Below are 72089 nucleotides of genomic sequence, written 5' to 3'. Positions count from 1 at the left end.
AGAGGAGGAGTAACATGCGCACAGCAAGTGCACTCAAACGTGCCTGCATGTCATGTGTATGCCTGCACACAAACACCCAGAGAGAGACTCATGTATGCAGTAATGCTTGTAAACTTCATGGACCTAGTTCAAATGACACACACGTGAAAACGTGAATACACCAAGGAAAGACACACGGACAGCAGATCATCACAAAGCATGATGTTTGTATTCAACGCCATTCTCTAGTAACATGCACCCATTGTCCAAAAGTGTCCTGCTACACCCACCCACCCCAACGGGGGGAGCCGTGCTCATGCTTCGTCGCGGAGAGAATCACGCAAAGAATGACAACTCATCTCTGAAAGATCAACAGATAGAGGCGCTCATGTTGTTGACTAATAACAGCGAGCTGTCGTGTGATAACGGTACATGCGCTACGCGTCACAGGCTGGACGCGATGCTGCCATTTAAGTATTTTGCCAACAGCGGGTTCGTGTTATGTATTTTATCAACCGTAGATTTTAATTTGATTCCATTCAGAACCAACCATTTTCTAAAACGCTTTTCTTCATGAGTGAGTTGGGTGAGCTGGTGCCTATCCCAGCTGACTTTGGGCGAGAGAAGCTAGGTACTCCCTGGACTAGTCGCCAGCCAATCACAGAACACATAAAGACAAACCATTCACGATGGACCATTTAGAGTCTTCAATGAACCTAACTTATGTTTTTGCAAGCAATGGGATAAAATGCTAACCAGCAGAGAAGAAGACTGGAGCCAAGATTCAAACCCTGAATCTCAAGACTGTGAAGCAGATGTGTTGACCACTAGCTGTGATGCTGCAGATTCTAATTTTATTCCCAAAAATAGTTTACTGAGGCAATTTTCACTTGAGATTGAAACAAGCGCAGATCCGTTTGCTTGAATAGCGTGTTTCTTATGCTAGCGTAATGCTGTTACTGACAAACAAGTGGAGCAGAAAAACTCAAGTGGTTGGGATTAGTTGACAACCATCCATCCATTTTTTATAGCCCCTATGCTGTTCAGGGTCGTGGGGAGCTTGCGCCTACTGCATCCCAACTGACATCAGGCAACAGGCAGACTACATCCTGGTCGGCATCAATCACAGGACACAAATAGAGACGGACAAGCATTCACACTCACATTGACGGCATCAGTGGGAACCGAACCGGAAACCTGACGTGTGAACCGCTACCCTATCACACACATCAACTTCATCATCACACTTATGGACAATTTAAATTCTGCAATGAACCTAAGAATCACTGCCTAAGTACAGTTCACTTGTATTTAACTTTTAGGTTAAAACCATTCGTTTGTATTTACACTTTATGAACTGTTTGTTTTTGAAACATTTATTTTGGTACAATTGCTTTTTACTTTGATGTGCAATACATTTCAATGGAATCATTCAATATATATATTTTTAATTTTTCTGTATTGAAGCACAGTGTTAACGTTTGTAACAGGAGAAAAGCCACTCAAGCATGCAAAGTACACACAGGAAGGCCAGAGCAGAGATTCAAACCAAGAACCTTAGGGCTGCGAGGCAGAGGTGCTTATCACTGCACTGCTGTACGGCCCGCAAAATGTGCCATGCCTCTTTTTCCGTTTTGGTCCAGCCTAGAGAACCAAGTGTGAACACAGCCATAAAAGCACATTTCAAGAATATTCTCACCTTTCACATTCATCATACCCCATGTCCCTGCATAAAATGCATTAAGATGTATGTCATCGTACTGAAAAAAAGCAGTATGAAATATGACATGCACAGATATGTAGAACACTAATTCACAGTCATTAAAGTTAAGTGGAAAACAAACTGAACTGTAGGAGAAGGTGTTATTAAAGAAGAGAAAGTCAACCAAAAAATATTTTTTTCAAGAATATGTTCTATGCAGGCAGCACGGTGGTTGGCACGTCCGCCTCACAGTTCACAGGTCGTGGGTTCAATCCCGGCTCCGGCCTACCTGTGGGGAGTTTGCATGTTCTCCCCGTGCCTGTGTGGGTTTTCTCCGGGTACTCCGGTTTCCTCCCACATTCCAAAAACATGCATGGTAGGTTGATTGGACACTCTAAATTGCCCTAGGTGTGATTGTGAGTGGGGATTTTTGTTTGTCTCTGTGTGCCCTGCGATTGACTGGCAACCAATTCAGGGTGTCCCCCGCCTACTGCCCTTGTGAGGATAAGCGGTATAGATAATGGATGGATGGATCCATGTTCTATGCAGGCCCACTAGTTGAAACAAGGCAATATGATTAATATCAAATATGAGTTAAGCAGCAAAATCCACCCGTTTTTAGCCATCTCGGGGGCGGCCATTTTGTCATCGACTGAAAATGACATCACAACTACTCAGGGCTCAGATAACGACCAATCCTGGCTCACCTGTTTTCTGAAGCTGAGCTAAGATTGGTCATTATCTGAGCCCTGAGGGTGTGTGATGTCATTTTCAGTGGACTGAAGTGACAAAATGGCACCCCCAGAGATGGCTATTATGGGTGGAATTTGTTGCTTAGCTCATATTCCACAAACACAGTATTAATCAAAATTCTGTGTTTCAACTAGTGGGCCTGCATACAACATATTCTTTAAAAAAAATATGTTTGGGTTGACTTCCGCTTTAATGAAGCCGCAAGCCCCGACTTATACTTGTTCTTTCTCCCCATCTCATAAGTCATTGTTTACATTGTACTTGAAACGCACCAAGTGTGCGAGGACAAGAACACCTGTCGCTCCTGTGAAGAAATGCAGGTGGCTGCTGGGTTCGTCCGATAAATCCGCTTTAATAAAAATAACCTGGACAATGAAGATCAAGAACCTGCTGCAGGGCTTCTAATTTTGGAATCGTTTGCAGTGCAGAGAGCTGCTGCCGGATCTAAGATGATGGATGCCACGCGCAGTCGGCTCATTAGCCGGTCCTTGTAAATTTCATGCGGTCTGCCGCCTGACTGCACTTGACTCGCTTCGCATCTCGCCCGTCTCCATCTTTAATTGTGTAATTCACGTCTTTTTATCTGTACCCGACTGCTGGTGGTCTTTTTTGCTGCTGTATTTATAGAGTGCCATATAGAAACTTATCACGACAAAACTGTCAGTCTGAGGCCTGTTTGGGCATTTCAGTTTTGTTCACGACGCACCAAACTGTGACAAAGGCAAATGTTTTGGTGTGCTCGGTCACGCCTGTCCACATGGAGGGCTACTTTTATTTTTGTCGAGCCCTGCCATCAATTCAAAACAAAAAGATGAGAAAAGAAGCCTCCATTTCCTGTTAAATGTTGAAATATGACAAAGGACCCATGTGTTTTATGTGTGATTTGATAAGTTATAAATGTGTCGTGCAATAAACTGTCACATGTGTTTTTTAAACTATATATTATTGTATAAATATTGTACATAGAAAACACTCCTATTTTGCAAGCAAAAGATTCACTTTTTACTGTTGTTATAAATTAAACTGAACAGCTGAGGATACTCACTCTTGCCTGCTTTCTTTTGTGTTGATCAGCAGCCTTTCTCAAGGCCGGCCTGGAGCTCATTAAAAAGAGCAACATACATACTGTAAAAGAGAGGGGAAAGAATGTCTACTCAGCTTCTCTCCCTAATTCACAAACCAATTCTAGCACTGACACGCTTGCATGCCTTACTCTTCTAGTAACTCACCGGCATGCTGATTCACTTGGGGGAACTGTAAGTGAGTTTTCATTGGAAAGGTATAATCATGTCAGCCAGATTTGTTACATGTGCACAAAGCCTTACACTGCCACTCTACTGAATTTAGAACAGGACCTGTATAAAATATTGTCTTATTTGGACTATCATAGGCACTGGAAAATCAATCATAGGTCAATTCCTTTGTAGTGATGGAGAATGGATATTGACACAGATGTTTTGATGGTCGTTAATGTAAAATACCTGAAACTTGCTGCCTTATTTTGAAATTTTGATAATTAAATCAGTCATTGGGTAGTAATAATAATAATAATGTCTGGCTAGGATCGTGCAAAGAGGGGCGAGTCATCCAATGACTGATTCTGTGGCTCAGCCCAACTTGGTGTTGACCGCACACCTAAGGTGTCATCGCTGAACCTATTTTTGGGTAGGGGGCCGCACTCTGAACACACCCATACGACAGGATAATTTCTCTGTATAATGTTTTCGAGACAACAGAGAATCTGGTCTTTGATCGTAAGGGAAAATGATGACATTTGTCCCGACTGTTGTAATACGTATACCGCTCTAGCACTTTAGTCAAATTGAACATTTATAAATATCAGTAAATGTTGGCCCAAAACTATGATAATTTCTCCGTTTGACACAATGATGAAACTTTAAGCATCACACCCTGAGTTCACTAGATGAAAATTCTAGTTTTGGAAAGGCCCATCCAAAGACAAGACTTAAATCCAAGCTCAAGATTCAGATAAAGAAAGAAAGCAAGGACGGGTAGGTTTTTTAATCTATAATGTTCAGACCTGTGGAAGCGGAAGGCATTTAAATCATTTCCTTGAGTGACTGTTGGGAAAATATTTGAACACCAATTGTTTTTCAACTGTTAACAGGCACTGCTGCGAGTGACAAGGATTCATTTTGACGCCAAAACAACTAGCTCCGCTTAAGGTATGGCAGTGTCACAACATAAGAGCAAAGCTTGTAAAACAACAAAGAACTATCCTGAAGAAAATGATTAAATCCCTTTGAATTGAAAAAAAAAAAGCCTGCTGGTGATGAGCAGCTTCCTGGGGCAAAAGGAATAATTTGCTGTACTGTAAGTACTGTGACAATATTTGCCGTGGCATGTGAGCGGTGTAAGGACTCCTCCGCACTTGCTACTGTATAAGGAATTCATTATTTATTGTTTATCCCTCAGGGCAAGCAGAGCAATGGGGGGGTGATTGGGTGGTTGCGTGAGTACAGTATTGAGAACTCGCAACCTGTGTGGATGACGAATAGGAACTTTAACTTTGATCTGCATTCCATTAGATGGTTGGAAATATGTGAATGTTCAGTTCTCTTAAATTCTTCAAAATTTAAAAAATTTTACTTGGTAATTCTATGCAACATCATAGTTGGGTCTCTGGATCGCGGCCAAGGAGGGTTGATTTTACAAATATAATAAAGATGCTGATAATAATAATCCTTCTAATTAGTTTGTTTCTAGAATGATTCAGAGCGTTCCATGCACGCTGTTGATATATTTCTGAATGAAATACAATGAGATGCACAATAAGTGTCCGGAGCGCAGAATCTGTCTGCCTGCACCTCGATTAAATTCACCAAAATCACTTTACACCACCTGCTCTACAACTTAGACCTGAAAATTAAGTAGACTTTCACCCACCAAATTTTCAGGTGTGCTGGGTGGCGTCATGTAAAAGAAAATGCCCTTGGTCCGCCAAAACACCCAGCATGCTGCAGCACAGTCTGTCAAATTTCCAAATGTGCTGGAGGAGGCTTGCACCGCAACGGAAATCAAGATGTCTACGAAAATAGAATCCCAGTTAAGACACAGGTCTCAGTCTGCGCATGTTTTCAGCAATTATCTTCAAACGTCTAATGTTTCAAACAAATCTCTGAATGCCCTTTACAGGGTCTTTAAGTGTTCAGTAGTTGATTATTTGGACTTCAAATATCAGACCTATTATTAAGTTAACTTTTTTTTTCGGGGGGGGGGAATTTCGTATGACACTTGAACAAACCGCAGGGTGTCCTTTTGGTGGCCTTTGGATCTATCAATGGAGTGCCAGTGCATCCACAGGACGACAAAGGATATGACTCTGTGCCCCGTCGTTAGCACACAATTGTTGCCTATGAGTCCATTTGCCAATGACGCTTGACTTTGTGTGGCTGCCCTTGTTTGTCGCTGATGTGAATTGATTAAAACCAGCAGCGATCGGAATGAACCTGGATCAAGTCGTTTCAGCTAACTTTGGACTCGTCAAACATAGATCGGTGTATACCAAATATTTTGCTCATTTTTTATCTGTTTTGGCAATGTGACCCATGATTTTTTTTTTTTTTATATCTGGAACACCACATTTTCCGGCTGAAATGAGGTCACGTTTAGAGATTTGTGTAACAAATTACGGACAGTCCGCAACAGTTGGCAGCTGTGCGCATATTCGGTAATTGAGTTGACCCTTGCACATTTACCGTACACTGCAATGGAAATCCTGTGACCTAAGGTGTTTGTATCGGGAAACAATGTTTTGAAGCCCAGCTTTTTCATTGGAGCACAAACCACACGGCACGAATGTCAAGGAAGACCACATTGGTTACGCCTTGGACTCCACCAGCAGATGATGCTGTTGATTCAGTCTCAACAAGTTTGCTAGCTAAAGGAGCGTTAATTGCAAGTCAACAATAAGGCGTATCACGGAGCTTTTATTGGAAATGCTCCATGGAGATTGTGGTCAATCAGGATAACATGATTATTGTATATATATAGTCATTGATAAAACCTCAAATATGTAAACACACACAAAATAACACACACGGGCACCCACACAAGCCAGGTCTTTGTTTTGTCTCTTCTGTACAATCAAGCTTTACATTCCCTGAAGCGCTGCCCGAACCCATTCTGGAGGCTGCTCAGGTCTGCATGCATCAGCCTCCCGCCGCTCTAATTAAATATGCATGCTGCATTATCAGGCTGCACACGATCAAACAGGCTGTGCGCAGAGTGTTTGTTCTTGCCAAGGACAAGAGACAGATGTCCAAATCGGGAAACTGAAATTCCCAACGGATCCACCGAACAACTCCCTGAGTGATCACAACAATGACGATTTCCCTCCAGATTTATTTAATAAGCTAATCCGTGATGATCTATCTGCCCCATTTGCTGCGATACATTTCCTTCTTTTGTCTACTCCCATTAAGAAAGTAATTAGTGACGTCATTGCACATTGTCTAGCAACGGCATTGTAAAAGTGCATACAGATGCTAGAAATTCAATGCAGTACTGATTTTTTCATTCAAGTAGGGATGGAGGGAATAAAGTGGAGTGCATCTGGATGGGTGACTACTGCCATCCTGTGGGTAAAAATATAGCACCATAGAAAGGAGCTACATCATGAGCACAACTGTTTACATTCTCAAGGAGCTCATCTGAGAGATTGCGTCTCTTGTGTGTGTGCCTGCAGAGCCATGCAGAGGGTCCTGCAGATCCTAAATACTGACACCTAATGATTCACCTTGATGAAAGGAACACTCGCTCTCCAAATTTATGATTGCCTCACTTCCATTCTCTGGCCTGCAGACTAAAAGGGTCATCACCACTTGGACCAGACAGAGAGTCTGAGAATACCCCCTCCTTGCCTACCCACTTCTCAGACGCTCCCTCCTTCCCTCTGGAAATCACTTCAAGACAGAGCCAGTGAGTTCTGTGGGATTTACAACTCTCCCGTCCCGCTCACTTTTTTTTTTTTTTTTTGAAGCGCCATAAAACCATTTCACAACCGGCATGTGTGCATTGTGTTTGTTGGAACACATTAAACTAAATTAAAATGTTTATTTAAGAATGAAAAATGCCCTCATCCATAACAATCTCAGCGTTGACCGACAGTATGATTACGGCGCTACAGTGGCCTGTGGGTGGCCAGGACTTTCTCTTCCCACCAAAGAGCATCGCATTTGGAGAGAGAGAGAGAGAGAGAGAGAGAGAGAGAGAGAGAGAGAGAGAGAGAGAGAGAGAGAGAGGCTGTTTTATAACTTCCTGTGGAGAGCTTCTGCCAAAGACTCTCAAATATTCCACTAGCAGAATACAGAGCAAACACTTCGGTTACCAGATAAAATTGTAAAGATTCATATGCAGAGCAAAAGTACGAATGAAATACTTATAAAGAGTCGCAATGATGAGGAAAAAGTCAGTCGGGGACAGACGCCGTAGGTTTTTAGCTCTTAAGATCTGACGCCAGTCAGAACGAGCTGACATTTAAAGCTCTTTAATAGGGTGTGTGCATAGCTTAGCAACTATCCTTTTAAAGTTAACCAATAAAAGTAAAATTTTGCAGTGCTCTGGTATTTGCGGGCTTTGACATTTTATAGCCCATGGCCAGTTTTACATGATCTTATGAGTTTCTTATTCGATATTTAAAGGAAACATTATATGCTTTTTTCATTGGTTTCTGTTTTTTCAACAATTTAAAACAATTACATAGTGCTGGGTCATTGGTGAGTCTTGCTTTCATTACAATGGCACCCAAGGGTGGAGCCTGAGCCAAGTGGATTGGCTTGATTAGGTCCCGCTGGTGGAGCGATCTCACCCAGGATGTTGAAAGTGAGGTGAAAAGTCGCTAGAACTCGTCAATTTGTACTGTAATCCAATGTCAATTAAGTGCACACGTTTATAGTATCCAGCAGCAAAGATAAAAGTACAGTTAAAAATTAAAAGGTCACCATTAATCTCCGGCGTCCGAGCCCTCCAGCTGCGGCTCTCATTTAAGTGAATAGAACGCCGCAAGCGTTGCGGGCACTCGTGAAAATCTTTACCCGAAGTATCAATATTTATAGTAAATATTGTTTTTAGAGTGGAGGAGACGTTGGCTGGTTGTACGTGAACAACATGTATTATTTTTTCATTCGCCGTGTCGTGGAATTTGGTTGTCTGCACCTGGAGCCCTAGTTCAAATAAACTACTCTGGGAAACTAAAGATGTGTTAACAAATGGCTAACTGCTACTCCTAAAGTCGCGCGCAGCGGCACCATATCACCTCCAACGTCATGCAACAGAGGCCTGGAGGTCTCCTAAAGTGAACGCAACAAGACAAACGTTAGTGTAGTTCAAAGGGCTCTTTTTAATCGTTCAATTTTTGTTTATCAGACCAATGAATGTGACGCCATTTCCCCCCCCAATATCGGTCGGATGATTATCGTTCCAATAATTATCGTACATCCCTAAAAACAATCATTGCCTGAGTACAGTTCACTTGTGTTTAACATTCTAGTACAATATGTTTTATTTATGTACATTTTTAAATTATTATTATTATTTCTGGTTATTTTATTTTGGGGGGAAAAAAAAGATTTTGTTTTCAGCAACACTTAATCCTACTACACTACTGTATGTTAATGGTGGACACTACATTCGTACTTTGAGAACTACGTATTTTTTTTTAGGTGGTACTTGGTGGAAGAAGTTTAAGACCCACTGCGCTACACTGTGTGTATGTGGTACATGGACACATAACCAAACAAATATGCCACTGTGTCAACAATTTACACATCAATCAAGTATGTGTTGGTTATCAGAAGATAATGCTATTGGGAAAATCCATTATTAAGTCAATTATCCATAATATGACCCCTTTAAAACATCCATCCATCCATTTTCACTTCTTTTGTTCATGGCGCCGGGGGTGAACACCAGCTGACTCCCAGAATCGGTTGCCAATTATTCACAGCAGACGTAGAGATAAGAGGACAATTCAGAGTGTCACACAGTCAATGAGGGCAAAATAATCAATAGACAAACAATCCAAACAATCTGAAAACAATCTCAAAATAAATCTGTATTGGAGTCAGCTGAGTGAACCACAACGCTAACAAACAACTATTTAAAAAATGTTCTTTTATCTAACATGCATCATGTTGATGGAAATGTGTTTTTTACCAAAGTACATTTGAGCAAAACATCATAGCCAAATCTTCAAGTCATGGGACTCAGTATGACACTCTAAATAATATAGCTGAGCAGCACGGTGGAGTCATGGGTAGCATGATTCTACATTTCAATCTGGCTCCGGCCTTCCAAAGTGGAGTTTGCAGGTCCTCCTCTGTGCTTGTAGGTTTTTTTTCCCGGGTATTCCGCCATATTACCAAAACATGCATGTTATGTTCAATGAAGAGTTTTAATTGTCCAAAGGTGTGAAGGTGAGGGTAAACGGTTGTTTGTCTGTATGTGTCCTGCAAGTGGCCGGCGACTAGTCCAGGGTGTAGCTCACCTCTTGTCGAAAGTCAGCTTGGACACACTCCAGTTACCCTTGACCAGAATGAGACCAAGCGCGATATAAAACACATGTACCGGTATGTAAAATTACTGTAGTTAACTTGGAAAGTGTTGCCATAAATCAAATTAATTAAAATCAGAGTACAGTGGATGCTCGGAATTGAAATGGTTCAGCGGTCAAAGAACTCTCCCAAAGAATTCAAAGAAAAAGCCCAAACCAAACCTTCCATTTTCGTGGTTTGTAAATTGCTAATGACAACATAATTAAAAAACCCAACAATTTCGATTTCACCGCGTCCTACATCTTTTAAGGTTTACTATTGACATCTACAAGCTACTATTATATTATTACTCTCTTAGAGGGAAAACTGAGCAGAAACCTGAAGAAATCCAGCCTCCTGCAACTGTTTGTTTTTGAATCCCGCCGGTCCGCTGTAATCGCGTAGGCCTGCCTCCCAATCAGCTCTGCACTGTTTCATCAAAAGCTCTTTCTGTGGCATGAGACCACACGGCCCTGACTTCACTCCCCATGACCCTGGTAATGGTTCACTGGTTGGCATTTCATTTTACATTTTTAGCTTCCATCCTCTGAAGACTGGGAACACCCCCAATAAGACTCTGATCCATTACTCTCAAGGCCATTAATTATTCCTGCCTTCAAAACATCAACAATCTTTGGGTTTTATTTTTATTTTATTTCCATTAGTGGAACGCAATTACAATGCGGAACCACCCCAAACAGTAACAACAACAAGGTGAAAGACAGCTAGAAAGAAGTTTGAAAAAGGAAGTGCACTTAAGTGACGCATTAAATGACTAAGTCACATAGTGTACAGTACGCTGGAACCTCAAACATCAAATACGATCCATTCCAAGACGCTGGACGCCCGCTTATTTGTTCCTGGGACAAAATGTCACCATTGTAAAACCTGCGGGTTGTTTGTGTGGTCAAAACTGACAATGGCAATGGCAAAGCCTAAAGCTTGTGCGGTTCATAGATACAGTTATCTTATCTTCTTCTATTTATTCTGTTATTATTATCTTCTACTTCTACGCACTGCCACTAGCACTGGGACTACTACACACTCTTCTTTGTATTTTACAGCAGACTGGATGCACTGTTGCACACACTGCCCCTCACAGGTCAGTCTTGGTACTGTGACAGATACATTTGGGTTTGGGGGAGGAGACTCACAATTGTTGTTGGAGATGTGGTTGTGTGTGGTGTGCTGTCTTGGTCATTCCGAGTAAACCACACACTATAAGCGCAAGTGCAATTTTTTTTTCATCGTGTGGGGTCCCTCACATTTTAAAAATAGGCTTAGATGTTAACAAACAGTATGTGGGTACCTGGCTTATGTTGAATTAATGTCTGCTTGCAGTTCTTTAGCAAGCATCGTATTTGTCATTGCTCATGCCCTTCGGTTGTGCCAAAAACAAAACACGCACACACAAAAAGAAGACAATAGTAAAACATTTGACTTGAAGGGTTTCACTATGACTTCATTACATGAAGAAACACACCATGACACTGACGTTTATTGGCCCTCTTGTGAAGATCAATGTGAAGCCAAAATATGACGTCTCTCAGTATGATGCAGTGTGGTCCGATATAACAATATTCCATCTGATGAGTATGACTGATGCACCCGCGCGACACTGAGCAAGTAATTCCAGTCAGGTGGCCAGAGTAAAGTGTTACCTATTTCTCCTACCCAGAACAAAGAAGAAAACAATACAGACGTGAACACTCTGTTTGATTTATGATTTTTGCCTTTTAATGGGAACTTGAATATATTATATAGCCTCATCAGACTTACCAAATGACAGTGACTGCAGGATTGGCCATTATATATAGGTCTTGGCAAAGACAAGCAGTCGTACACTACAGAACAAAAGAAGAGATACGTGTGTGGCATAAAAACAAGCAAAGAAAGTCAAAGAGAGCAAGAGCAGGCGGTGAAATAAAAAAGTGATTACACCCTTACAAAAGGTCTGGATTTGGATTTTTGTGGGCTTGGCTGAAACTGAAGGGGATTCCTCGTGAGAAAGTGCAAGCACAAAAGCTGAGTGCAAACATTTCTCCAGAGAAACTTCGTCATTTCAAGAGTGCATTTAGCACACAGACTATGTATATGCGTTTTACGTAACTATGAGGAGTGACTATCAGATTTGGCTAAAGTCCACGTACAAACTTAACCGCACTGTCACAAATCATCTAGATGACCGCATGATATACGCGAGGATTGCAGCCCGTCTTGGAAAACGTACAGCAGCTAATTGGAAAAAAGGATCCATGTTTGAAACCAGATGTGCAGCAATGGGTACACTATTTACAAATAAGGCTTAAACCCTACAGGCTTGAAATCACTCTATGCATGTGGTAAACATTATCTGTCGTTTATGCTTAGGAACACGCTTTGTTGGTTTCTCACCATGTGACGAAGCAGACACAAAGGTATGTGGACGCAGCATTAGAGACAATCTAATTCAGGGGTGTCAAAGTCAAATAGACGGAGAGACAACATTTAAAATTTTGCTACAAGCCGAGGGCTGGACTGATCGAATGTGCATTGAAATTTTTTAAAATGTCCATGTTTGTTATATTTTATTTTATTTTTTATTTAGCAAACACAACAGCCAGTGGGTGGCAAACATAGATGCAAGGAAATATATAACAGAAATAGTGTAACAAATAGGGTTATCTGCGTTGTGGTCGAATTTGTGTTTTGCCGAGTTGTGTCATTTCCCAGGTTAATGAATGCGTCGCGCGGCTCGCTGGATGGGAGGAGGTGCGGGTGAGAGAGAAGGAGCGGAGCCGTGACACCTTGTGGACTTAACGGTTGTTGTACTGTATTGGCGTCGGCTGCGGCCCACAGTAGCCGGTTGGACTAATAAAAACGTGAAAATTAAACTACGTCTGACGGTGTGTTCTTGGAAGACGCTACAATATACAGTGATCCCTCACTACTTCGCGCTTCAACTTTTGCGCCCTCAGTGCATTGCGGATTTTTCAGAAGCATTCATAAATTAAAAATAAAACAACACAGCCATATCGGGAGCTATATTGCAGAAAGACGTATTATTTCAAAGATATGAGTTGACTCTGAGACTTTGTACATACCCGCAGGCACTGATAAAAGGCGGTAACTGGTTCCCAGCGCGAGATCGACCAAAGAGAGCACAAGTGGATTTAATTTTTCCACACACTGTATTGTACGTGAGCTGACTCGGTGCGCGTCATCGCAGCCTCTCGCTTAGTCTCGTCCACTATTCAAATGCCGTTGATTTAGTCAGTGTCAAGCCGGATACTTTCTCCTCCATATTTGTAATGACGTGTTTGCTCTAATAAAGTTTTGTAAAAATCAGATCGTACAGTACAACTGCTGTGTTTAAAATTCGTGAGCGCAGCGCGCTCCCGGCCGACCAGCGGCACGGACGACTTAAGACATCGCCAAATAAAGTGTGAAAGTGTTTGTTATTTTTACCTTAGGTTGTCTTAAAACCGCTTAACTACAATCCCACGTTGCATTTTATCCAAAGGACTTTATTGATGTTGTTGTGCAAAGATAAAGTTAATGTATGATCCCCGGCGGCCATGCTTCTTCTTCATTTTTGAAATGAAGTAGGAGGAGAAGAAGAATGAGGGAAGAAGAAGAAGAAGCGGCCGCTTTTACTTTCACTTTTCATGATGGCAACACGTGTTTTAAAGTGCAGGATAAATTACACTATGGCATTCTAGTTAAGGTAAGTCAATCTTATGATAAAAATTAAAACTTTGACGTAGTTTTTAGCGAACGTTCCGTCATGCTCGTCAGCTGCCGCGGTCGGTCGAAGCTAAATTCTGATCACAGCCTGCAAGCTTGGTATTTATATTCTTTATTTAGCATTTTTATAGTTAAATTGATTGTTTTAACAATTATTTAGAAGTGTGGGAACCATGTTGGGGTTCGCAACAGCGTAACAGAGGCGCAAATCCCCCAAAATAAAACTGTACAATAAATATCATATGAAATAATAATCATAATCTTAAGTCCAACTCTAATTTACGGGTTTCACTTATCGCGGCGGGTTCTGTCCCCCCATTACCTGTGATGAATGAGGGATAACTGTATTATAGAGTGTGACGTCGTCGGCAGGCGTGAAGGACCCGATCCAATCCGGACAACCGATCACATCTGCTACCTACGCCGGCTTGCTGCGGTCTGCAAGCCGGTTGTAATAATAAATCAATATCATCCCAGGGGCCGTAGAAAACCTTCTCGCGGACTAAGCACTGACTGAAATGGGTTTTCGTCCATCAGAGTAATCATCATGAACCGGATCAAGTACCGAAGGACCTGTTTTGGTGGCGGGGACTGATGGACCGACTGACGGACCAACTGATGGACGGGTACCCAGGCTGCTGAGGGATGATGAATAACAGACTGGCAAAATTTAAAAAAAATGCCCACCTCCGCACCTGAATTTTGCAAGCAAAAGCACATAGTTAGATAATTTTGACCATTATCTCCCCATGCTCCAATGTTCCTCCATCTGTAGGTTTAACTGGGAACTACAAGAAGGGCACTACTGGGGGAAAAAAAAGTACTTAACTTTCTATTGCACATGATTAAAAAGTGGTCAACTGCCGTAATTATCTACACTTTTCCATGAAAATATTCAAATAACACAGTTTAATCACATGCAATTGATGTACATGTCCAAAAAATTAAGTAAATCCAAGGGATCCAAAGGATTTTTTTCCCAGTGTGCGAAGGGCTGGAAAAAAAATGCTGATGACCACACTGACCAGAGAGAATAAAGTGAGAAAATCTCACCATGCGCAGAAGGTACTTTAATGGTCAGCGTCGCTGTCTGTCGTTGCGGTGTATTTTTCCAGCGTGACGTGCCGACAGCCCGACGCCGCAGGGGGTAAGCATCGGTCACTGTTGGCCAATGTCGGATAGGACTATCTCGGCCTTTAACTAGATAACAGACTATTGAATGTTTTACTGGGGTGATGTGACTGCTGCTGTCCAGCTGTGGCTGCTGTAATCAACATGCCGCTGCTTACCCTCATCAGGGTGTGTGTGTTTGTGTGTGTGTTGAGCAAAGCTCATATGAAGTCACAGTGAGAGGCCAATTGGCCGCTTCAACACCCCACTGTTTGAGCTTGGGGTTTGAGTAGTGGTCTGCCCGGGGAGGTGGAGGAAGGGCGACTGAGGAAACGGGGAGATGGGATGTTGGGGGTGATAGGCAATGGTGTCATATGACACAACTGTTTTAAGAATAGATCCCGGTGGTCGGCTTCTATACTAACTGTTGTCTATGAAGGGAGATCTTTTTTTCTTAGGTTATTTAGCATACCTTCACCAGTGCTTCCAGATGTGTTAGTTAGAGCATGAGAACTTAAAGAACAATTTTCAATTTGCAGGAAAGGGGCGGGGGCTGACGGGGTTGTTTCAGGGCTCCTCTGCAAAAGTGTGAAATATTGAAACAGATCCTGTGGCGTCTTCACTCGTGCAACCCGGCCGCAGCTGATTGACAGCCTAGTTGACGACTGCTAGCTTCGGGTTACAGAAATGGATTAATACAATTAGCATAAGAGAGTCGCACCTTTGATTCCAATGTGATATTGTGCTGGGCAGTCCATCTCCATAAGCCTGTTAAAGAGCGGAACGTCCCAGCCTTTTGTCAGCAGTCACCTTTCATTGTGTGTTGGATTACTGCCCCCATCCAGTAGGGTTCACAGGTCAGGCACTCATTTTCTACATCAGCAAACAAAAAAATCCCCAAATGTAGAGCAGTTTTAATGCCTGTGCATGCTAAACGTGAAAGGTATTTGAGGAATCCTGAACTTTTCTTAAACACACAGCATCTTAATAAGAGTCTATTCTCCTCCTGAACAACATCTGCCTTGCTTCACGGTGAGGGGCGTGGCCGCAGAGGAAGGGTTAATCTAACCAGCAGGAAGACGGGTGCAGGGCTGGGCCTCAACAAGGGAAGGAGGGAGGGAGGACTGGAGGGCAGTATAAAAGTGACAGAACACAAGTGGTGCTTTATCCATCCTGCGCCGGGTAAAAGGAAACCTTAAGCCGCTGCTGAACCAGCTTTACCTCCTCATTTCCCTCCATTTTTGAACACCGCCATCAGACGCGTGCACATGGCAGTATCATCTCCTCAGAGAGCAGGCCCACCCGCCACCGTGCTGGCCTTGGCGTTTCTCCTCGCCGGTTCAGTCATGATTGGTAAGTAATGCATTTGAATGTTACAAAGTGGAAGAAAGTTTGCTAAACTAGTTAAGCTGCAGCGAAAGCAGAGTGCCGAGGGGGTAGGGCAGGCGTGGAGGAAAGTTGGAGGAGTTTGAATGGTCTTCCAGTTTAAATCCAGGATTTAACCCAACAATCTTTCTTTTTCTTGGAATGCAAACAAACTGTCTCAATCCTTATGTCATATGGTGCACAGTTTGTTTCAATTTTAAAAAAGTGTTGTTTTTTTGGGGGGGGGGGGGGGGGGTTGACCCTCAAGATGCGGTGCTCCAAGGCAAACAAAGAGATCATCTGAGTGATCACTGTAGCATCTAAACTGATTATTTCAATTACATCCCTTTTTAATGCTTGTTTTTTTAAAGCTTTCTAATCATTTACTACCATTTTACTTTGGATTTTTGCTGTCTGGTCCCTATTATATTAAGCTGAATGAAACATGAAGCCATGTATGTGCGTGTCTCCATAGTACAGGAGGCTTTAGTGAGACATTCAAGTTGACTGATGGAGTTGAACTATCTGGAAAATTGGATACAGCTCGCATGCCTAAGTTCAACTGATGTACTTATATAAAAGTTGCTCCTAGTAGATGCAACGGTAGCTTAATTTATTTTCCCCTGCAACATTTTAGGGTGACCTCATGCTTATTTTCGTCACCAGTTTTTGCACAATGAGTTTTCTCCTCTCAACATTTTTTCCAAAGCTGCTTCTATTCCATCCAATTTCACAAAGTGAGGGATGTGATCCTGCAATAAAAAAAATTAAAAAAACTTTCACAAAGCCACCACCAAATAAGGAAATAAACACATTTTAAGTCTCTCTGTAATCAAACCCCTTACCAAGGGGAGTTGCTCCAACAGTAAGGAGCTCCAGCAAGGCAATTTGATTAAACTCCAGTTCTCTCATTAATCATAACATGAAGAGCTGGAGGGTCGCTCACAAATAAAATGTGACAAAGCCAAGTTTAAGTCTTGCATATCAAATTGGCGCCAAGAGCAAACTAAACCTCTATGTTGTGGCCTTAAGTTAATCACACACTGGATGACTTAATTCAAAACGGGTGTATTCCACAGCTTATGAGGTCATCCATGTAGGGTAGCCTTGAAAACCATTGCTGCATAGATTGCAAAAGAGAAACAAAATGTTTTCTTTTGATAAACATGAGCTGCGCACACAAAGCACTCCACTAACCCAAATGGGAATATCCAAAAAGATGAATGGACCAAGCATCAAATATCCTCCACATGGAAAAACCTCAAGTGTTGCTTTACATTTGAACCAAACATCTGCTTCCTGAGCTGTACTCAAATAACCAACTGAAATTGTCTTGTCAACTTGGGCAACTGGAGCTGTGCTGCATCTTACATAAGCAAGGAAGGACGGTCTTACTCACTGGGTGAGATTTATGGACGTTACAGAGTGTAATGGTGACCGGGACAAATGGAGAGGGAGCGTTCTGGTAGCGTAATGGACAGGCTCTCATGGGAAAACTCCTGCAGTGAAAACATTCAACAGGCTTCTTGTTGAAAAATGGGAACATAAGTAAAGGATATTTCTTGTGTTTGGATAGACCACCTAACATATTTCACCACAACACAGTATAAGGTCCGTGTGCACTATGAAGCGGTTTGAGGGCGGCTCTTCAGTCCGGCAGCGAACCCAGCCCAAGGTTCCTGTCGAGGTAGGACCATGTAATTATGATAATCGTTGTTTGTATAACCACTATAGAAGTAGCAAAGGCAGTCACATGTCAATGGCAACATAGCACCACTATAAGATCCCAGTGAAGTACACTTGTTTCCAAATGGCACTCTAAAAACGGTGAGGCTAAAAATTACACAATGTTGGGTCAAAAATGGACCGATCCATAACCTGGGTCAATTTGGCCCAACTTTCTTGGTTGTTTTTGCAGAAAACAACCCAAAAAATGGGTAGTTTTGTACAAAAGAAAATAGGCTGCTTTGTACAAAACAATGCAAGAAAGTGGGTCAAATTGACCCCATGTGTGTATTGGTCCATTTTTGACCCACAATTGTGTTATTTTTAACCCAACTGTTTTTAGAGTGTGGGATGGGGTTTCTAACATACTCCAGGTATGAGACCTGGACACATCTTATGTAAAAATGGTTTCGCTTTAAAGTTCAGTTTTCACCAAGCAATACCCTTCAGTTGTTGTTATCCTTTCGGCTTGTCCCCTCAGGGGTCGCCACAGCGTACTGTTCATATTTTGTAGATTTTCCAATGTTCCAAAAGTATCTGAACTGTACTGTGCTGGTCCCAGTAGAATGCTTAACCTACACGTACCATTGATTGGTCAATTAATTTTCAATTCCATGTTACACTGGAAATGAAACTTGTGGACTGGGAAGACAATAAGTGGCAAATTTAAAAATATGGTGTGTTTTTTTTTTTTTTTTTTACAGTGTAAGGAATTTATACTATGTTTACATTTAATGTCAGTATGCAGCACGATTCATGGTTGTGCTTTCATGTGCGCTTAAATCATTGGTGAGTTACGCGTTGAAGTGCTGACCTTATATGCTAGTTATGTTGTTGATGCAGCAATTGCTATCCCCTCTACACAACCCACAGTGGAACAGAGCAGTCTTTTAATTCCTAAATCCAATCCCATACAAGTTGCATTTGTTTCGTGACCATGCTTTTAAGTCAAACGTCAAAACACTTCGATCCCAAATCAATGGACATTTTGCTGCTTCTTCGGTGTATGTCTTGACCACCTGGAGGCTGTATTATACAGACATAAGGACACGTCAACAGTCCCAGATCCTCATTAAGTGAAAGTAACATTAGTCATTCTAACGGCATATTTGGGTTATTACGTGCGTTTTACATGGCTCTTAAAAATCCGAAAAACTGTCAATATTCGGGTTTTAAAAGGGTTCTTGACTGCATGTACTGTGAGGGCCGCCGGATCCCTCAAAGTCCTACCTGCACTCAATGATTACGTTTGCATGCAGTCAATATCCCTTTTAAAACCCAAGTATTGACAGTATTTGGGTTTTTAAAAGACATGTAAACGTGCGCAATAACCTGAATATGCCCTTATTCGTGTTTTCAAAATTCCGAATATCATGCCTAATATTACTCCTTTTCTAACCCGAATATGTGCGTATGTACACACCGATCAGAATATCCCGATTGCTCAACCCCAAGTAATATTGGTCTTTGTAGTACAGGAAGTACTGTGTTTGGCGTGCAACCCACGGGAGATACACAATTAGTGATAAACAAAAAAGAATGACACCACACTTTTGGAGCGAGGAGGAAACCGTCTGTTTCATTTGTGCGGTGAGTGACAAGAATATAATGTGTTTTATTGACGTCGCAAATAACAAGCAGAAATTACGTCTATTTGTGTCATGATGTCCGTACGTCGCCACTTAAATCGGGTTACTCAACTGCGGGAGTAACTCTGTCCACTCACGTGCATGTAAACAGGTTATTCCATCCAAATGTTTAAGAAATCGGAATTTTGACCTTAACCCCAATATTGACTGCATATAAACGTAGTCAGTGAAATCCAACAGGCCTATTCACAACAATGCAAAGGCAAATGTGAGCGTATGCATTGCAGAGGGGGAGGGGGGGGGGGTGCACCGAAAGCAAGCCAATTGAAAGCAGATGTCACGTTTCCTGATTGTGGCCCTCAAAGCAGGCACCGCACTTTTGATAAGCAGCCCTCGGGGTCGGGTCGGCTGCAGCTGGGCAGCACCGGGTGAAATACGTGCTGCTTCCACGGACCTGATTGAAACCATGAAAGCCCGTTGTTTTTCTGCCAAGGGGAGAGGACGGGACGGCCATCAATCGCTCTGACAGGAATGAAGGGGAGGAAGGGGGTGGAGGTTGTTGGTGGGGGTTAGTCGGCATAGTCAAGATACTGGGGGTCAGCAGCCTGTTGTTTCAAAGAGGGTAGAGTTGCAGAGCGCATTTAACCCAAAGGGACGAGGCTCTGGTGTCACATTCCTCGGCATGTTCTTAACTCTACAATTTAGGTTCATTTGGAGGAACGGGATATGAAATTACAAAGCAGGTTATGCCCATTTACTCCTTATTTAAATAGGTTTAACTCGGAAAAGATACTTTAGATGTTCTGATTAATCTGTTTAGTCCTAGTGTCAATTGAAGAGTCAGATAGAGAGAGAGAGAGAGAGAGACGCCACTTTAAAAGATGGATAGCAGCCCCACTCGGACAGCTTGCCATGCTGAATAAAATTGGAGACAGAATGGCGTCACCAAATGTTACGCTGATTAGAAAAGGCCACCACAGGGCAAATTCATGTTTTTGTGAAGACAGAAGCTTTGATGTATACAAGCACGATCTTATCCCTTTTGTTATAAATAATCTAATTTGAAAGGTCAAGGTTTTGACCAATGGTAACCCACAGTCAAGCACAGAGTGGCGATTTTAAGCAACTATTTTAGCCCATCCGTCACATCCTTTAGCACCAGCTAAATCGAGACCGAGCATGGCATTCGCATGTATAGCATGAAGAAAACATCTGCTCGGAACAGAGGGGTCTTTTATTCTAATGGTCACAGTGGGTCACAACAGCTTCAGTGTTGACAGTAAGCTTTAAAATCGGCATGCAATTACATTTTGGTCATGGGCGGCCAACCTAAATGGAACAATTCTTAGAAAAATAAGTGGCATTGTGCCATCTCTGTCACATGGGGCACATTGCAGATTAACAGAACCAGTCCAATGAAGAATGCAGATGCCAAATTATTTTGCACAAGGTAATGCAACGACGAATAGGCCACGTCTAAATTGCATGGAAAGGCAGGGCGAGTTCTCTGCGACCGTGGGAAAAATCTTGCTTGCTCTTTACTTTGTCCCGAGCAGTGAAATAAAGAACACATGTAGTGAGAGGAGATGGTTATGGTATGGCTCTTGACACATTGCTCTCCCGAATGTGGGAGGTGTGTACGGCTCACCTCCGCGGATGCCTTGGATTAGACGTGCGTGACTGGGAGAGGGCGAGCAGTCGGTGAGGGCTGTGGAGCCGGCAGGCTTCTAGCCCACCACATTCCTCCATCCCCAGTCCCAAGAGATGGGGAGAGGGGGGGACTTTGGGGTGGGATATATACAGACCGTGGCAGTCCCTTTTCTGATGGGAAAATTGAAAATAGAGTGATGAAGTCAGCGCAAGGGGTCAAGGCTGATTAAGACGGTTGTGTTACTGGAGTTCTTCTTACTTTGTGCAACAGGACACACAACTGCTGATCACAAAATGCTCATTGTAGGATATAGGTGGTATTATGTTAGAAGTGGAGTACCGTGGAAACTCCAACGTACAGTAGATCAAAATCCATTCTTGGTCACTCGTCAAACTGCTATTTGTCCGGATGTCTGAAAAATGATTCCCCATAGAGTCTCATGAAAATACTTTAAACACCAAAACTTAAAAATATACAGATGTTTGTCAAACTAAAAATAAGTTAGCTGCTGGTAATGGTAAAACCTTTAAAAAAAAAACGATCAGTCAATTTTTATCTCAGTTCAGTACAAGAAGAAATTACAGAATACTTAACTTTGACAAGTTACCTTTTTAGTTTGGCCTTTAAATAATTGTTCTTAGTCTCTTACTATTTTTATCCAATCTTATTGTTGTATAGTTCTTAGCTTCTTTTATTGCTTTGTCTTTTTTAGCTTCGTTGTCATTTTCCTTTAGCTTCATCTAGGTTTTACCTCCAGCGTTTCCTCAAGGGGGGCCTCCGCGCTGGGAGGTGTGGCTGCCCTACCTGCGCCATGCTTAGCGGCTGCCCCGGTTGTCGTGGCCCGGGGGTCTTTGAGGTGGTGGCGCTACCCATGGCCATGGGTTCTCATCCCTCTCAGCGTGGACGAGCTCCCCTTGGGTACTCGTTCCTCATATGGTTTCTCTGTGCCGTGCCATGTCTCTTTTTAAGGTTTTATGTGTGTGTGTGTGTTTGTGTATGTGTGTGTGAGTGAGTGAGTGAGTGAGTGCAAGTGTGCTTGTGGTTGTCTGTCCTTGTGTATACTGCGAGGGAGGGAGGGAAGGTGGGAGTGGGTTCTCTTTTTATGCTGTATTTTGATGTTTTTAATGTACAGCACTTTGAGTTGCATCTTGTGTGTGAAAAGTGCTATAGAAATAAAATTTGATTTGATTTGATTTGATTTGAAGTTTGATAACTATGGTGAAGTTAAGAGTTTTTGAATGTAAGATTCAGTACACCCTGGGGTTGACAGGTATGCGGTCATGATTAGCAAGACCGCCAAGACAAAGTATGATTCGGACTTGATGAATCATAGTTGTGGCTGTGCCAAAATGTGTACAAGACAGAAAGGTTCTGTTGGGGTCAAAGATCACCTGCAATCATTAGTCAAAATGTCACTCCTATATGTTGTAACACCACTGAAGGAATTTTGCCCCTGCATCTGCCACAGAGGCCTGCTACAGCTCCACTGCAGAGAAGGAGCTGTCACAGAGCTGAAACAACACATCTTAGCTTCTCAGCACTCTGCCACTTGAATGAGTCTCGTTTGTGTAACAAAACCTCCAATTTATGCACTAGCCATTTGGAGCCTCATCCTTTTTCTGGTAAATTAAACAAGCGGACCACCCAGAGACGAAAGAAGGATGGCAGCTGTAGACGACAGACTACAGACCTGGGTTACAAAAGAAAGGCACACAAGGTCAGGGACTGACTTTCCTGTCATGTTTGTAGAAGGCAACAAATATTATGCACAACAACTGACATTTGCAGTGGTTGGGCTAAGGTCAGCACAGTGAGATCAGAACAAAACATAACAAGTCATTATGTTTTGTGTTATTTGGGCTAATTTTGAGATTACAGCTTTTCCCCAATTCATATATCGCCCATGAATTGGACTGCTTATAGAATTGCTTATAGATCCCTCAAGATGGCAGCAAAGCATTCCTATTATATTAGACACCGTGAGGACCTGAGCACAAAAACAGCAAATAGGTGAGGTTTTCACAAAATAACTGAGGATAGGTTAAAAAAATAATTGTGAATGTATAGGAACACTACATTTATCATGTTACTGAATATTTGCAAACACTAGATGTTAGACCAGGTAAGGATGTTTTCTCCAAGTCAAGGTCCGGAACATGACAATGTGTAGAGTACTTTCCACATCCGTCCCAAATAATTTGTTGTCTTCAACTAAATGTCAAATAAAATAATAAATACAGTACAATAATAAAGACAAATGCTTAGCATTCCAACACAGTGGTCTATATGGACATTTTTTACAGAATAAAAATTGACTTGATTGAGTTCTCACCTATTACTGTACCTAGTCATTCCACTCGCAAGGCTGCTCTGAATAATGGATTTGATCGGGTGAGCCATGTCACCTGGAAGAAGTTCCAAAGCACCCGATAGGGCTGTAGATGGTCTGTGTGCACACACATACATACATATATATATATATATATATATATATATATATATATATATATATATATATATATATATATATATATATATATATATATATATATATATATATGAAGGAAATATATATATATATATATATATATTTATATATACATACATATATACACATATACACATATATTCATAAATACACACATATATAGACACATATATGTATGTGTATATTTATATATATATATGTGTATATATATGTATATATACACATTTATATATATATGTATGTGTATATTTATATATATATATATGTGTGTATATTTATATATATATATGTGTATATAATATATCTATATCTATATCTATATATATATATATATATATATATATATATATATATATATATATATATATATATATACATACACATAACATACATATAAATATACATATATACATATATGCACATATATATATATATATATATATATATATATATATATACACATACATATAAAAATACATATAAATGCGTGTATACACATATGTATGTACAAACATATATATGGATACAGTATATATACACATACATATACACACATATATAATATATACACATATAAACACGTATGTTATATGTATGTAATGTATAAATATATATATATATATATATATATACATATACATACATAATCACACACACACACACACGCACACACATGAATGTCCAGACTTGTTAGCTTGACAAATGGTGAAACCTTCAAATCAAAAAGGTCAGCATTGTGTATGTTGCAATGTATGGAAACCATATTTCCCTTGTACACATACATATGTACATATAATGAGCAGCTGTCATGGACAGTTGCTAACACAGAGCATGCCAGAGGGCCTCATTGCAGATTACTGGCTTCTGCACCTGCTCACACACAGCACGCAGTGTTGACTGTAGTGGCACCTGCTTGTCACATTGATTTACCAAAGGAAGCAAGCAGCAGACATGTGCCAATGGCACATCAAAATTATATTCTATAACAATCAACCTATTGTGACTATGGCTGGGCAATGAATCTAAATGCAATCGTGATTTCAATTTTGGCTTCTCACAATCTTAAAACATAATAGAAGAAAACCGATTAATGTGCAGAACGGCGTGGGGCGTTTACCAGCTTCCAGCGTGAAAGTACCTTGAGTGCACCGTCTTGCTTGGGCAACAAGCGTGTGACGTGTTTGTGATTCTGCCTTTCCTGAGTGTGCGTAATCTTTTTTAATAACACCCCAGTTGGAGTTTACTGTAAAATTAAATACACAACAAAAATAATTACACACATTGTATATTTAAATATAAGATATGTTTTATTTTAAAAACAGCGCAATTGCTAATTCTAAAGTCAATGTAAAATCCTATTGTCGTGCTAAAGGGAAATCAGCAACCTGCGAGAGTGATATTCTTTCAAATTACAAATACAGAGTCCCCTCCCTGGACTCTGTGGACTCGGTGGGGGACAGGAGGATGTTGGCCAAGCTGTCATCAATGCTGGACAACCCGGACCACCCCCTCCAGGTCACCCTAACAGCACTCCACAGCTCCTTCAGTGACAGACTGTTACACCCTCGCTGTGCAAAGGAGAGATTCCGCCCCTCCTTCTTGCCTGCTGCTGTCAGACTCTTTAACAAGAACATTGTGTAGTCTCTACAAACTGGCGGACATTAGTGCAATTGTGCAGTCCTGCACCTGAGCTCATATCGTGCAATACCCAACATTCCCCACTACTGTAATACCGTGCAATACTCAACATTCCCCACCACTGTTAGTCTAGTTTTATTTTTATCCAATGCTGTTCCTTACATTTCACTACAGCACTTCAGCACTGTCACTTACTTACAGAGTATTTTTCCTCTGTACTATGTACAGGCTAAAATGAGTGTTCCTCATACTTTTTATGTAGATGTATGTTGGTGTGTATATACATGTTTATATACACATGTTACTGTGTATATTTACATAGGTTTGATCCTGAATGTTTGCCGTTAATGTTATACATTAATGGCTACATTATGCCGCCGTCCCTGTGTGACCTATATCTTTGCTGCTGTAACACTGAAAATCACAGCGTGGTGATCGGTGAAATAAAAATACAGACCGGGCACGGCATTGCGTCTGTGGGACCTCAGGTATACAACGCTGTTTTATTTTTATTTTTTTTCCTTACTCGGCTGCGTGTCAGGAGTGCGGCACCTGTGTGTGATGTGGTACAGGTTAAGTCCATTCTCGACGTTGCTTGACTGACTCAGACCGACTGGGACCACATTGGTCGTTTAAATATGCAGACGGGAACTCTGTGGCAGTTAGACAATGCCCAGTTCTAATTGACACATAAAAGCGGTAGGAACACATAAACGCAGGTAAAATAACAATACTCAAAGACACATTCTCCCCAATAGGTGAAAAACCAGCTATAGTAATACATGGATGTCTTAAAATGACTCAAAACACCCAGAGTGGTCCCTTGCGGCTGAAGTCAGAGGGCAGTCATCTGATGTTGCCATTGTTTCAGACAATTTGTGTTCTGTTTTCAGTGAAAATACGGTCATCAGAGAGAAGTTTAAGAGATGATCACTGTATGGCGTATTGAAAGCGTAGCAAAAAGTGAACTTCACTAATGGCATCGACCATTCAGCGTATATTACCTCAGTATCGTGAATCGTAACTTACAGAGGTTAGGTTTACATTTCACAGTGATTTTTTTTTTCTTGATGGGCTTTGCTTTCATTTAATTCAGGGGTGTCCAAACTCGCTCCTCAAGGGCTGTTGTCCTGCCTGTTTTCCATCTATCCCGCACTTGTTTCAAGAGATCATGATCGTTACCAAGCTTCTTTGGAGCTTGCTGATGAGCTGATCATTTAAAAATCAGGTGTGTTGCCACAAGGAGTATTGAAAAACAGGTAGGAAAGCGGCCCTTGAGGACCGGAGCTGGACACCCCTGATTTAATTGTTCATGGTTCTGCCAACCTGATGCAGATGAATCTTTGAGTAGCATACACCATATGAGAGAAAAGTCATAATTGCATTCTTCCCGGTGAAATGTGCATGGACTGTAGAGATTCTCCAAGACTTATTGGAACAACCATACGTCATACACTGCTGCATTTTCATCATGGAGACAGAAAATAACATAAAAACGACACAGAGAAATCAGTGTATTCAAGTTATGAGCGCTTAGCAAGTGTCTACACGAGACGGCCACTGTTAGCTGCGGTTCTCGCTATGGTGAGTAGGCGGCACATAGTTTATTTTAAGACATTCGTGTATTGAGAGAGCTCAATCTTAACTTTCTTATACGAGCACACAACAGTATTAGCCAGTATCTATTAGATAGCTAGATAGCTAGGTAGCTAGATAGATAGCTAGAGTGAAGTGACATTATTAATCCCATGAGCAAAAGCAAGAATGGAATAATTTGATAAGTGACCGTTTTTTAACGAGGCAAGTTCAATGCTGTAATGGAAAAATGCTGGAATTTTGTACGGCACACTGGCTTTTAAGAATGTGCCAAGGGTTCAAAAAAGTTAGATGTGAATTCTCTGGGGGCCTGTTGTACAAAGACTTGTGTGGCTTTCTCACTAAAACATGTCATATAGCCAAATCCAGAAAATGTCACACTCACATAAAAAATCCAGATGCATGAATTTCTACGTACGCAGGAAACTAAGCACATCTCAATCGATGCGGAAACGTTGGAGTACCAGACTCCTCCCTGTCCACGCCTTTATATAAATATGCAAATACGCTGCATGCCTTCCGGTGGGAATAACCACTCTGCATGATCAGATAATCAGATTATCAAGACATGAGTAACCAACTGAAAATCCCCAACTTCACAAAGTGTGAGCTGGGGAGACGCTGGTAAACAAAGTTGAGGCCCGAAAAACTGGTATCTTTGCAAACTGTCCACTGAAGTCAGCATTTTCTAAAAGGGTGCAGAGCAGCAACGACAACCCAAATTATTAGCACTGCGCTCCCAAACCTGAGACACGGTGGCCAAGTGAGTTTGCTCTCCAAGTTGGGGGGACGCTGCAATAGTGAAAACGTCTCCTCCCCCCACTCGCCGACAAAAAATGTTTGGCATTGAAACCAGCCATTCGCCCTGGGCATCTTCTCACGCCACTGCACCTGCCACTACCCAGCATCATCTATACAACTCTCTAATGGCTCTAAAGCAAGAAAAACATGCGTATGCCAGCCAAGCAGTTGCCATGGAGTACCGAACATTCCCACGGTCGTTTCACTCTTGCTAGATAGGAAAAGTGTGTATGGCACATGTTTTATGCTAAAAGCTCCAATCCATGTGGTGTACAATATTTTCCATGTGCAAAATGGGAATGTTAATGTTTTAACAACAATACAATGAATGGGGAATAAGAGGGGTTCGTGGAATCTTTCTAATGACATCATCAACAAAACCTTGCAGACCACAGCAACCTTGGATTGCAAGTAAACAGACCAACTGGGTAAAATTGTTTTCTGATGTTATGTTTGTTTCTGAAACAATAATACCGATGCAATCCCGTGTTTGTATCTGCAGACGTACAATCTATCATTGGGACTTATAACAAAAATCACCATAAACCTAATTGCAATGCCTGAAGCCAAGTTTGTGACAGCTTAAAACAAAGCCAACATCTAAATGAAAGCCGCATGTGAACAGAGCAGCAAACAATATGACAATTTGCAGAGTGCAGGAAGCAGAAAAACTAACATAGCGAGAGAGTGAGAGAGCGTAATGAGATCTGCAGAGTTGATGCATTATGGGAATGTTTGGAAAGTGAGGTAATGATGGTGGTGTTTTGGCAGCACGGCGCAATTCTGGGCAGCAGGAATGCCGTGTTTTGGTTTGATTGTTAGACCCGCCTCGCTTGCAATTCGACCTGTCACGCCAACAAAAGGCCTCAAATGCACCACCAGCTCGGTGTCAGCACAGGGTGGGGTCCCAAAAAGATAGAACAAATACAAATAGAGCAGTGAAAGTCACATGCTAGAAATAACACATTACAACTCAATTTTAGAGTCTTAAATTATGAGGGAAGGACCAGGAAATTACATAATGACCATCTCATAACTCTAAACACTTGGGAAAGTATTCAGTGGCGGTTGGCAATGCCTAAACACTCAAGCAAGGCGTCATCAAACGTTGTAATACTTTTATTACATCAGCATATCTGGGAATCTTAAAACAGTGGTTTTCAAACTTTTTTGAGTCAAGGCACATTTCATTGAGAAAATCCTGCAGCACACCACCAGCTGAAATTGTGAAAAAAAAGAAGCTTATTTTAACAATATAAGTGTTGTATTGTTTATATAATATAATTTTTTAACATTGAAGAATGATGTTATACTGTATTATAACGTCTTGAATAGGAATTAAATAAACACAAAAATAAGTATTTTATAATGTTTCATTTATTACTTACTCAGTGTGAAACATGGGCCTGTTTGGATAAACATGCTTCACTAATTCGCTTGTCTCTAAACAAAGACAATTAGCTACCTGCTGCTGCTGCCACCTACTGGTATGGAAGAGTACTACAATATAGTAACTACGTGATTATGCTGCCAGGCATTAGACCGCACAGGCACACAAATTAGATAAGTTCCCACGGCACACCTGACAATATCACGCGGCACCCACAAAGTTTGAGAAACGCTGTTTTAAACAACTCTAAAGCAATCATTAACTGAGTGAAGATTACTATGTCAAGTCAAAAGTCCTGAATCAACAGGTTAATGCAAACATTGTAGCATAAGTGCATAACTATTTTGAGTATTTTTAATCCAAGTTAGGCTTGGTATGGGAAAAATAAACCTATGGCACAGATAAAAGCCCGCCAAGTCCAAACAGAGCTCTGGCGTGTTTGACAGAACGCGTCACTGTGTCTGGTGTGAAACGCTCTCTTCTGACATGCAGTGCATCGCTACAATAATAAATATTTTTCTCACTTTGGCCACTGCGTCGCCTCTGGCATGTTCAGATTTTCCTGGGAAGCGCTCAGCGTCTTTCCCAGTGGGAGGTGAGCACATTTGGCTGGCAGGGCCATGTCTCGTAGTGAGGGAAGGTTTATTTGCTAAGGGCTCCAGTGTAGACTTTTTTACTACAGACTCGCTCATTGATTTAAGATCTTGCGGGGGGATCAGATATTCTTGTGGCTGTACAGTAAGTGTTCTATTGTATGGTGCATGCCATCCGGACTGCACAGCCAAGGAATGTAAAGCATGGAGTGTATAATCACTTTTCCCCTCCTCTCTTAGCGTCAATTACCAAGTTAGAGTACATTAAAACTGACAACTCTGTTGTTGTAACTCACGACAACAACTCACTTCTTGAGGCAAAGTCCCAACGTGACTGTAACTGAATGAATTACTGTTCAACGTGCGCCGCAAGTCTTCACAAATGATCGGTATGATTTTTACACTTCTTTTCAGCGGGGGTCAGAGGACAAGATGACGTGGCCGTCACGGAGGCAGTGTCTACCGTGGCCGCAGAAGAATACATCAGAGGAGACATGATGCCGATGACAACTGAAGCGCCTGGTAAAATGGAATTCCTCCCTGGGAACCCGTCTCTCCGGATTAACTCACGTGTGACTTAAAGTCTCACTGTGGACAAAAATAAGCATCGTAAAACACAAATGAGTTCGTACGCATCACCACTAAAACTACTATGTGTTAACTACCACAAAAAGTAGGACCCGGTCCAATACATACAGCGTTGTATTTCCCGAGCAATGTCAAGATGTGACGTAGCGAATACTATTTAGCTACCATAATTATGCATCCAGATTTATAATATTTTATGGACATTTTTCTGGCTTTGACTGTGGCACTTAAACATTTACATGTACCGGTAATAAAAATGACTGAGGGTTGTTTCCAAAGACAACTTTGACCACTTTTGCTGCATTTTTGGAAAATCTTTATTCCGCATTGATGAAAGTTAGGAGTCGATATGGTAACAAGCTACAATGTCAAAAAAAGTTAGTAGAAATTAGGGTAAAAAAAAACTGTCAAACAGCAACAGTCAAAAGCCATAAAATCTAAAATTGTATGTCATCGTAGTAAATACTTTTAATTACTGTAAATCAAGAAATAATACAAAACATTCATTTTTACAGTGGTTATATGTAGAAAATACAGGAAAAAAACTTATTTTTTGTTTTTCTATTTAAAACCTTTTTTTCACGGTAAAATCTTGAATTAAGTACATGTTTTAAGTGTAAAATGAACAGTAGCAATACATTTTGTAACGTAAATGTTGAAAATGTGTTACCATAATTTAATGGTAGCTTTTCAGCAAGCCCCTGTAAAAACCGCAATTTCTTTTTTGTTACAGTGTACTTGCCATCATATCCGACCATAAAGCATGCCCTCACCATTCCAATTAATTTCCTCCTCAGAGTCAAACAATCAACTACTTGACGTTGTGATGGAAACCCAAGACACCAATGTGCAGACAACACAGGCACCATCTACGGAACGGACGGGACCAAAGAGCGAGGGAGAGGACAATCCCGCAGCAGCTGAGAACGCGGCCGAACAGGGCCAGGTCACCGTAGACGTGTACGCAGACGAACCCCAACTCCAGGAACAACCGACCGTTGCACCAGCGCCACCGAGAGGTGACGGCCCGGACAACATTCACGAGGTGAGACGTCTCCACGGGTCACATCTCTGTGAGTTTCGCTGCTGGGAAGCCTTTTCTCGTGCGCTCACCTTTGGCTTGCACCCGGTAGGGCGACGTGGTGTGCGTGGGCAAAGAGGCCGTTCAGGATAAAAACGCTGTCAATCTAAAACTCATCCATTCTTCCACCTGCGTAAGTAAAAGCAGTACAATTTATCGTTTCTTATGTGTAATGATGTGCAAATGATTAAAAATGAACATTCTTGCACCTTTGCGTCAGCTATTATGTTTGTTAATTGAGAAACAATGATTGGCTGCAAACACTGCCTGTTCAACAAGAGTCTTTGATTTCGGTCACTTTGCAGAAGAACACAAAGGTGAAGATTCAAAGCGTTCGGGAAGAGTTGTGCGGTGAAGACTGCAAGCTACTGATCTACCAGGAGGACAACACGGACCAGATCCTCGTGGCTGGACAGTATGTTGAAGGTCAGATTTAAGACACATACACGCTTGTGTACTTTGGATGATGCTCAATCTGATCAGCAGCGAGAAAGAGGCCGGATTATAACTCAAGGCGTGCCTCACCTATTTTGCAGACGACGTGAAAGGCATGGTCAACAAGTTCAACAATGACAACATCAAAGACAAGGTAAGGAAATAATATAAAAATGTTCAAATGATACTTCCATAATTGTTGCTCATTTTGTATGTTTCTGTTTGGCTGAACAGGCTGGTGTGAAGGAGGCGGTCCCGCACTGGAGGAAGAACTCAAAACTGGTCCTGGTTTCCCTGTTGCTGACTGGCCTGCTGCTGGCTGCTCTGCTGGTCGCCGGTTATTACTATAAGACCCACCGCAAGAATTCCAAAGGAGTCCGGCTGGTGAGTGGATAAAATGAGCCCGGCATTTTTTTTTAAATTAGGGAGACATGAAAACAGGAAATCAAGAACAGACCCTGTGGGAATCCATTTTAGGTGGAAATACCAAGAACCACAAGCCATTGGACTTGTTGCCTTGCCTAGGTCACTCCTATAAATGAAAAAATTGGCATGTTGAATTTACTCAATTGTATTTTGTCAAGTGGTTGCACACAATGGAATCATCCGGATATAAATACAAGTAAATGGAGAGTCAACTTAAAAATATATCTGCATCCAGATGATTTTATAACATTTTTTTCCGTGTACTATGCTGGCTTGACAATGATGTCTAGTGCGTCTATATGCAAGAGACGACAGCAATCAATCAAATTATCATGTTTTTTCATTTGAAGAATTATGAAGATCATGCAGAATTTGGTCAGTCTGTGGTATTAAGATGCAACTTCTTGCTAATTTATGTTAAGCAAACAACAGGAGCCCTAAATCACATCTAATCACCTTTGTTGTCTAAACAAGTTGCGGCGTAAATATATGTGGTAAAAGTTGAGTCCGAATCAATTCATCGCTGATGTCATTGATATTTCTACAGCACATTACAGAGGTACCCAACTTTTTTTTTGTTCAACTGATCATTGTCACATAAAAATACATTTCAAGGGTGCAGCATACAGTAGAAACAAATAAAAACAAGTGATTAAAAATACAACTTACCATTACACTATACTGGGAGCCCTTTTACATCTCATCTTCTTTTCCATAGCGCAGCGTGTCACCAGATTCCCCCAAAAATGAAGCATTTCTCTGGTTCATTGTTTGTACTGTATTTCACGTGTAATTTTATTTTACATTAGGACTGACTTGCAATTTTTGCAAGTTAATATGCTACCAGTCTCATTTTTGGCAAATTATTTCCAAATACTTGTCTCATAGTAGTATTTGCGCCATACTACATTGAGCATTGTCACACAGCGACACAAGTTTCGTGACGTTAGTGTGAGTTGTCATACAAATTCTATGATGAATAAAGTTCACTTGAGTACACAGTTGTTGTCCATATTGGACAAACATTTTGACGACTATAAGATAGAGCTTCACTTCAAGCTGCTGCCCTCATAACTTGCCGTTAGTCCCCTCGTTCCGCTGGTATGAAATTTCAAGACGATCTGCGATTGGAATAGTCAAAGCTAGTAAAGCTAACTGTAATACTCATCCAGAGCCATCTTATTTCTGGTCTCTCGGGCCCGCATACATGCATGGAAACCGTCTCGCCGGACATTTCACTGCACCATAGAATGTTATAGTCATACCCCAGCGACGGAAAGTCCACTTTAAATTGGTCGATGAGAAGCCGAGATGCCAAAAACACATTATTGGGTAATCTTCTTCAAACTAAAACTGTCGATGCAGAGCAGGAATGTCGACCCATCAGCTAGTCAAAGTAAACGGTTCAACCCTAGTGCAATACCATTTTCTCCGCGTGCAAAGGAAATGGTTCTTTTTTTGTAATAAAATGGGGTTCTAACTCTGACGCAGAGCATGGAACTAAACATTTGCCATGCAGTTGCACAAGAGTGGGAAAGTTGACTATAGCATGTACCTGCACATTGCAAGTCTACCAAGTTGTCACAAGGATGGACTTTTTAGGCACCCCAAAACACTGTTTTGGGCAGCCAACAGAGTTGTCATGTAAATTGTGATTTATAAGCTATAAAGAATAGTAAATCAACAGTAACACATTTTAAAAGTGAACCTCCAATATCCAAGACAAAACTATACCCATTGCAAATGTATTCTTTTTTAAGTGTTAAAAGTTTATGAATCACATTTGTGAAACTCCTGTCATCAGTTTAGCACTGGCAAGGACAAGCTTGACTCACTTAACTCAACCCACTACCATTTTTTTCTTTTTAATCTCACTTCTTTCCACGAGGCTACACATGGTTTCAGTTCCTTTTCCTCCCTAGCTCATGACATCATCTTTTATAAGGAGTTACTGTAAGGGGGTACGCCCATGCGGCCGTTTTGATGGAACTGCCTTTGTTCAAGGTCTCAGTTACTCAACTCTGCGCGATTCTGTCCCGAGTATCATATACCATTGGCGGAGATCTTCTTGTGGCCTGGGCCACTCCCTAGAAGTGAACGCCATCAGAAAGAGTTAGTGTGACCATCGCATGCAAGATGACCTCCCAGCAGACACGTCCATCTAAGTTCACACAGCTGAAACCCGTAAAGTTCATTAAGAGAGAATGCTTTTGTTTACTTTGGGGCTACGCCTGCATGTGCAAATCCATTCTCACTTCACACGTTCTTGCCTGAATGCGCGACCTATTTGAACAGGAAAATTAAACATGTCTGGGTTGCATGTGTTAGTTTGACATAAACCCTGTAAAAAAAAAAAAACTTAAAAAAAAAAAAGATCTGTTTGCTGTGTGCTTTCTACAGGCTGAGTCTTACCAGGTGGATGAAGAGAACCAAGCCAACACACTGGTGTCCGTCGCCCCCCTGCCCCAGGAGCCCGTCGACAAGCCTGCCGCCGCCAATGGAGAATCTCCACCCGAAAATGGGACCAATCCTGCTCCGACCACCAATGGGCACTCTGCCGGCGGCCAGACCCCGGTGGCTGATACAGAGATGTGAATCTAGACTCTCTCCACTCTCCCCCTGACCTTCAACTTTCAACCACTGGTTCATTAAACCCACATTCCCTCTGTTTGCTGCCTTGAAGGCTTTCCACACTTGGGAGAGACAAATTGAGCAAAACCAACTGTCTTCCTCCCTCCCCCTACTAACTCCACACCCAGAACAATGACGATGTCACTGAGGTTCATAATGACATTGATGACAATGCCTGTAATGTGAAAAGTTTGGAATGCCGGGCCTTAAAAGAGGAGCCTGCATACGACGTATTTGGGACTAAAACTGATCAGCAGGGGACTGACTTGAATTTGTCAGCGCTCCCTACCTTTAGTCTTGTAGAGTCCGTCGAGTAATGTCAAATGTGTTCTGTTGATCCTTAATATGAAACTTTTTTTTTTTTTGTCAAGCAAAGTTCCAATGAAGCCACATAGACTAGGTTTTATATTCTTGTAAAAAGGTTTGAGGCTTACTGCTTTTTTTTAATTTTTTTTATAATTTTTGTTTGTTTTTGTGGTTCTTTCTCTGTTAAGGTTTTCATCGCTCCCCTACCTGCTCGGAAGCTCGTAAAAACTATTAGATGCACCTCTTGCTCTGTAGCAGGTAATAAATGGGATCCAATAATCTTTACCAAACTGGAATTTAACTAAATATGGTCAAATTTAACAGACATTGTTGCAAAAAAAAACAAAAAACAAAACAAAGAATGCTGTGTTAGCATTCTGTTTGAAAACCAAAGCTATGTAGCAACCTGCAAGATGCATTTGGACTTAAATTAATGAAAATACAATGCTGGTGTTATTTGCAAAAATCTTATTCGGCAAAAGTATGTTTTACCATTTGTGTTTGCATGTTGACTTTTTCAATATGACATGAGTGTGAAACTTTTTTGTATTATATTCAGAATAAAGTGAAAAACACAAAAAACAGAGTTAGCTGTCAACAAAGTCAATTCTGTGAATTCTAACCAAAAGGTCTTCACAGTATGCTTTTGTTGTAACAAGATATTGCTCATATCAAAGTGCAACACATTTTAGCTTGTCTTTTGTTGCAACGGAAAGTAGATATATATGGCCATTGTCTCATCACAACCTTGTATTTTGACTTTTTTACTTTAATCAGCATTGAAGTGAGGTACTAGACGCATACCAATAATCGGGACAAGGTTGAGCATTTTTTTCAGCCACGTTCCAATCAGCAAAGGTCCATTTGTTGAGTATCTATAAAATATTATCCAGACCAACTATTCTATGGTGTGGGTTGTGTTAAGAATTTTTCCCCCCAAAGTCTGCTTTGAAACCCTTAGGGTTGAGAATCTTAAATGTTAAACCGGTTCCAATCTTTTGTGCGTGGTCAACACTGAATTGGATTGAGCCACAGACTCCTTGACTGTGACGTGAAACGGAATAATTAAGAATTGACTTCAAGCTAAATATTTCTTTGTCATGTGTGGTGTCTCTTCAATTCGCAGTTCTGAGGATGGGAGTTCAAATTCAGGCTGCAGCCTTCCTGTATGGAGTTTGTTGTTATGTTTTGGAATATGTTCTCCCCTGTGCTTCCATGAGTTTTCTCCAGGCACTACGTTTTGCTTTCCACATTCCAAAATCCTGCATGTTAGTTTGAGTGAAGACTGTAAATTGTCCTTAGGTGTGAATGTGAATTTCAATGGTTGTTTTTCTAAATGTGCCGTGCAATTGGCTGGCGACCAGTCCAGGGTGTAACTAGCCTCTTGCCCTATGTCAGCTGGGAAAGGCTCTAGCACACCCGTGACCCTAGTGAGGATATGCGGTATACAAAATGGATGAGTAGGTATGCGTCTATTCTGCTTAACGCGGTCTGCTGGAATGCTTTACTCACCAGGTCCATCACAATTCCACCACTGGTTCTGCTTTATTCAGTTTTCCAAATACAGCTCAGCAACACTAAATTACCCCCAACCAAAAAAACAGACATACGAAAGACATTTATATATGACAATAGTTACATTAATATGACGTTCTTCTAATGCAATGGAATAGTAAACAAAAGTATTATGCTCAGGCCAGTTTAATGTCATAGATAATAAACAGCCCACAGTTTAATTATGATGGGCATTTTAAACAGGACACTTCAATGCACTTGATAAATAAAATATTCAATGTTCAACTTCAATTATAAAATAATTGTTGAATGTGACATTTATCTAGGTAGCATGCAAGACAAGATCTCGTTTAACTAGTATTTCTCAAGATGAATGAGTGAAGGCCAAACCAAACGTTCAAACAGGTAGGCCTTTAGAACATGTTTTTTTTTTGCTTGTTAAAGTTAGCAGTAGGATTTGTAATTGCAGGTGGCACATTTGAGAGATGTTGTTTTGTTCTCATTAAAATTTAGATTAATTCAAATTTAAACAATGACGCCTCGGCTCAAGATTACCCCGATGAAGTTTCTGCGTCTGAAAGGGGTAAATGATGAAGACTTGACAGACGTTTGGAACAGCAGGGAGTCTCACTATTTACCGTAAATGACAAGGCAACACGCCGTGATAATTTTCCTCGTGCATATACATGTTTTATATTGTCTATTTTAAAGGAAATGTAGGCCAGTGTTGCCCGTACACAACCGCCCAACTGAAGATGTCAGTTGAAGAAAAGGGTGGAACTAATGGCAACATTATCTAGTCGGAACCCGTGCGCTGTGCTCACCTCTAAATGATCCGAATCACCCGATTACAGTGTTTACTGGGATTAGAATTATTGTACAATATGAAAAATAGAGCATTGGGGAAAACTAGAATAAACGAAGAACAGAAGGTGAGTAAATCAACTTTTGTGGGGACAAGACAAAACGTTATTATGAACACTTGATTGATCACTCGTGTTAAGTATAATACACAATGAAATGATCAAATTTACAATATATAAACAAAACTAAAATGAGTGTTTGGAAATTTGTGTTTGACATGATCTTATTCAGCCGGTATGTTCTGTTGCTTTTTTATTGTGGTCGCTGTATCAATGGTCCAGAATTTAAAACCCTGCCACAGTTGGCTTTAGCCACAGGTGCTTCTTTCCAGCTCTGCCCTCTATTAAAACACTATAAAATGTTTTAGAATTACCACTACTCACAACACACTGTAAACAGCATCTGATTTTTCAGTTATGCTAAAGAACGAAACACAATTACATCACCTCGTCAAGCATACAATTAGAAGAATGGGCCGGCCTTTTATAATATAGTTTGCTTTCTATTCGGGGCAATTTTGAGGATTGCACCGCCACTCTGTGGAGTAAATGTGCCATTGCATTCATGACAAAAACAAGGCAACATCATAAATTACCTACTGCGTACTATACAACGATGGCTAGCTTTTGCAAATTGTCGGATTTTTAGATGCTGAAATTGGCGACAAATCTATGGGGCTTGGGGATTATTTTAGGTCTAGAATCCACTGTGACCCTCTGAGAGCTTGCTTGGTCCGTTGTCTCCATATGTGAAGCACATATTTAGTACTATTTTTCATCCATTTTCTATTACGCTTGTCCATATTCGAGTAATTTAACTAGAGCGGGAAATGGGGTACACCCTGGACTGGTCGCCAACCAATCACAGGGCACAAAGAGACAGCCTTTCAGATTCACTCTATGGACATCTTAGCCTAAAATGTATACAACATGCTTGTTTTTGGAATATGGGAAGGAGCCGAAGTACCGGGGGACATATAACACCAATCAGATATGGTCCGGTGGAGATATACCCTGATCTGCCGACGGTAAGGCAGGACGCGGTGGTTCTTGTTTTGTATTCTTTCATTTTATTTGAGAAATTATATGAACCACAATTTAGCAACAGGAACCGGCTATCAGATAGTGTCAATCAGCATTATTATCTGTCTTTGTATGAGGGGGTGTCGTGGATTCCATGAAATGTGCTGCTGTGTCTAATAAAGTAACCTTTCAATTGATTGTTGTGTTTCAAACGTCATTGACGTCTCAGCTATCGTAGCTGACATTTCCCGTCATTCGCCCACGGATTTATTAAAGAATGGACTAACGTAGCCGCTTACTCGCTGTTGCGAGAAGTGAAGCCAGCGGCGGCCATCTTACGTTGCCAGTCGTTCAGCATGCCTAATTTGGACAGCATACATTGATTTTTCTCCGTGACGTTTTCATGTTACACTCTGTCTGTACGGTAGAAAATCCAAGTTTTCTCATATAATGCTTATCTCTTAATGGAACTCAACCATTCGTTTGTAGCATGTTATGACAGCCTTCGAAAATAAGTTAAATAATAGCAAAGCCCATCTCTGCAGCATGTTATCACAACCATCGAAATTAACTTTAATGTAAGCAAAATTCAACAGTAAAAGAATCACTGTGAAATGTAAACCTAACCTCTGCGTGATACTGAGATAATATCCTCTGAATGGTCTATGAAAACACTGGAATTATTCTTTGAGGGTCTCTTATTACTCCATACAGGGACCCTAGCGTAAAACACGAGCTAATTGAGTTTTTAGCGTTGGAAAAAATAATTCGAAAGTAACATTGGCGACGTAAGATGGCTGCCCACTGGCTTCAACCACGAGGGGCCAACCATTACTCCATTCTTAAACAAATCTGTGAATTCGCCACATTGTTTAGTTATGTAAAAGAGTAAGTGGCTGTTAGCACGACAAATGGAGGTGTTTTAGCACGACAAAGAGAGGCGCTTTACGGTAAAAGCTGGCGCCTATGACCACGTGACACCAGCGATGTTTGTAAACATGCGTCAGCCACATGTGATTCCGGCAATGACGACGTGTTTCGTGGACCTTTCGACCAATCGGCGTCTGGGGGAGTGTCTGTGGGCGGGGGCGCTGGTGTTTGCGCTATGGAAAATCGTTACTGTGGGATACGCCGCAGATAAACGTGCGCTCACAGGGCCGACAGTGGCGGCGAAGGGGACAACCGCGGCGGGCCGAGTCCTCGCGGAAGAGCGGGAGGACCGACGACAGACCAGCTGCACTCGAGAAAGACAACCTCCGCGATAAACACGTAAGTTATTAATGTTATTGCGAGGGAAGAGCGTCATCGCGGTGCGTAATGTCGCGTCGAGAATACCACTAAAAGTAGTTCCTAATGCTTGTGCGAAGTGCTCCCAATAAATGCCCGACGGTGTTGCTGTTAAGTGCTCAAAATATGATTTCAAATTAAAAGGGGGAAAAAGGTCAGTCGTCGTCGTAATAGCGACGCGACGAGGAGCGACCGCGTGCGCATTTAAAACAAGGTTTCGCCTTCGACTTTGACAACAGGTAAATGAAACTGCGTCAGAAGACGAGCCTCGGTTGAGATCCGGTGGGAATTTCCGCCAAGGCGGCCGGAATGTAACGACATCGCGTCAACGTGTGTACGCAACTCGGCGTCAAAACTTGACTCGGGGCCTTTCAGTTAGGAGGAGAGAGCGATGTAAACAAAACGCGTGAAGGCAAAGCCCCGAATAGGATGCTGCGCATGAGATGGACAGTGCGTATATCACGCAGTGGAAGAGTACCGTCCGTGTTACGCAGTTCACAATGGCAAAACACCTAACGAATTGACACCCTAATTTTTCACTTTTAAGAATCGGATTAAAGCGGACACGTCAGTTTCTTTTGTACTGTGTCTAATAATTTGATAGCTATACTGGGTGGACGTGAGTGGTGACGCATCTGGCGTCTCGTTTCAGGTGACAACAACATTTTGCTGCGTCACAAGCTGCCAGGGGGTCAACAATAAGCTGGCTTCTTTTTAGTGCGCACTTGATAATGATGAAACTCGTTGCGGCTCTGCAACTCGGGGTGGCGCTGCTGAGTAGCCCTCGACCCTCCTCCTTCCAGAAGGATGCTGGCATTCGATAGCATAGGATAAATAAACAAACGGGGACAGAACGAATGCAGATGCTTCCATTCAGAACGTATGAGTCAGTGGATGATTTTGCTGGGTTGGTGAATCATATGCTTTGGAAGTCACCGGGCACACAATCCTATGGGCCATTTTAAGATGACGCCACTTCAAAAGTACAAGGAAAAGTTACAAATAAGGAAGGTTTTATAGAAAATGTAGGTGCTATAACATGTGTAGATTAAGTTCCTATAGTGGTAACTGTGGGATGGGTTTCTTTTGTATCCATTTTTTAATCAGCCATCCATCCATATAGATATGGATATAGCACTTGCACTTATTAGGGTTGCATGTACGCTGGAGCCTATCCCAGCCGATTTGGCGAGAGAAGCGGGGTACAAACAGTACAGGTCGCCAATCAATCACAGGGCACATTTAGACAAACAACAATTTGTATGCCCATTCACACATGTGGACATACTAGATTCTTCAGTGAACCAAACATGCATGTTTTTTGCGTGAGGAAGCAAAATTGCCCAGTGAAAAACAATGCAAGAACGGTGAGAACAGTCAACATTTGAACCCCAGAACCTGAGAACTGTGAGGCTGACATGCTATACTGCTCAATCAATGTGCTGCCAATGTTTAGATATATATGAAAAAAAACAAGAACAGCCACAAATGGCTCCTTGGCACTAACTCTATTGTTCGTTTCCTCTCTATGTGGCAAACTATGTTTTTGTAATTCAATCAAAAAATAATACAGTACGGTATTACCTCTCACAGGTCACAGTCCATTGAGAATAGTTCATTTGTGGAATCTTGAAATTCTATACACAGTAGCAGTTTTCCATTTAAAATTGCTTGGTGTGTGACTATACTAAGAGTCACAAACGACCATTTTTTTGAGGAGGGCCGACACCCCAGTCCCGAGCGGCAATGTCTTTCAATTTGAGGGGTGACTAAGGTGCATCAAAATGGACATAGTAAAGCGACGATCTGTCAGTCTACTTGAACGATAATTGTCATTAAAAATTCCACCAATCACGAATTACACAACTGGTAGGAGGCCGCACTTTAATCCATACTATACACTGTTTACTGTAGGTGCTACTGTTTTGGTCAGCAAGAAACAAGAAAAGGTAGTTGAGTTACTTTTTAATGACTGTGTGTGAATGATAGCATTTATAAAATCAGGAGTTTCTACCGGACAAAGGAGGCATTGAGTAGATTACTAATTGTGACGTTAAACACCATATTTTCACTGGAGCGCTTCAATTAATCTGCCCCCTCACCTGTGTGACAGTAGGTCACCCCGACAATCCTGTTGACACGGAGGCCCTCCCAGTTGATCACAGTCCAGTGAAGTGTACTTACTCACCGGCTGTTGACCCGTCCGAATGTAACAGGGCCAGCAAAAAAAACTTGGAAGTACTTATTGTACTACATTATAAATTAATTACACAAAATCTGTGAATTCATACCTGACGTGTTCTTTTATGATTATTCATCCTTTTATTATCCTCCCTAACCAAAGGGTGGAACAAACCTTTTTATATGTTCCCCTAATTTAATAATTAATGTTGCACTGCCTCTTCAGTTGTGTTCACGCCTTTGACTCTCCCTTTTTTCTGTTGATGTCCATAGGGAGGGGCACGTTGTATCGCCACATCTGACGGGAGGATTTTGATTTGTGCTGTTGTCGTCAGGTTTGTGATTGAGACGATTAAACGCACCAACACAGGATATCCTGCTGTGTCGTCACTACTCTGAAGCACAACGCCGCCAAACGCAACCAGTTACACGAGAGTGTGGGCTTCCTCAAATCTCCCCCTAGGTAAAAATGACATGCCCAGGAGTGGAATTGTGTGGGGGGGGGGACAAGTGGAAGATAAACGGCCCTAGACCTTACCCCCAAGAATTGGATCGGTCATCCAAGGCAAACAGGAAGCTAATGACTAGTACAGTAATAGTTAATGGTCTTTTTTTTAGGACTGCGAATGCTGTGTCATCTGCAGCCCAAATGTCCTTTCCGAGACTGGCCAGCGCAACAAGTGACCCACTTTGGCGGATAAGAAAGCGCGACCTCAATAGTTATTTTGCCGCTCTCTTTGAAGGGAGGGGCGCAGCCTCTCGAGGCAAATTAACAACCAACGCACTCGCTAAGTGTCACGTCGTCTTTTGCTGCGCCCCGGAGGGACGCGGCATGAAAAATAAAAACATATGCAACAAGCAAAACATCGGATAACTGTTTAAAGCCACCTGCAACGTTTGTGAAAGCTTAAGCAAGCAACCCAAGATTGCAGAATAGGAGGCGAGAGATTCTAAAATTAATCCCGGGCCTCACTCGACCATGATGACGATGGTGATGATGATAATGTATTAATAGACAAGTGGGGTGGCGTTTTTTTCGTAGGTATCATTAGCAGCTAGCAGGCTTGCCAAAATGGGATTAAAACAGTGTGCAGAAAGGGACTCATCACCTCGGCTGTTCTTCTCACTGTGCCATAATTGGACATTACTTCTTGTTGTCTAAATATAATGCGAGCTCAAAGTAGCCTTAAAGAATGATGGGGCACGAATCCATTTTTTTTACGATAATACCAATTTATCGCAGACTGCAGAACTAATATACCACTTTGAGCTAGTTCACAGGAAGACGGAGGCATTGCTAGTGTATGTGTAGTGGTTCATATTGTTGATTGGCAAGCATTTCGGGATGTTGTCCACTTTCGGCTCTAGGTGGGAGCTGGGATTAGCTCGAGCCCCTGCCCAGACCCAGGACAGAATTAGCAATAGAAAATGGATGAATAAGAGGCATAGTCTTACTCTTCATATACAGTACAGATGCACAGCACTCTAAAGTTTGGTAGGAACGCACACGAGGCACCAGAGGTGAGCACGGAAGTGGATTTTCATCCGTCAAGAGTTATCATCACTAACCACGTGATTGACAGTCACTGACGGACTCCGGTTTTGCTGATGTTTTTTTGGGAGGGTGCGGGTGGGGAGACAGACTGACGGATTTAACTGACTGACGGACTGACCAACTGACGATTACGATTTGGTTCTTCACGAAAGACGATGGACTGACGAATGACGGACGAGCGAAATCTTCTAAAATGCCCACCTCTGCAAGGCACACACACAGGTAATAAAGACAAGAACTGCACTTTTAGAATTCTGAAGAACACAATTAGCCATTTTTTTTTTCCAATATTCCAAGATTAATATTTAATTCATAATTGAAAAGCAGGTACATGGCACAGCAGGGCTTCAATGCTTACACTCACCATCTGTTTGTTGAGGTGGGGAAGTCAGGAACCAGGTTATGGATGGTGGGTGGGTTGATTAGTTGATAATACATAAACCATACAAATGTTTTTATCTTAAAAATAATGCAGATTGTCAAATAATGCTTTCAATGTCAAAATGATGCTCTGAAAAACCTTATCTAGCCGAGAGGCCTGCTTCTTTGCTCTCTATTGTCTCAACTGAGTCCACAAACTTGACTTGAGGTAGCCATCTTGCTTTTAACCCATGACTCTTGCACACTTCTAAATGCAGTAGCCATACCTGGCCAGTGGGGGGCATACGAAACAAAAACTACCATAGTATGGTGAAGACTTCAACAACAGAACTGCAAAAATATACAACTTCTATGATTACTAGTCTCAATTACATGAATACTACTTTATTTCCACAGGCAATAATAAAAAAGTGGTTCATACAAATATACATAAATCCCCTCAGGCATAAAGACCCAAAACAATTATTAATACCCATTTATTTTGCGATTGAAAGTTAACTGTTATCTGCTGGATTTAGCAGAGCAATGAATTGTTTTCCCCTTATGTCAAGTCATAATCTTATAAATACTATTATTTTATTGTACTATTATTTTTGTACGACACATTAACATTCTTCAGTTTGAATAGCAACACTGCGCTTGTACATGGGAAAAGAAAAAAATACTTAGATTAAAATGCATTCCACATACAGGTTAAACAAAAAGCTCAAATGCAAATGTGCAGTATTTTAAGGTTAAATACAACTGAACGGTACTTAAAAAATGTACTGTACTTGAAAAGCAAATTGTACTGTACTGGATTAAAAAAAGTGCACACAGTCTGTATGGATAGCTATAAACTTCTTTGTGATATGTTTGATATAAAGTATATTCAATCCAGTAATTCTTCCTTGCGTACCACTCAAGACTCGAGAGATCCCGTGTACCACTAGTGGTACTTGCACCAAACTTTGAGAACCACTTCCTTAAGGTTAAAACAGATCGCTAGCTATGTTGACTTAATAAAGTAAAACTAAAAGTATTTAATAGTACTTTTTGGTATTTAACATCTCCTTGTCTTGCTAATGTAATCACAATACACAATAATAATGGCGAATGTTTCATGAAAAAAGTGAACTATACTTGTTGAACTATGAACTGTGAAAGGTAGTGTACCAAATTTTTATCAAAATGGTTAGTAATGGAGTTACTAAGGAAATATAAACAATGTTCTGATTTTTTATTTCTTCGTTACTGACATTTAGGGATGATTAACAAACGGGGGCAAAAGATGAATGCAAAATGGGGGGGGGGGGGGTAAAGCGTGTAACCGGAGGGTTTTTCTGTTCCCTTGATGTTTACAGCTTTACTTGTATCCGTTTGGCACTAACTTCCAATTCCAACGATGAATATTATGTGATGCTTTATTGTTGATGGCGTCACGGTGGTCGACTGGTTAGCACGTCCGCCTCACAGTTCAGAGGTTTGTGGGTTCGATCCCGGCCCCGGCCTCCCAGTGTGAAGTTTGCATGTTCTCCCCGTGCCTGCGTGGGTTTTCTCCGGGTCCTCCGGTTTCCTCCCACAATCTAAAAACATGCATGGTAAATTGATTGGACTCTCTAAATTGCCCCTAGGTGTGATTGTGAGTGCGGATGTTTGTCTCCGTGTGCTCTGCGATTGGCTGGCAACCAATTCAGGGTGTGCCCCGCCTACTGCCCGAAGTCAGCTGGGATAGGCTCCAGCACGCCCCGCGACCCTTGTGAGGATAAGCGCTATCGATAATGGATGGATTATTGTTGATTGTCCTTTTAGGGTGGGAATGGACTCCTAATATGGCCCAATTTCAATATTTAGCTAGAAATTGGCCTTTCATTATCCAGGACGTTTGCAGTGTACAATTTTGTGTCAGACTATCTTAACTATTAACATTTTATTCCTTTGTTTGTTGTTTCTCAAAGAAGCATTTTACTGTGAAGTTTATCCCAGTTTCCTGAAAATTCCAACTTTATAATAAAAATACAATGGACACCAGACATCAAGCGGCAACTTCGGGCCGCTGAACTCAGTCGCGCAAACCTTTTCGATGTGGAAACACATTAGCCCGATGAGTTTGCCTCTCTCACGCCTGATAAATTAGGAGCTCTAATCTGTAAGCGGATTAACCACCTACTCTGTTTATACGCGCGCACACGCATGCACATAACCGGGGCATTAGGTGTGCAAAGCGTCGTCACCGATTCTTTGGTGACAGTACATTTTCACTCATTTTGACGTATGGACTGTTCATCCAGAATGTAGGGCGCCACAGGGAGGAGTTGGACTCAAAAGAGAAGAATTGGAAGTGGTGTTGTAGACTTAAAAGAATAAACATAAAATGACAGCGACACTAAACAGCGTGACAACAGTTGTTTTTACACACTGAAGCACAAGGAAGTATGGATTAGCCCCAGACTGATGAGTCAAATTGTCCCCAAAAGACACACTGAGGTTTCTGGATTAGTTGCTTTGTCATAGTCAGTGTGGGATGACTGCAAGGCAAACGGAATCTCGTACGTGGCTTTGAATCAAATACAACTTTGAATTAGGCTGCCGAACATGGTGCAGACCTGCGCAAAGGACACAGGTGTGGACCTATATTGTATACTATTTCTGTCCAAAGTTGGCTGTGCTTTATCCCGGCGCAGTTGTGCTCGCTTGTGTCGGTTTTGGAAGTCGTACAGTCTTTCCGCGTCTGACCCACTTCAGAAGGAGCGCCAGGACTGAAACAACAGGCTCTGTCAACACACTGGAAAAAGATTAAGATTCTAAGTAACTGTAGCATGCTAGTGCCTGCACACACTCAGAATGTTATCTATTATTGGATTGTTGTTTCAAAATTTTAGGAGGGTGATGGGTCTTTGCGGTTGGCGATATGGCCTAAAATTCATATCAGGGTATAAATTAAACTGGTGCGTGGTAATAGTATGTCACGATATAAACTAAAGTGTAGAAATTATAGTGGAATTCTGAATGGGTTTTAAATGGTCCGTTAGCAAAACTTAAATTGATTAAAAATAGATTTGTTATCGTAACTTTGACAACATTTATTGTACAAAACTCAAAATTAAAACTCAGCACTCTTGAGTTCAATGAACTGCTGCTATGAATATTTATTATATTATACATCAATATACATTTGACTTTAAAGGCTCCTCCTTCTGCCTGATGTATATGGTAACGTACTGTTTGGTTTACGGTTGTTAGACGTTTCATGTGCAGACTGTGCAGCTGTTAATTATTTTACATTGAGTGAGACACTCAATGTATCTTATTTTCTGTTCAGAGTTGGTTACACTCCGCTGTAAGAGGTTCCAGACTTCTTTTAAAAGTACACACCAGAATAAGATGGTACAGATGGTATAAGATGATGCGGTTTCTAGCCAGCCACACTACGTGTGGCGAAAGTTAGCTTAGCGACTAGCATTCACCCAGTGGTTACCAAGCAACAGGGAGGATGTGTGGCTGACATGGAAGCGCCTTCTTTTTTTTTAACCAGCTCGGTACTGGTTGAAATAAACAGAGGTGTTCGAATCCAGGTGTAGAAAGTAAAAACCCTCCCACAATTTAGCTTTAGCCACAGGTGTTTTTACTCAAGTCCTCTTTTACCTGCCGGTTGTTTAGAATCACCTGTGGCTAAAACCAAACTGTGGCTGGGTTTTTACTTTATGGGCCTGGATTTGACACCTCTAAAAATAAAGGTACAAGAAGCTATTTGTTCAGATGTTATTGAAGCTATTTTTTCATCCTGAGGCGAATACAATGATGTAATCAACGAGTAGGGATAGACCGATATGCTTTTTTCAGGACCGATACTGATTATTAGTAGTCAAGACGGTCAATAACCGATATTTGAAGCCGATATTTATTTGTAGAAAAAAGGTAGTGTGGTGTCAAATTTATCAAAAATAAAAACTCCAACACTTGACTAAGACCATGTTTATCAAACAACTTTAGTGATTTACAAGATGTTAAAGCTTTTCTAGATCTTAAAAAATAGACAACTTTGTTTTAAGTCTCACAAAAAAGTGCAGGCTCCCAGGCTCAGCTGCATGTCTTATAGTTCAATGAAAACAAACATCTCCTTACAGTAAATGAGTAAAAAGCACGAATAAAGCAGTTTTTAATTTATCGGCCTTAAAATAAAAAAAAGGCCGATGCCGATAATCGCCAAAATGACAAATATCGGCCCCGATAGTCGGCCCGGCCGATAATCGGTCTATCTCTATCAACGAGCGTTATTTTAATTGGTCCGATTCTATACAGTAGGCCAAGTTTATACCGTCTACCACATACACTGCACTAACTAGTAGTAGTTGTTATCATGAGTAAATGCCGATCATCTGACAAGTTCATTTTGTTCACATGTAGTAGTGGGTAAACAATTACCAGATTTATTGCAGTCATTCTGTTGAGTTCTATTGTGCAGACTGGCAGTTATCGTGAAAACAGGCAAGTGAAGCCATTGCATTGATCATGGTATGTAAATTATGGGCTATAAATTAAAGTACATTTTTATTGGAACTATCTATGTGACAAAACAGTGAAATGTTTGGCGGTTTTCAGTTTCATTGAATATCAGGATCCAGTCCAATTCAAAACTTGTTACAGTTACAAAAATCAAGGTAACAATGTTCCAATGTGACCGTGATTTGAAAAAGGAGAAAAATGCCACATTTTGTTTGTTTTGCAGATGGCGGGTCTCAGGCACACTCAGAAGAGGTTTCCTCCCCAGGGAACCGGTTTCAGATGGTGTTTTAGAGTATAAAATCCCATCTAGCACCATTTGAAATCGGTGTTCTTAAGCAGGAACACACTTCAGGGGTCTTCATGGGCAAAGGCGCCTCATTCAGGAAGTTGTGCAGCCTCACTAAAGATGACCGTTTTCCTCTGGTGTTCAGAGTTGCCATCATATCTAGCACCATTTGAAATCGGTTACAATGTGGAGGGAAGCTCAACGCAGCTTTGTTGCTGTGCTACCCTACAACGCCAGCAGGTGGCAGCCTTGTGACATCATCCGCGGCTGCTCTATGGTACAATGTTCATTCATTTATACAGATAGTCTATTTTTCTTATTGATGTCAGAGTGTTGTTGTTGAAATATATGTGGCCACACATTTTTTAACTTAAATAAAAGAGTTCAAATGTCAAATTGAAATAAGGATGTGATTTTGTTCTCACACAAAAGAGGCAATTCCTTGGCAGGGTTTTGAACACATGTTTAGGGTGGATTCATAGCATGTTGTATCGTACTATCACCAGAGGTGAGTAGAGTAGCCAAATATTGTACTCAAGTAAAAGTACTGTTACTTTAGAATATGACTCAAGTACAAGTAAAAAACAGTCCTCAAAATAGTTCCGGTACGTGAGTAGGAGTAAGGATTCAGTGTAAAATGAATTGAGTACTTAGTAACTAGTGGATAACTTCTAAATTACTTTATTATTAAAATAATGAAACTTATTATTACTATTTAATCAACGTATGTATGTCAAACAGACAATTATATTAATAGGAATCTGCAAATTCAAATCTTGGCCAATAATATCACTTAATGAATCAAATCAGAGTAAATGTGATGGTGTTATTTACATGTTTACAGCCTATTTATGCCAATGAGCCTATTTTTTATCGTATCATACTTCATCCATTCCAAACATTCAACTTGTTGTTCAAGTTAAACACTTAATACTTAACAACATGTTAAAGTGTAAGCCGCGGACATATAAATCACTGCAGCTCTGTCTTCACACTCATGTGAATCACTTTCTCCACAGTGACTCCTCCCTTACACATTCAGCCATCAATCACAGCTTCATAATCAATTTTCAGGCTTGCTAACCCTCCTACTAATCGCACCGATTCCTATGCCAACCAAATCTTACAGACTGTAGCTAGTAACGCATACATCAGAATACATACAGTAGACCGAGAGCGGAATCTCCACCCCTCGTGTACCCTTTGTTTATGTAAACAAAAACTGACGGCCCTTTGTTTATGTAAAAAAAAAAATGACTGGAGGTTGAAGCCTTATGCTGTTGCCATATCAACACGAAACCAGCTCGCAAAAGCCTCACCTCAAAGCCTATGTGAGTCACAGGGAGTTCCTCTGTCAAGCATGACTACCAAATGTTACAGTCAGACTTTCCTTTCTTGGCTCTCAGGAAAAAAAAAATCAAGATGTAAAAGTTGTGCAAAGGGGTTTAAAGGGAATTCCATTAGCACACGGGCTCGGGAGGAATTCATTACATTTGGGTGATACCCAGAATAAAGATTCTGATTAGTTTCTCAGTCGCTTCGGTTCATTTCTCAGATCTGAATTGAAATGTAAAACAGCATGTCCAGTCTCAAAACAATTAATACAAACATCATTGGTTCCAATGAAAAATCAATTTTCTTTCTCAAAATGCTTAGTGCAGCTCTCAAAAATAATTATCTGTATCACTAAACATGTCAGTGCCATCAGAATGACAAGTCTTTGTGTCATTGTGTACAGATAAGACACTCAAACTCCTTAGCCATGTTACCAATTTAACAGTGTAATATGAGGGCGTGTTCTGGTGTAAACTGACACTTGAGGTTTGATGACAATTATTCTAAATTGAAAGTTACACCTTCGTGTATGTGGAAGATTTATTGCAAGAGACTGGGTAAGATTCACATTTCACTTTTTCTGTTTGCACTGTAATTTGTTGACAAACCACAAACTGTGATACAGAAAGGAAAAGACAGCACTGCATAGAAAAAAAAAACAATTGGAAAAAAAACAACAAAAAAAAACAGTATTGTTTTGTCTTCATGCTGGTCTTGCTGGCGTCACTAGCTAACAAGACCAGCACGAAAACACCATGCTGGATTATGCAGATTATTTTCCCTTATTTTTTTAAAATATATTACTTTTTTTAAGCAGGGAGTACATGCAGCACTGTAGGAATTACAGTGCAGTCTTCTTACACGTTCCTGGCTTTTGGGCCAAAAATTCTCATCCAAATCATAACACTTATCTTCACTTGCTGTGAGTGATGTAAGAAAAAAAAAAGGTTGATCATTGGTTGAGCTAATGCGTCACCCATTTCCCTTAATTAGAAAAACTAAAATTTCGCCTGGGGAAAAAAAGTCGAATGTAAATGTATAGAAACCTGCTTGACATATGCTGACATCTTGTTCAACCATTTTGTATGTAAGGAGTTATTACGATGAACTAATTCCACAATGTTGTGGGGTGTAGGAAAATTTAACTTAAACTTATTGTAACATATTTTGATCAACTAACACACTCAACACTCATGATAATTTTTAAATCAGGCTTTGCTGACTTTGATCTGAAGGGCGGAGGGTTACTAAACATGGCCAATTATGGATATGTGTACCCCGCTTTAGACATCTGCTTGGTAGAGGATCCACCAGTGAAGTAATCATTCTGAAATGTGGATTTGAAGTATGCTTATTAACAGCACATAGATAAATATTTAAAATGAACATCTGCTCCTGTTATTATACCACTGAGGCCTTGTTTGTCTCGCATTTAAAGACACATTACATCTTCACAATCCCAAATGTTTGCAAGCAGTTTGAAGTCCTTTTGAAGCAAATATTTATTCAATTTTTAGTGCCGTTTTCCTCACAGAATGTGGTGTGTTGTTTCCTAAACCTAGACATCACGTTAGGATTGTGCGATGGAATTTCGTCTTATTCACCTTTAGTTTAAATGCATCATTTATGTGGTTGAAAATGAAACCTCATGCTACCAGGTGGCTGTGTGTCGACATTAATTCTATTACCGGTAGTCGCATATTTGAACATAAGCTAGATCATCATTTGCCAAACTATTTAAACCGTGCACTTCCTGGCAGGTAGGCTATCCTGCAATGCTTTGCGTACCACCGAGCTGTTTTTTAAATTGTGGCATCCACGTAAGATGCGATTTGGGGTAGGCTATATAGACTTAGCTAGCTAGCTAGCCGGCTAACTGCAGGCTCTAGTAGTAATTGACCTCGCAATTGCGCCGGATAACTGCAAATGTGAATAAAGGCGCTCAGTTTGTATGACTCAAGTGTGCCACTCAGCCCCATTTTAGCTCCACCCAAGAACCAGGAAAACTGAAATGCTGAAAAACAATTGATCAAAATGTGTCCTCAGTACTACAGAGTTCTTTGCACGTGTTTTCATTGTCTTCAAACATGTAGAATGTATTTAGAAATACATCTAAGAATTCACGAATGTAAGTCTTAAGATACTGTACTCTGGGACAGCAGTGGCACGCACAAAAATATAAGAAATCTTGGGATGTGGGAGGCTGCATTTGTGGACTGCAAGTTGTGTGTTCTAATTGGGACAACCTTTGAGCGATGAAGTAAGGCACAGTCATTAGTCTTCAAATGCAGCCTCTTTCATGGGATGCCACTTAGACTACAGATACCAAAGGGTAAAGCCAGTATGGAAGTCATGTTTATTTAACAACTTCAACCTAAAGTCCATTTATGCCTCAGTAAAATAATAAAAATAATTGGATTCGGCTGGGAGAGCCCATTCAAAGTTTTAGGTCACACAAAACAGAATGTGGCTTAGCACTGCGAAAAAAGGACTCTTATTCCTCATTTAAGTGGAGTCAGAATCAGCAGAGAAAACACATTGAATTCCCAACCCCACGAAAGTGACGGATAAATTGCTTTCAACATTTTCCTGTTCTTGACAAACAGGATGCCGAGTGGAAGTTCAAATAAAAAAAGTGGCTAAGTGATGAGAAACACACTTGATTTATGGTCGCTCTCATTTCATTTTATGCTGAAGTGTATAAAATGCATACAAGGGAACACCTCTTTTTAACGGGTAACAATATTCAAATACTGTAGGGTACACACAATTGAGTTTAGAGCAATTTCCAATCCAAGCAAAGGCTCAATTATCGGATGTTCTTAAATGATTATGCTGATTGGTTATGCTGTGGTGTGGGGTGTGTAAGAGTGATTTTTTTTTGGTCCCAAGCTGCTCAGAAAATGGTCGATAATCATACCTTTTAAACCTGTTCAATATTTACAATCTCAAATCCTCATGTGCGGTCAACACATAGTCAGGCCAGTTCACTGGCTCAGTGATTGTGACGTGAAATGGAACAATAGCCAAGTACGAGTGACCTGATGTGTTGAGTGCTTGCTTAATGTGTCTTAGAAGTCATTCACCACAAATGTCAAAGAAAATACTTTGCAAATGCAGTCTTGTTACCAGACATGGCCAACTAACTGTTAGCCTAGATCGGGGTGTCAAACTCATTTTTGTCTGGGCCAAATTGTAATTATGGTTTCCCTCAGAGGGCCGTTATGACTGTGAACCCAAATAAATGTATGATTGCCTCACATTACATATACACAACAAATCAAGGGCCAGTAAAAACTGTTTGTTCGAATACAGCATTATTACATTTATTTTTAACGGGGGATTGGTAACAAAAAATGCTTACAATACCTCAACGTTGTTAAAAGGGAAGACAATTAGCAATGTTGATATTTTAGCAAGAAAAATGCCAGATCTGGCCCCCAGGCCTCGAGTTTGACACATGTGGTCTTGGATTAATTATTCAAATTTGGCAGGGGTGTTGCCAACACTCTTTTCTGTGGTGTGTCAAATTTAGGAGACATACAGTATTTATTTCCACTTCATAGGGACTTTAAGATCTGGTATTTTCATTCTCTATAGTCACTGTGTATTATCCCAAGTGAGAAAACTTTTATTGATGTATCTTATTACAATTAGGGGTGTCCTATCAAATTGATTATCCCATCAATTCATCGAATAATCAGATTACATCTCGACTTCCGGCGCCGCGCGAGTGGCAGCCCGCTACAGTAGCTCCGGCTCATCGGTGAGCCTTTTCGTGTGTTTTTGTTCTTTAATATTACTCTACCTCATACCTTTTTCGTATAATTGATAGTCGTAACTTGCGTAGCAATGGACACCCAAACTGCGGTATTCTTGCTGCTGCTGATTGCTATTTTTTGCGCGATCGTGTCCGGCGACTTGGCTCGGAGCCGAGCCCCCATTGTTTACAGCCGGAATCAGCTGTTAGCACTCCGTGCTAACCATGCGCCGGCTCCCGGGGCGAGACCCGATATCCCCCGTGAGCTGAGGAGGAAGAGACGGGGATCTCGTGCGGGGGTTAAACGCCGGGAAAGGAGGAGACGATACCATCCCGTCCTCCCGTCTGTTATCATGGGGAATGTTAGATCGCTCCCCAACAAGATGGACGAGCTAGCGGCGCTTACCCGGCACGAGAGGGACTTCCGGGAGGCTAGCCTGATGCTATTCACGGAGTCGTGGCTAACAACGCTAACGCCGAACGCGGTCGTAGAATTGGACGGCTTCCAAATCATACGCGCGGACAGGACGCTGGAGAGTGGAAAGAGGAAAGGAGGAGGGCTGGCTGTGTTTGTGAACGATAGATGGTGTAATCCTGGGCACATCACGATTAAGGAGCAGCTTTGCAGCAGGGATATTGAGCTGCTAGCTGTTGGCATGAGGCCATTCTACATCCCGCGAGAGTTTAGTCACGTGATCGCGGTGACCGTCTACGTCCCACCAGCTGCCAGCTGCGACACAGCCTGTGATGTCTTGACTGCAGCAGTGAGCAGGCTACAAACACAGCACCCAAATGCCCTGGTACTCATCTCTGGTGACTTCAATCATGCCTCCCCTTCCTCCTCTCTGCCTTCATTCACACAGTATGTCACCTGCCACACCAGAGACAATAAAACACTGGACCTTTTCTATGCCAACACCAAGGAGGCATACACATCACTGCCCCTCCCCCCGCTGGGCAAAGCTGATCACAACCTGGTGGCTCTCCAGTCTGTGTACAAACCTCTGGTCCGCAGGCAGCCAGCTGTGACCCGCACGGTTCAGAGATGGTCTGGAGAGGCCGAGGAGGCCTTAAAGGACTGCTTCAGCACAACTGTGTGGGAAGTATTCAGCGATGCTCATGGGGAAGACATTAGTAGTCTAACGGACACTGTTACAGACTATATAAATTTCTGCATGGAGAACACCATACCCACCAGGACAGTAAGGTGTTTCTCCAACAACAAACCCTGGATCACACCAGACATAAAAGCTCTCCTGAAGGAGAAGAGGAGGGCTTTTGCGTCAGGCAACATAGAGGAGCGGAGGACTGTGCAGCGCCAGCTGAGGAGGAGGATCAGAGAGGGGAAAAGGTCCTACAGGAAGAGGATGGAGGAGCAGCTGCTGCAGAATAACGCCAGGGGAGTCTGGAGGGGCCTGAAGACCATCTCAGGCCACGGACAACCCAAGACCCGGACTGAGGGGGACCTGCAGTGGGCAAATGAGCTGAATCTCTTTTTCAATAGGTTCGATCAGATGCCTGCCTCCACTCAGTCTCTCCTGCTGCAGTCTCCACCTACTCCTCCTGCTGGGCGTGTCACCCCCTCCCCTCTTTTCTCCACAGACTCCAGCTCCCAGCTACACCAGATAGCCACCACTCCTTCCTGTCCAGCCTTGGCCTTCACAACATCTCAGGTGAGGAACCAGCTGAAGAAGATGAAGGCGAGGAAGGCAGCGGGTCCAGATGGCATCAGCCCCCAGCTCCTCAAATCCTGCGCAGACCAGCTGTGTGGAATTGTCCAGCACATGTTCAACCTGAGCCTGAAGCTGGGCAGGGTCCCCCAGCTATGGAAAACATCCTGCCTGGTCCCGGTGCCAAAGACCCCCCACCCGAAGGAGCTCAACAGCTTCAGACCGGTGGCGCTGACGTCTCACCTGATGAAGACCCTGGAGAGACTGGTCCTTGTCCACCTGCGCCCCCTGGTGAGCTCCTCAATGGACCCACTCCAGTTCGCATACCAGCCTGGCATCAGTGTGGATGATGCCATCATCTACCTCCTCCACACTTCACTCTCCCACCTGGAGAAGGCGGGGAGCACTGTGAGGATCATGTTCTTTGATTTCTCCAGTGCTTTCAACACCATCCAGCCCACCCTACTGGGAGACAAGCTGGAGCGGGCGGGGGTGGCGCACCACCTCACCACATGGATCCAGGACTACCTCACAAACCGGCCACAGTATGTGAGAACACAGGACTGTGTGTCTGACGTGCTCCTCTGCAGCACGGGGGCCCCACAGGGAACTGTCTTGGCTCCCTTCCTGTTCACCCTCTACACCTCGGACTTCAACTACAACACCCCTACCTGTCACCTGCAGAAGTTCTCTGACGACTCTGCGATTGTCGGCCTCATCACAGGCGGAGATGATCAGGAGTACAGAGAACTTACTCAGGGTTTTGTGGACTGGTGCCAGCAGAACCGCCTCCTGATCAATGCGGGGAAATCCAAAGAAATGGTGGTGGATTTCGGTAGGCGCCAGCACTCTTCACCTGCACCAGTGAACATCCGGGGAACAGATGTTGAGAGAGTCTCAACTTACAAGTACCTGGGTGTTCATCTGAACAATAAACTGGACTGGTGCGACAACACAGACGCCCTCTATAGGAAGAGTCAGAGCAGACTCTTCCTCCTCAGGAGACTGAGGTCTTTTGGGGTTCAGGGGACACTCCTCAGGAACTTTTATGACTCGGTGGTTGCATCGGTCATCTTCCAGGGAGCGGTCACCTGGGCAGGCGGCGTCTCGGCCCGGGACAAGAAGCGGCTGGACAAACTGGTCAAGAGGGCCGGCTCTGTCCTGGGCTGCTCCCTGGACTCTGTGGACTCGGTGGGGGACAGGAGGATGTTGGCCAAGCTGTCATCAATGCTGGGCAACCCGGACCACCCCCTCCAGGGCACCCTAACAGCACTCCACAGCACCTTCAGTGACAGACTGTTACACCCTCGCTGTGCAAAGGAGAGATTCCGCCGTTCCTTCTTGCCTGCTGCTGTCAGACTCTTTAACAAGAACATTGTGTAGTCTCTACAAACTGGCGGTCATTAGTGCAATTGTGCAGTCCTGCACCTGAGCTCGTATCGTGCAATACCCAATATTCCCCACTACTGTAATACCGTGCAATACTCAACATTCCCCACTACTGTTAGTCTAGTTTTATTTTTATCCAATGCTGTTCCTTACATTTCACTACAGCACTGCAGCACTGTCACTTAGAGTATTTTTTCCTCTGTACTATGTACAGGCCGAAATGAGTGTTCCTCATATTTTTTATGTAGATGTAGGTTGGTGTGTATACACATGTGTATATACACATGTTACTGCGTATATCTACATAGGTTTGATTCTAAATGTTTGCCGTCAATGTTATACATTAATGGCCACATTATGCCGCCGCCCCTGTGTGACCTATATCCTTGCTACTGTAACAACGAAAATTTCCCCACTGTGGGATCAATAAAGGCATTCTTATCTTATCTTATCTTATTTTGCAATAAATCGTATAACAAAACATTTTTCTCTATTTTTTTAACCAATTATTGTTGATTATTTGAGGGATAAACAACTAAACAACAATTAACCAATATCGCACAAAATGGATTAATGTGAAACGTATACAGTTACTTGTCTGGTCATTGTTTTCCAAAGTAAAAGCTGATGTTTGTAAATGTTTTCTTTTGATTAAACACTAAAGATAATCCGTTTGCTTTCATGAAGGTCTACAGAAATGAGACAATAATTACCGTTGAGAGGCTTAAGTCTGAGTATTTAGACAATTTTGAGTTAAACCACGGCCCTAAACGATTAGTCGATTATCAAAATAGTTTGTTCATTAATTTGATAATCTATTAGTTGTCAATGAATCAGGACAGAGATCCAATCAAAGGCATTCATTTCCACTTACTTTTGTTAACATTCAACCTTGGTGAAGATTTGTTTTGTGTCACTATGTACATTTTGTAACTTTTTTGATACAGTTCCCGTTGGATCTCATCCGATTGTGTCTGCGGTGAGTATCCACATTTAAGCCGAGAGTCAGGACCTGTGAAATGCGTCCAGACATGTGTCAGGATGGGTGTAGGCTAGCCGATGAAAAGCCTGTGCCTGTGCCTTGCGAAACTGTCTGATACTGATACTTTTCCATTTGTCAATCACAAACAAATTTTTCTCCTCACTTCCTGTTCAGAGGTCACATCAACACTTTTGTCAACTGTGAGGTTCCCATTGCCCTTCTCTCCATTCCCTTCATCCACAGGAGGGTTTCATGTGTGTTTTTGCTTTAAGAAGAGGCTCAATCATTTCTTAATGGGACTTGGCGCTGTGTGGTTTGAGATGAACAGGAACCACACGTGAACACATGGAGTTTGTGCTCGCAGCTGCTCCTTTGTGGCGGGCAAACTGCTTATTAGTGGGATCTGTTTAATTGCAACTCATGCGACTTGTTGAAAATAAATGAGCGGCTGCCTCCCAATGTTTTCCAACAAATCTCCCCCTATTGGGTGGGGTTTATTGACGGCTGCTCGCTTCCAAAATGAGAACATCCCCAAAAGCCTCTTGCATAACATGCAAAAATGATGCAATTTTCTTCCTGTATAGGATTTTTGAAATAAATCCCTTAAGCTTGTTTTGCGCAGTAATAATGCTTTATGCATTATGACTATTATACATATGACTATTGATCTGTTTATAGTCGGCCACTGAAGTTCGATTGTGTTTCCACTGTTCTGGAATGTATGTGAAAGTACAACAAATATGTTTTCAAGACAATGTCACAGTTAGTCCGAGGTGTTGGTGTGTACCCAAGTGCAGAAAAGTAGGGAGGCAAGACCAAGGAGCAGGAATGATCTAAAAAAAAAGGGAAATATTTACAAAAAGGGCCAACAAGGAACATGGAAATCTCAAACTCATCAATTAACAAAGTCCAAGAAAAGCAAGGTAGAAATTAACACAGGGTATGAATTCACCACAAAAGAAACCACAATGGGTCTAGATTAGCATGGCTAATAGCAGCAACACAGAACAGCAAAAATACACCAACAGATTGAAAGACAGCAGGGAACTAAATACAAATAGACAATACAACGAGGCGCACCTGGGCAAGGCACGAGTGGATGTAGGGAGTTGATTTGTTGACACAGGAAACAGGGCTGACAACAGGTGGAAACAAAATCCAATCAACACACGCAAAGCACGTGGGGAGCAAAGACATAACATGAAACACAACATTCCATTCAGCAGTTCCCATAAAGTCCTTGAAAGGTTTGAAAATAGCCAATTTGAATTTAATAGAACGTGATGTTCTCAGAATGCATCTTGATATAATCCATCGAGCAGTTATCTATTCAGTCAAAGACAAGCTGCACTCAACATGTGGGAGGAAGCCAGAGAACCTGGAAAAAAAACACAGGCACAGGGAGAATATGTCACTCCACTCTGTAGAGGTGCTGAAACTCAAACCCAGGACTTCACTTGTGAAGCATATTACTTGCTAACCACTATGAAGCCTGATCACATTCCTATAATTGACCCTAACCACCCACCCCCCAAATCAACTTTGGAATCTCATTTGGTTGTTTTTATATGAAAGTATGTGCAGCACAGTGGAGGGGGTGGCTGGCATCTGCCTCCCGATCAGAAAATCCACATTTGAATCTCCGTTGGAATATCTTCGTGGCATGAAACGTAGATAACCCGCTTTCTGCATTCTTTGCCATGACGTACAGCATTATCCGTCAGAGGGCAAAGGGGGACCTCACAATGAGGGGTAGGAGGAACATGCGAAGGCGAAGAATGCAGCTGATTGTGTCTTTTATCAGCCGCCGCCGCCGCCACCGCAGTCAGCAAAGTGAACCGCATTGTAGCAGGCCTCGTCAACACCCACTTTCTCACGCTAAGAACCTGGCCAAACTGCACATTTGAAACATGGCAACACACGTTTATTCCAGTTATCAATACAAAAAATACAATAACATACTTAGGCAGCAGTCAATATTTACAACATAAGAAAATAAAAGTGCTTGACCAGCGGACTGTCATTGGACTGGCGAATGGCCACACAAGACAGAATGGCCTGCCAGTGGAAGTGCAATATTATTTATCTTTTTTTTTTTTTTTTTCCCTTTCTTCCCTTCAGAGGAACTGCTCCAGTGTGTTGGCACGTCCTTCCTGGTTCCCAGATGCTCTTATGCAGATGGGCATTCTTCCAACTGGAGGTAAAAAAACACAAATGTTCAGAATTCCTTTTCTGTTTCAGTGTTTATTAATAGAGTGAGCATGTTTTCACACACGGGAACAGACTGGTACCTTTTAGTGCAGCTGGCCTTCTAGATACTTTGGAAGAGTAAGAACTCTGGCTTCATGTCATCTCTGGTGTCATATGAGCTACAAGGTCACCAAAAATATTATCATACATATACACTCAGCAGATCTGGATAAAGGTGCAAAATTGAGGAACTTTGTTTTGAACTGTTGCAGGATAAAAATGATCACAGTGGTCCGAACGATAGCAACTTTATTGCCTGTACGATGGAGGAAAGAGGGCCAAGAAGATTTGGCCTAATAATACTGTACACAAAGCTACAGTTTCATATGCTGTACGAATTGGGTGTATTATAAGTCATCACATCACTGCCAATAATAATATACATCCACTTGTCTTTATATTTGATAGTCCTGACTAGGTACGGCTAACATGAGTTGGCAGTTTGTGCACAAAATTAATGTTACAATTTGTAAAGTAAAAAAAAAAAAAATGTCATTTTAGGGTTGCTTAGAATTTTGTACGTCCTAATTATGTCAATATATATATGTGACGTAGCAATTTATTGAAACAAGACAATACGCTTTTCTAAATACATTACATAATATAGACAAAGTTGAGGTTAGCATGTTGGCTTGGCGCTAGGCGAGTGTTCCAGTTTCTAATGTGGCCAGTTTGCAAAATTAATTGCATTTGTTCTTTTTAGGGCAGAACCATCTCTTTAGTTTCACTTCCAAATAGACTACATCGGTTTCAATCTTCCGTACGTTATTGGGAAAGTGTTTTATAATGAATGTCAGTCAAGGCCCTGATAGACCAAACCGACGTCGGAGGTCGTGAAGCGTCGTGGCGTCTGAATGTGCCGTCTGTTTGGTGTAGTGGCCACCGTCGTAGTGTCGTAACCCGTCTGTAAGCGTCATGGGGGCGTTTATGTATGTTGAATCGGCGTCGCCAGGCGTGACAACTGGTCACTCTGATTGGCTGTTAGCTAGCAAATCAGCGCGCGGAGCACCAACGGGAAGTGACAAAGGCGGAAAAACAGTTAGCACGCCTCCGCTGCCTTAACCTTCTTACAAGTACAAGAGCGAGGGTTGACAATTTAAGTATTTCACAATACCGTGTCAAGAACGTGCTGGTTTACTTTGCGTGGGAGTTCATCGTGAGCGAAGAATATAGCTGAATGCATTGTTTACGTTTTTATAATCCGCCCCCGGCCAACAGCTTTCCGGTTGGATTTTTCTAACCATGAGAAATGATGACTATCGCCGCCGATGGTATGGAAGGGTATTACATCTTATGCATGCGCAGAAGGTACTTTAATGGTCAGCGTTGCTGTCTGTCGTTGCGGTGTATTCCTCCAGCGTGACGTGCCGATAGCCGGCCGGGCGCCACAGGGGCTAACGTCTGTCACTGTTGGCCAGCGTCTTTTTGGTCTATCTAGGCCTTCAGATTTGCTGTCTACCTTCGCCCCCAATCCCCCGCCCCCCGATGCTAGGAGTGTATCCATGGCAAGACCTCCATTGCCCCTAACCAGACAAAAGTTAACCATCAAACAATTAAACCCAAAGCAGTGAGTCAATTGTGCATACCCTTTCCTCCTGAGAAGACACCGATACAGATAGAGCGCCCCTATGCATACGACTGAAGAAAAAGAAACACATTGTTTACAATTTGTTCAGTTTTAATCGTGTTACTTTGTGTCAGTAAATGCGGTGCTTACCTAGTGAGACGCATACCACGCTGAGTATAACAGGTAAATAATCTGAAAGACACACGAGATGGGGGCACATGAATAGTCTTTGCAATGCAAAATATCAACATGTCATGTGTTCGATAACTCACCAATACCCTTGCTGGCATTAGTGACAACGTCATGCGTTTCTGAAAAGATTAGATAAGTAAATTAATCAAGAATGTATTTTTTTCATATGCAATAATGTATACATTGCGTGTATCTGGTGAGTGTATATATATATATATATATATATATATATATATATATATATATATATATATACAGTATACACATAATACACACACACACACACCCCCACACACCCCCCGCCCCACACACACACACACCCCCACACACCCCCACGAGCGCACACACCCACACACTCACACACACTTGCGATGCATAATTTATTAATATATATTATTTATGTATCCACCACAGCAAATTACAACCACAATAATAAACAGTGTTCCATATTGCTACATCTCTGACAATGTACAAGTCTGCTATACCTCGATAGAAAGACGATGGCGATGACGTCACATTGCTTGCCGCCCCCTCCTCCGCTCCCCCCATTGTCAACGCTCCGCCATCTTTGAACACAGGCATAAGCAGTGCCTTTTAAACAGGCGACTTTGGGCTTGTGAGGTCCATGAGTGCAGGAAAAAAGGCCAAATTGGCAAGCTGATAGACATCTTTGAGATATTTGTGTGCGCGTGTGTACCTCGCCGCGTGGTGACTTCTGTACCGCCGCTGATAATTTTATCTCCGTGAGCTGCTGCTGCGGTGGCGGATGGACTTAATGATGTCGAAAGGTCTGCGAAACGTGGAAAGCAACAGGATGTCATTGTCAGGATGTCACTGCAACCTAACAAAGTTTGTAGCAAGTTTTTGTTAATGAATTACAGGATACAGCAATACATTGTGGTCACAACATAGATAAAAGATGCTCACAAAATGGTCATATTTGGCCACAAAATACTAATTCAGTTTTAGTCTAGATCTAAATAAAGCTGCAATATGGGAGGAATTTGCTTTCCATTATTCAAATGTTACAGTCCACTTACACTGAGACCAAATTGGGAGTTGACCCACCACAATTTACTTTTGAACTTTTAACTGTTACAGCCCATTTACATTGGCGCCAAATGGGGAACTTGACCCACCAGATCCCAATTGAGTTGCAACATGGAGAAAATATATTTTTTACAGTCCGCTTGCATTGGAGCTTAATTGGGTCGCAGTGACCCCCCCAAATCCGGCAGTGGAGGCGTCCTGTGTGATATCAGTTGCCAGTTACTGAGTAATGCTCATTACTGCATTCTTCAGGGCTGTAACACAGTGTCACCTAGATTGAATAATACTAGGCTACATCAAAAATCACTAGAAATATCTCAATAAATATATATAAGATGCAAAACAACCAGTCCAAAGCAGCCTTACCTTTGCATTCAGGAGGCGGAGAACCGTATTCACCCGTTTCCTCGCACTGGATGGAGGCGTTCCCAGTGAGCCTGTAGCCTTCGTCACAGTTGTACAGGATGACCTGGCCGTACATTGGGAGGTCTTGGGAATCCCAAGAGTTGTTGCCGTTGGTCACCTCTGCGGGCTTGTTGCATGTTTGTACTGAAGGATGGCACAAACACGACAACCGCTGTTGATTTTCAAGGCGACATTTTGACTTTGAGCGATATTTTTATTTTGTTTGTATTATTATATCTTGGCCAAGGTTGTTGTGGTTCTTTGTCAACCAAACTTTCAAGAATGATTTTTCAGTGTCATCACAAGAATACAATTGTTTGGTATTTTAATATAGTTTGTAGTCAAGAAGGCTGTGGTAAAAGGTTAGGTAAGTACATGTTCCTCATCTACCAGTTATAATTTTGTCCGCAATGTTCAAACTTCCATTACAATTCATTTTAATAAATGGTGAGAAGCCTTCTGAGGTTGAGTAATTTGTTTTTTTACATTGCCAATACTATATAGCCGTACATCAGGTGATTTTTAAAGGGACACTTGGGTGAGCTTAACATTGTCACTTATATAATAGGTTTTGCATGTAAAAATGACATCAGTACTAAAGTACTAAAATAGAAAATGGCAACTCTTTTCATTTTCCTGATCAAAAAATACATAAAATGAACTTGTTAGTGAAAACATTAAGTATATTTGCCCATACAAATTGGCTGGGGTTCCAAAACAATAAAAACAAAAAGTTGGTGAGTATGTTTCTCTTCTATTGATCACAAATGTAAACTAATCATCAAACTTTCAATGATTATTAAGTTTAAACAAACAGAGCTTTTCTACCAGTATGGGTCATTGCAATAACACTATTAATTTTGAAGTATATCTTACATAAGTTATTTTGAGATCATCTCCCCGCCGGCCCATTTTTTTCCTATTAATCCCTTCCCCAAATATTTGTGAGAAAATCTGAGAGAAGATGGCTTAGGTAGCAGAGGAACATGTCTACCGATTTTGACACAAAGGAGCAGACAATGGAAAAAAGGTGGAAATTTACTGTGACACTTGGATTTTCCCATCCATCCCCACGAGAAGCATTGCTTGAAGCTGGAGCCGCTAATCTGGTAACTGTGGAAACAGCAGGGTGATGGAAAAGTTACTTAATTTTTTCGATTTTCCTCCATTTCTGTGTTCCCGCTCAGTCTGTAATCAGGAACATACATTCTGCATTTGTGTTGGCAAGAGAAACAACGGCAGCTTTAGTTATAAAAAGAGATTTTCATACAGAAAACCTCCAAAGTCACACTCCTGAATCAAGGCACCACTGTATTTACAGTATCTATTATTCTCATTATAAATCTTTGTTCATCTATCTGTCCCTGCCTAACTTGAATATATAGATTTCCCCGTGGCGTTTACACGTTATTTTTTCTCACTATGGCGAAAATGCCACAGTGTGTGGCATGCGGCTGCACCGATAATTCTGGGAGAAGCGCTACATGCACATTTTATCTGTTAGAATCCAATTACAAATGTTCTCTTATAAAGTGTATCTCCGAATGCTACTCAAAGGAACTCCCAGGAACTAGAAACAATGAAATGATAGCAAAGCCTATCAGGAAAAAAATCACTGTGAAATGTAAACCTAACCTCTGTGAGTCACAATTCACAATACTGAGATAATATACTCTGAATGTTCAATGCAAACCGTGAACTATGTTGAGTTGAATCTCTCATTACTCCCTACAGGGATCCTAGTGGAAAACACGCAGGGATAAGTGTTTTCAGGCAAGTTGTCAGAAAAAGTGGCAATGTAAGATGGCTGCCCTCTGGCTTCAGCCACGAGGGGTTAATGGTTAGTCCAACCATATTAGTCCCTGATGCCATAGGGCTTAATTTTCCACCAGTGTGAATGTGAGCAGGAATATTTGTTTTTCTATGAGCCGTGTGGTTGGATGGCAACCACAACAGGGTGTACCCCACTTTTCTTGTCAAAAATCAGGTGGGATAGGCCACAGTTCACCCATGACGATAATCCCAAATAGTTAGGTGACTAGTTTTATCACACAGTGATTAAAGCCCTTTTACACTTGAAAGTTAAAGCTTAAAACATTGCACACACACTTGAAATGTTTTACAATGGCATTGTGGGTACAGAGAGAGATTTTTCTTCACACTCACCCTTTGTCGCACGTGACTTTCACAAAGTCGCCAAAGAGGGTGCCAGCGCTGGTGTCAAATTTCATGTTTGGTTGAGGTTTAGGCACACCGCAGTCTATTTCTAGGGTGCAAAAAATATATAATAAAACAAGGCTGCGTAATGAAGTGCAAATACTTAAGTAGTACTTGACTACTTACTACTTAAGCAGATGTTCTTGGAATTTGTACTCAACCTGAGTATTTCGTTTTCTGATGACTATTTACTTTTACTCTATACATTTAAAAACAGATCTGTGCTTCCTAAATATATGCATTCCTTTTTTCAAACTACGCAGGTGATGACAAATCGTAATAAAGATGTAAATAGAGAGAACTAAAGTCAATTGCGGTTGAGATCTTCATTGACTGAGATTTTGGGGTCTTAAAAGGCAGAAAAAAACAAGAACAGCAGCGAAATGAAGGAGCGTGAAACCATTAAGCATTAACGATGAGGGCAACACATTCATAGAAGCAAGATAGAGTATTCCCTACTGATGGCCTTAGAGCGGAAGTCAACCCAAGCATATTTTTTTCAAGAATATGTTCTATGCAGACCCGCTAGTTGAAACAGGGCAATCTGATTAATATTGGGTTTGTGGAATATGAGTTGAGCAACAAAATTCACGTTTTTAGCCATCTCTGGGGGCGGCCATTTTGTCACTTCTGTCGACTGAAAATAACATCACAGTTGCTCGGGGCTCAGGTAACGACCATAGCTCAGCTTCAGAAAACAGGTGAGCCGTAATTGGTCGTTATCTGAGTCCTGAGGTTCTGTGATGTCGTTTTCAGTCAACAGAAGTCACAAAATGCCCCCCCCCCCCCCCCCCGAGAGGGCTAATAACTGGTGGATTTTGCTGCTTAACTCATATTTCATATTAACCATTGCCTTGTTTCAACTAGTGGGCCTGCATAGAACATGTTCTTGAAAAAAATATGTTTGGGTTGACTGCCTCGTTAAGATAACTGATGTTGTCAGCTACAAGAATGATTCATAGCAAATTTATTGTGCCACCATATAAAATACCAGCGACTGGAATTTTAACATTCTCCATCTGATCTGAAAAAATTAATAAAACTAAGTAAGACGTATTTTTTTCATCAGATATTATTCACTAATTTAGCATTTTTGTTTATCAGTTTTCATTAGCAAAGCTATGAGAACACCTTGTTTTTATCTTGTAAAAGCCAAGCCAACCCAAGATAGTAGTGATGTGCAGAGCGATACAGAAAATCAAAACCTCCAATACAAATGAGACAGTGAATCACTACTTCTACTTTTGCCAGTCTTTTTTGTTTTTTAACGTTACGGTATCTGTACTTAAGTACAGAGTCTGAATACTTATGCCAACCCTGCTTTCATGCATATCAAGAGAATGATAATTAAAACTTACTTTTGCAGATGAGCTCAACTCGAGTCCAGTTGCCATTCTGACAACGTATGACTTCTGAGCCCGCCTCTTTTTCATAGCCATTGCAACACTCCAATATGACACTGGAGCCCTCCGGAAATTTATCCATCAGGAGTGCCTGTTCGCTCAACACGCTGTTTTCTCCTCTCTGAGGCGTGGGACAGTCGGCTGGAGGAAAAACAGGCCAAGTGTCATCGCTGGGATAAATATATATACAGGCTGCGTACGTACTAATATGGAACGAATGACATCCGGAATGTGAAAAAAATTCTATTGTTTAAAGCACTGGCGTCAATCTCATGGCCCAGGGGCCAGATCTGGCCCACCACATCATTTCATATGGACTGCAAAAGCAAAGTTTGCACATCGACTTCATGTTTCTTGGTAAAATACCAAAATTGCAAATTGTCTTGGCAAAATGTTGAGATATTACCAATTCTCCTTTTAAAATAAATATAATGATATTTTTACTGGCTTCTGATTTCAAATGTAGTTATTATTTTGTTGTGCATATGTAATATGAGGCTATCATATCAGATTTCCTTGGGTTCACAGTCATAATGGCCCTCCGAAGAAAACCATTAACTGCGATGTGACCGGTGATAAAAAATTAGGTTGATGCTCCTGGTTGAGGGAAAGAGGGAGAGCCAACAAATGTGAAGAAACATTTGGAACGACCACGGCTATCATTTTAGGCTGTGCCTGAAAGCAACATGTGACTTTTTTAGATTTATGTATTGAGTATTTCATTTATAATCATTTCACAAAAAACAATTAAGATCATATGCAATATAATGTAATGTGAACCGTAACAATTGGGGAAAAAAGGTATCAAGGTATATGAAGTAATAATTTCAAAAATATTTATCTAACAACAAATTAAATACATTTTATTCACGCTGGTGATGATGGACTGGAGAGTTTAAGTATTGAACACAATTGCTCCTGCAAATGAGAGCGGAGAACGTTGGCGCTTTTGTGACTGTCTTCTTATGTGTCTTAATGGGTAGCAAGGATTGAGTGTCAGCTTTTAAGAGTGAAGTTAAGTGAGAGAGATGACTAGATGGGAAAAGAAAATTTGATCCAATGTTTGTGTATTTATGTTGCTTGCCAATGGACAAGTAGGCTGTTCAAAAACTACAGTTACTGTACTTGTTTCCTGTCAAACTCAGTTTGTAGTGACGTCATGAACACTGTGATCTTTCCATCAGTCATCCGAGTGCTCTAAAATTAGTCTAAGGAAAATCTTTCATCCCTCTGATCTACTAACAAATGGATAAATAAAAGATAAATGATTAAATATGAAGAGGAATGGAAGTCAGTTCTGGGGAGAGGTTCAGCTCGAGCAGTCAGAGCCATTTCGACCCGGTTTCCATGGAAAAAAAAGTACTGGGAGCGGCAAACACTTATTGACATTAACCTCCAAAAAACGTCAGCTAGTTTGAGTTCCCAGGCACCGCTTCGTTCAAGTTGTGTAATATCTTATTGCATACTCATGTCCGCATATTACTGCCTACAAAATACACCCAATCGGTAATTTGACACTTGAATTGATTAAAAGAGTATAAAAAACAAGCCAGCAACAGCCGAGTACGTCAAAGTCCGCGCTCATGTGAAGCCCCCATCGTGCCCCCCAATATTTGAAACGTCACACCAGCAAACACACTTGCCCAATACAAAGCAAAACAGGACATCTTCATTTTGGCTACAACGCCTTCACAAAACGATTTAAAGCCATGAATGTGATGCTGTAAATAACACAATAATCTAACTAACCGCATATTAAAATAAAACGGATACTTACCTCACGACACACGTGAGGGGGTTCTTTTGCAACGAAGCATCACATCGATCCATATTAAACAAGCCAACGTAATCCAACGACCCTTACTATTTTCACTCGTTATTGTCTATAAGAAAAAAAAAAGCCGCATTCAGCAGACGGGGGACTCGTACATTATGCACACACCCCCGGCTGTGAAATCGTGCTTTATTTGAGTATTTGCTATTTTCACCACTTTAAATTGGCTAGGATTGCATAAAAAATACAGATGACGTAAGGACGGACCATTAGAAATGATTTGTGATTAAAAAAAAACATTAATGACCATATTTGGACTTCTGATATTTTCGTCCGACAGTGACTATATAATTTTATTTCCCTATTTCAAGGTCACAACAATCTTACAATTTATAACTGCAATAAAGCAAATGAACGCACAAATAAAACACTTTGTTCAGATATTGTGCAGTTTCGGTACGCCGACTGCCTGCTGACACGTCAAGTGCTGTCAAACGTCTCTGAAGAGAGCGAATGCATATCAGCGAAATTGCACAATGTGTGAAGAAAGAAGTTAAAAACTTCGATTTACTAAGAAGACATGATGCACGTAACATACACTACAATGGGACACTTATAATTTATTTTCCCAATCCATGCAGAGCCGTAACATAAGGATGAAAGAACCGCATGTGGCTCCGGAGCCGCGGGTTGCCGACCCCTGAGCGCGCTAGACGAGAGACAAGAATATTTGTACCACTCTTGGAGTATGTGTGTTGCTCACCAATGGACAAGATGTCAGGTGTTAGAAAACTACAGTTGTTTGTTTGCATTCAAACTTAGCTTGTAGTTGAGTGACTTCTTCTTGACCACCTTATGCCACTTTATATATAAAGCACATTTAAAACAACAAAGTTGACTAAAGTGCTGTCCAAGTTAAAAGACAGAACAAACAAAACAAATAATACACGATGGCACATGAGCATTCACTCAGGCTCCTAAGTTTCAAAACCGGAATAAAAATGTATCAAGCACGTTTTGATTGCGACGTCTATGATCACAGTGCCCTTCAAAGGCAACTCTCTCATTTCACCTACTAACACTTAAGTATTGGGTCTAGGGAACTATGATATATTTTTAATTGGAGAAGACTTTGAAGACAATTTATTATTGTTATTGATTTGTGTTTTGTGCCCACGTTTTGTGTACAGTTCGTGTACATCATATGGCGCAGGTTGGTGTAGGTGTCTTTCTTTGTATTTGCTTTTATTTTTCTTCTGTCTGCGGCCAGGTTGACACTGCAAAGACAATCTGTTCTCAATTGCCTTTACGAGGACAAAGGTGAATTAAATCAATGAATATCAACATGGCAATTGAGGATTATTTTTGACAATGTAGAGGTAAAAACAATATTTAGTAGAAAAAATGATATATTTTTTATGAATTTATAACACATGCTGTAATATATGAATCCCAGAAAACAATTAAAAATATATTTTGATTAAATTGGAGATATGGTGTAGTTCACAACTCCATTCTTGATACCAGTCGTAAAATACACTAGTAGTATGTTTTTTTTCTCCACGTTGTATTTTTAAATGAAATATTTTTAGTGTCATATAGCTTTGTGCTCACCTTCTGACCTCCACACAAAGCAGCAGAAGTACAGTAGAGATGTGAGCTTGAGATGTGTGCTGCTTCCCGCTAGAAAAAAGAGCTCCATGTTCGCCAGCGATGGACCAAAAGTGTCCTATCCAGTCACTCCTCCCGCTGCAACTTGTCCGGCCGGTGAAACAGAGATACGGCTTTTAACACTCCGAGGTCCTCCCCTTCTATGAGGTGCTCTTTAAGGGCAGCCACAAGCATTAACATCAACAGGACAGAAAAATAATATGTACTGCTTTCAAAATAAAACCAATTCTAGAACCGTTAGAACGAAGCTCAACTAAATGCTGTAAAATGGAATTAATTACATAGACATAATGCTGGCGTTTGGCCTTTTACCTCCAAAATAGTAATTTTTCAGGAGAACATTTTTTCCAAAAGTTTTCCCACTCATTAGCATTGCATCGTGATTAGAGAACAAGCACTTTTCAACACGTTACATTGGAAAATATTGTGTAAAAATAACACTCATGCGTGTGCACTTACCAATGATATAGATTTTGAAAAAACATGAAATCCACCAAAATGTGACTTATGAGGTTTTGGCCCAACGCCAGCGATAAATAAGAACTTAGAGCAAAGTCGAATTTTTATGTTAAATGTAAATGTCAGTCAAATTAGGTTAAAGTTGGTCGTGCATTACCACATAAATTGTATAAGATTTAACAGGAACTGGATTTTTTTAAAAAAAAATTGAAAAATAAAGAGAAACTCTTTGGCAATAGGAAAAAAAAGAAACAAGTGGAATTGCCAAGAAAAGAAAATAGGTTGTAAAGACATTTCATGGAAAACTTACTTTTTAATGTCTTGAACACAAAGATTCTAGTGTGCCTGTCTGCACGTCAAGTCTGAAATACACAGTAATTTTTTTATTTGCCTATTTCTGGTGTACATGGTTAAATTAATCAATGATGGTTTTTACAAGTGCTACTCCATTTTCTGTCTAAATGCGGAGGGATGAACATTGCCAGCTCTGGAGCGAGTCTCAGATTCTCCAATAGAAAAAAGTATCCCAAAGAAAACCTTGTGTATAATCCAGCGGGACGTTTGTTGCATAGAAAACTCCTTGCCTCTAGTTTTACTTTGAAAATCAAGGTAAGAAGTAGTTTTATTTAGAGGCTTCACTTGACTTTCCTTTTTTCACCCGGAGTCATCAAACCACCGACACAAAGTAATCTTTCTCTCTCTCTCTCTCTTTTCTTTTTTCTATCATTATTTTTCCTTGCGTGAGAATTTGTCATTTGTTTCTGTGGTTACGTTACGATAAATGTCATTGTTGTCATTTTAACCGGGTCACACCTTCTTTTACAAAGCGTCTAAAACAAAATGGGTGTGGCCTAAATAAAAAATGAGTTGTTCCTCTCTGAATTATAGAGGAGGGAATCCCATGTTATTCCATTCTATTCTATTAGTTTCCATGCAAGAAACAAGAGTCATAAACATGTGAGTTTTTGGACCTCTCAAAGGATGATGACGGCTGTTGTTGTGACGGTAGTACGTTTGGGTTATTGTCATGGACACATTCCACAACCGTCAGCAACAAAGGGGGCTGTGCCTCATTGCCAGACTCATTCTGGGGTGAATTCCAAAGGGAGTGTTCCACCTCCAGTCTTGTTGACACACTGGAGCCCTCCACCCACAAGTGGTGTCTCCCCCGGCAACAGTGTGATTGCACGGTGTCTGAACAACATCACGTTTGGGATGAATTCATTTTGACTGCAAATGGATCAGTGGTGAGCACGTCTGCTT

The 72089-nt window shown here is 41.4% G+C and overlaps 3 protein-coding genes and 1 long non-coding RNA gene across 5 annotated transcripts in view; 3 read left to right on the top strand and 1 right to left on the bottom strand.

Annotated features, from left to right (window-relative positions):
- LOC147141775 (plexin-A2-like) overlaps positions 1 to 1415 on the top strand; it is a 120130-nt gene extending 118715 nt beyond the window's left edge. Inside the window, exon 32 of the mRNA XM_086040361.1 lies at positions 1 to 1415. This exon is cut by the window's left edge and continues 196 nt beyond it. The gene's annotated coding sequence lies outside the window, so the exon portion shown is untranslated.
- A 14589-nt stretch (positions 1416 to 16004) lies between these two features.
- Positions 16005 to 35712, top strand: LOC147141774 (uncharacterized). Its single transcript, XM_086040786.1, has 8 exons — positions 16005 to 16176; positions 30074 to 30181; positions 31045 to 31292; positions 31381 to 31461; positions 31634 to 31754; positions 31865 to 31917; positions 31998 to 32147; positions 34590 to 35712. The coding sequence occupies exons 1-8, from the start codon at positions 16092 to 16094 to the stop codon at positions 34782 to 34784; spliced, it is 1041 nt and encodes a 346-aa protein (XP_085896912.1). The 5' UTR covers positions 16005 to 16091; the 3' UTR covers positions 34785 to 35712.
- A 3834-nt stretch (positions 35713 to 39546) lies between these two features.
- LOC147141773 (uncharacterized) lies at positions 39547 to 49098 on the top strand. The gene is made up of 3 exons (XR_015088238.1): positions 39547 to 39796; positions 42269 to 42458; positions 48640 to 49098. It is a non-coding gene; the product is annotated as an uncharacterized LOC147141773 (long non-coding RNA).
- Positions 49099 to 57343: 8245 nt separating this feature from the next.
- LOC147141772 (complement decay-accelerating factor, GPI-anchored) lies at positions 57344 to 70501 on the bottom strand. 2 transcript variants are annotated; one of them, XR_015088068.1, is made up of 13 exons: positions 70311 to 70501; positions 66878 to 67063; positions 65469 to 65568; positions 64345 to 64415; positions 63264 to 63446; positions 62545 to 62637; positions 62333 to 62413; positions 61928 to 61966; positions 61806 to 61847; positions 61675 to 61726; positions 60130 to 60207; positions 58919 to 60032; positions 58177 to 58671 (listed from the first exon to the last, which is right to left on the bottom strand). XR_015088068.1 is itself a non-coding variant. In XM_086040007.1 (12 exons), the coding sequence occupies exons 1-11, from the start codon at positions 70396 to 70398 to the stop codon at positions 60150 to 60152; spliced, it is 993 nt and encodes a 330-aa protein (XP_085896133.1). In that variant the 5' UTR covers positions 70399 to 70427; the 3' UTR covers positions 57344 to 60032; positions 60130 to 60149. The 2 variants fall into 2 exon arrangements, 1 of the variants encoding a protein (XP_085896133.1); XM_086040007.1 differs by having other exon boundaries at positions 57344 to 60032; positions 70311 to 70427.
- Positions 70502 to 72089: the final 1588 nt, after the last annotated feature.

The sequence above is a fragment of the Filicampus tigris genome, chromosome 9, assembly GCF_054856515.1.
Source record: "Filicampus tigris isolate MCC_2025a chromosome 9, RoL_Ftig_1.0, whole genome shotgun sequence".
Lineage (NCBI taxonomy): Eukaryota > Metazoa > Chordata > Actinopteri > Syngnathiformes > Syngnathidae > Filicampus > Filicampus tigris.
Note: the sequence above shows the minus strand (reverse complement) of the source record. Positions and strands in the feature narration are given on the sequence as shown.

Bases quoted from the DNA above. Each gene is read 5' to 3' on its own strand.
- LOC147141774 (XM_086040786.1), top strand. From the start codon at position 16,092: ATGGCAGTATCATCTCCTCAGAGAGCAGGCCCACCCGCCACCGTGCTG. The intron at 30,182-31,044 runs GTAAAATGGAAT...TTTCCTCCTCAG, and splicing joins GATGACAACTGAAGCGCCTG to AGTCAAACAATCAACTACTT. The intron at 31,462-31,633 runs GTAAGTAAAAGC...GTCACTTTGCAG, and splicing joins TCATCCATTCTTCCACCTGC to AAGAACACAAAGGTGAAGAT.
- LOC147141772 (XM_086040007.1), bottom strand. From the start codon at position 70,398: ATGGAGCTCTTTTTTCTAGCGGGAAGCAGCACACATCTCAAGCTCACA. The intron at 67,064-70,310 runs GTGAGCACAAAG...TTTTTCCTCCAG, and splicing joins CTTTGTGTGGAGGTCAGAAG to CCGACTGTCCCACGCCTCAG. The intron at 61,967-62,332 runs GTATAGCAGACT...TAATCTTTTCAG, and splicing joins GCCATCGTCTTTCTATCGAG to AAACGCATGACGTTGTCACT.